Source organism: Passer montanus, unplaced genomic scaffold, assembly GCF_014805655.1.
Source record: "Passer montanus isolate IOZ18808 unplaced genomic scaffold, ASM1480565v1 scaffold62, whole genome shotgun sequence".
In the NCBI taxonomy this organism is placed as follows: Eukaryota; Metazoa; Chordata; class Aves; order Passeriformes; family Passeridae; genus Passer; species Passer montanus.
Genome location: NW_024371260.1, coordinates 1,669,687 through 1,736,159, shown reverse-complemented (window position 1 = coordinate 1,736,159; position 66,473 = coordinate 1,669,687). Strand labels below are relative to the sequence as shown.

Genomic DNA, 66,473 nt, shown 5'->3' with positions numbered 1-66,473 from the left:
CCGCCCCGGCACCGGCTCCCGGCGCGGTGCTCATCGGCGACCGGCTGTACTCGGGCGTGCTGATCACGCTGGAGAACTGCCTGCTGCCCGAGCACACGCTGCGCTTCACGCCGTCCATGAGCAGCGGCCTGGACCCTGACACCGAGACCGAGCTGCGCGTTACCGGCTGCGAGCTCATCCAGGCGGCCGGGATCCTGCTGCGGCTGCCGCAGGTGGGGCTGGGCGGGGCGGGGAGCGAGCGGGGGCTCGGCTGGGCCCTGCTTTGTGCGGGACTCGGTGTCCCGGTTGGCGCGGTTACCGGCCGGGCAGGCCGCGGGGCCGCTCCGGGGCCGCTCCGGGGCCGCTCCGGGGCCGCTCCGGGGCCGCTCCGGCCGTGCCCGGCCGCAGGGAGCCGGTGATGTCAGCGCCTTCCTGCGCCGCCCCCGTGCGAGGGCTGTGCAAAGGCGGATTTTCTTCAGGTTCTTTTAGAGCCCTGGGACGGTTTCGGTTTCCACGGGGAATTTAAGGCCCAAGAGCCTCGTTGCTCTCTGAGCGTAAAACTTTTCACCAGCCTCCAGCTAGCGAGGCTTAGCATATGCAAATGTATGCAAATCACGACGCGGTTAGATTGCTCCTCACTTTCCACGCCCAAAAAGCAAATATTTTTCTGACGTACTTTCATAAGTTTGATTTTTTTTTGGCTTTTTAGATTTCTCTTGATTTTTTTATTATTAATTTGATGACTTAGAGCACATTTTCACATTTTTTATGAAAGAAAATTGGGATTTGCTGTCTGTATTTGACTTATAGGCAATATTTAAAGTGTTGATAACATTTTAGGCTATTGAATTACTTCAGAATTCTAGCTTTCTTTAAATACCATTGAAATTTCTCCTATGTTAAGTTACTCTAGGTCTTAAATCTGTTAAAAATTCTCTTTGCAGTTGGTAGTTTTGTTCATGGCTGTTGTGATTATCTCTCTTTCAGGTGGCTATGGCTACAGGACAGGTGTTATTCCAGCGTTTCTTTTATACCAAGTCTTTTGTGAAGCATTCCATGGAGGTAAGAAGGCATTAAATGACATTTGTTGTCATATTTACCTTCTGATCTCTCTTGGCAAGCTGTTATCTGAGGTGTGATCAGTGTTGGGAACTAGTCTGGAGTTGATAGTTGTAGAGAAATGTGATTTTACAAAGCCATTTAACAGTGATTTTTGTCAAATATTTGGAATTTTCTTGTTTCACCACATTTTTTCCCCCTCATTATCCATCCTTAAGCTGTTGTAGTGGCTCAGTTCCTGAACTGGAAACAAAACATAGAAAATATTCTATTTTCTGCTTATTTTTCAGCACGTTTCCATGGCCTGTGTCCACCTGGCATCCAAAATTGAGGAAGCCCCCAGACGCATTCGGGACGTGATCAATGTGTTCCATCGCCTCAGACACCTGAGGGAGAAAAAGTAAGCTGAGAACTCGGAGTAACCTGGATTATCAGTGAAATGAGAACTCAGAATAACCTGCATTATCAGTGAAATGAGAACTCAGAGTAACCTGGATTATCAGTGAAATGAGAACTCAGAATAATCTGGATTATCAGTGAAATGAGAACTCAGAATAATTTGGATTAGCTGTAAAGTTAGAATTCAGAATAATCTGGATTAGCTGTAAACTGAGAATTCAGAATAATTGGATTAGCTGTAAAATGAGAACTCAGAGTAACCTGGATTATCTGTAAACTGAGAACTCAGAATAATCTGGATTCGTTGAGAATTCAGAATAATCTGGATTATCTCTAAAATGAGAATTCAGAATAATCTGGATTATCTGTATTGTGTTGGAATTATTAAACTCCACAGCAGCATCATTCCCTTTTTCATAACTCAGAAAATATTTTGAAGGGATCTCATGAAGTGAGCTGACCTCTTCTAATAAATAAATATTTTTGATGTTCTAGTTAATTATTTTTTTTTATTTTTACACAACTCAACCTGAGTTTTTTTAAGGGTTAAGATGACCTTGTGAGTTTGGCCTTGTCTTGCAGAAAACCTGTGCCTCTAATACTGGATCAAGAATATGTGAACTTGAAGAATCAAATAATTAAGGCAGAAAGAAGAGTGTTGAAGGAGTTGGGATTTTGTGTTCACGTGAAGCACCCTCATAAGGTTTGTACTTCCTAAATTCAGTACATAACCAACGTTTCATGCTCTGTGAAGCTCTGAGGAGGCTGCCTGGACTGCACACAGTGAACTCAGATTAGTTTCTTACCATCCTGATGTTTTCTTTCTCATTTAAGAGACTCTTACTAATTGGTCTCGTATCACTGCTGAGTGGCGGCGAGGTGGATGCAGGTGCTCAGTAATCCTGGAAGGAAATTGGATCAGGAGGTAGCTTTGGTGGTAGAAAACATCACCTCAACCTAGATTCCCCCAGGCAGGGAGGAATTTGGAGGCCTGGGGTTGTCCTGCTCACTCCTGCTGAGGTGTTAAAGGTCTGTGAGCCAGTTTGGGGTGTGTTAAAACCACTCCCAGGCCTGGCTAGAACTGAGGCAAGGCTGGATATAAAAGTAACAAATGTCAGAGTGGATGATGCTTGAAGGATACAATTACCTCAAATATTTAAATTGTGCTTTGACTGGTAAAAGAAATTGTATTTCTGTGCCAGCACAAGTTGGGATCTTGTGTTTTCTGCTCTAAAAACCTCCTGTTCAGAGCTGCCTTTTTGAGTTTCTTCAGAATTTCCTTTTGTCACCCACCCCAGAGAGCAGCTGTAGTTTGTTAACGGGGTGAATTCTGCCATTATTCTTCCCCTCTGCAGCCTTGTTTTCTTTCCAAACCTGAGGAAAACCCTCAGAGCTGAACAAACCATGGCACAGTGTTAGCTCTGTTCTCTGCAAGCACTGCCAACTTCCCTCACTGCTGACTGCACTCAGCAGCTTTTTCTCCCCAGGCTGCAGCTAAAAAAGGATTTGTGAGGTTTGTAGGAGAATCAAAATCCATCCACAAAAATCCCTCAATCAAAATCCATCCACAAAAATTCCTAAATGAAGCCCAGGTGGAGACAAGGCCTGGCCGAGTAGCAGGACAGAAGCTCAGAGCTGGTGTGGATAAACACTGGGGATGGTGCAAACACTTCATGTGGAGTGTTTTAGGCCTTGAAAGAGGATCCCAGGTGCCTGATGGATGGATGGATGTCCCTCTGAAATAAGCAGGTGGCTCTCCAGATGCTGGTTAATAACTCAATGACCCATATCTTCCAGATAATCGTTATGTACCTTCAGGTATTAGAATGTGAACGTAACCAACACCTGGTCCAGACCTCATGGTAAGTTGATTTTCTTTGTTCTAAGAGACCAGAAGGGGCAGTAGCAGAAATATGTCACTTGAGGCACTGGGCAGCATTGCTCAGCAGTGCTTGGGGCCACCCCAGACAGCTCCACTGTCCTTGGTGTGCCCCAAACTCCTTCCCCAATGTTGAGCGGCCTCTTAAGGTCGAGGCAGTGTTTTAATGGTAAGGTAGCTTTCCACCCTGACTTCTCACTTCCCTCCTCTCTGCTCTCACTTTCCAGCTGAAGGAAAAAGGTTTGGGGGGGGTTAGAGTTGTTCCCTTGGGGTCTTCTTCAAGGAAAACTTGGGTGGAATTCAAGTCTGTTGCCAGGGCCTGAGTTTGGTTTCAGGATTATCTAAACCTCAGCACAGATAAATTTCTTTTATCTATGTGGATAAAGCAAGATGTCAGCTTCTAGGACTGGATAGATGGATAGCCTGGATTCATATTTGCCAAGAAATGTTCTCTGCCTTATTGCTCTCATTTAATAAATATTTGCTCGGGGGTGGGAAGCTTCTGTAAAATTCCACATCTTAAACTTTACCAAACAATGCTTTTTATAAACCACAATGCTTTTTTTAACAATACCAATGGTCTAAAAAAAATTTAAAAAATCAAAACCCACCTTTAGTGAATCCAAAGACCATATTTCTGCTGACTGAACTGTCTGGTACTGTGAGCTGTGTGTAGAGAACCAGTTTTGACTTTTCTTTTCTGTACTCTTTTGATCAAAGGGTAGCCTCTGAGGGTAAGTGACTAAGACTTCTCCTCTGCTGCCCATGGTGCAGGGATAGCTGCCGTCTTCAGTCAACCCAAAGCTCTCCAAAGAGAAGGCTGGCTCTAGACAGGTGGTATATACATGATAGTAGAGTAACTGGCCAACTGCTTCTTGTGCTTATATTTTTATTTTTTTTTTACTCTGTGTTTTTTCATTGTATATTTGATAACCTGAGCGTTGAAAGTTCTGAGATTTTATTTTTTTTAATGTTCTATTTCTCTTAACTGTTATAATGTGGTGTGTTTCTTATATGATAAAGTGAATTAAGGTGGGGTTTAAATCTTTAAAAGGGATGAATTAACAACAAAAAAAAAATGAATAGTTTGAAAGCTACCATTACCTCAAATGTTTAAGTGAAAAAACTAGTACTTGTGTGAAGCTTGGAGACAAAATGTGATATTTAGAGACACTTCCAGGAGCATTGCATGGAGCAGTGGAATGGGAGTGCTGGACTGCCAGGAACCTGCTGGTTGTGGAAGGAGGGGAGGGCAGGGAGGGAATTACCCCAGCTGGGAAAGGGCTCAGAGGTTACAAAAACACATCTGTGTGCTGTGTCTGTTGCTTCCAGTACCCAAAAACTGGTGGGTATCCAGTGTGACTGGTTTTTGAAATGTGCATTTTTACAGCAGTACCTTTTTCTTAAGCTATTGTGACAAGGATTCATTTCCTCCTGTGCCTCACTGAGCCCACAGGGAAGATGTGCAGAGGCCAAACTTGGAAGCTGGCATGGCTCTCAATTTGACAAATCAGGAAAAAAAACCTTTGTAGCTTCCAGATGTTCAAAGTCAGCCTTTCCTTTATCACTCCTTTGGCCAAAGATTTGTGCTCTCTCTGTAGGGGGACAGGAACAGCAGGTTTAGAAGTTCCTGGAGCAGCAGGTTTAGAAGTTCCTTTCTCCCAGAAAGATGAGCTGATGGTCCATGTTGCTTTTTTTGGGGCAGCAGTTGCTGTTTGTGTAAACAGGAGCTGAGGGCAGGTGGGAGTTGGAAACTGCTGGAATTCCAGTCCCTCCTCTCTGTCCTTCTGGGATTCCAATCCCTCCTCTCTGACCTTGTGAGCCCTGCAGGTGCCTGGCCTGTGGTCTCTGCTTTGGATATTTGGGGGTCAGTGAATCCTTGTGTACTGGGTACCCACGTGGTTAATTATTACCTTCAAGTATTATTTTAAGGACTTTTATGATGTCTGGTTTTAGTTTTTCTCATCTGATATTTTATTGACATATGTGCTCTCAAGTCTAGATCTTCTAAAGCACATCAGCTGACAGATTCACAGGAATTTACTTTGTGTATTTAAGATTTAACAACATAATGCTTCATTGTACTGACTGGAATATGTGCAATATTTTACAGTTTTCTCATTCTGTGAATATTCATTTTAAGCAACCTTACTGAAATGGGACAATTTGGAAACCTTATTTCATGTGCCAAAGAGGAGATCTGCCTGAATACTGACTGTTCTCCTGAACTGATGTTCCCAAACACCCTGATTTCTCCTATGGCTGACTTTTTGCATCAAAAAGAATTCTCTTCTGGATGGAAATGGACCCTTAAACCCCACTGGAAGCTGACCTGAGCTGAAGAGGACTGCATTTCATGGGAGAGCTGCTCCAGGAGCTGCAGCTTTTGCCAGACACCTGGTTCTGCCCTATTGCAGGGGGACATGTGAACCTAAAATTCTATAACTGAGTATTTCTGAGCACACTGTATGTTGTCGTGATGAAAAGAACTTGTTTCTTGCATGAGAGCAGGCCAGTAGAGATCCAGCAGCAAAAGTGAAGTTAAAATTGGTTCTCTTCTCACCACTGAATTTGCAGCAGTCAGACTTTGTTTCTGTCACACGTCCCTCCCCTTGAGGGATTTAATTTAGTTATCTCTTTTATTTTTCTTTGAGTAAAATCATTCAGCTTCTCTTTAGATTTACAGGAATATAATGTTGAAGTCTAGTAACTGAATGCAGAAAGAACTAGCCCTTGTAGAAGTAAGACCAAGTGAAAAACCCAAGAAAAGAACCCCAGAGAGCTTTGCAGTGCCTTGCAGCCTCCTGCTCTCGTGTTTTTCAGGAACTACATGAACGACAGCCTGAGAACAGATGTCTTTGTGAGGTTCCAGCCAGAAAGCATTGCCTGTGCCTGCATTTACCTGGCAGCCAGGACACTGGAGGTGAGCCACATGCCGTGGATTTGGGGTTTTTTCAAGCCCTGTTAACAGGAGCAGAAATCTGAGCTTTGTCTCTGTCTCCCTTTCAGATCCCACTTCCAAATCGCCCACATTGGTTTTTGCTGTTCGGAGCAACTGAGGAAGAAATTCAAGAAATCTGCTTAAAAATCTTGCAGCTCTACACAAGGAAAAAGGTTTGGTTCTTTTTTATGTTGGGAGCTCTCAGTGAAGGCTGCAGCTCAGAGCAGGAGTGGGAAAATTTGAGCCTGTTTGAAACCACAGCTGCAAGCCTGGAAGTGAACAAAGAGCAGTCACTGTCTGGGACTCCTTGGATTTTCATTCCCCTCCCTGGGAGTGGGTAACCAGGAAATTCAGCTCTCACAAGTGCTCCTGTGTTCACAGGTGGATTTATCTGATCTGGAAAGTAAAATAGAAAAGAAGAAGTTGGCTATTGAAGAGGCAAAAGCACAAGCTAAAGGTCTGGTACCTGAGGGAGTTCCAAGCTTGGATAACACTTCGGGATTTTCCCCTATCCCAAAAAATGGTAAATAACTTTTTCACATCTTTGATGGATATTTACCCTTTTGGGAAGCATTTGCAAGTGTGGTTTAAGTTTGTTGGGGATTTTTTGAAGATGGCTTCCAGCACTACTCCACTGGCAGGGTTTGCATAGCATTGTAACTTTGGGATTTCTTGAATCAGATAAAAGCTAAAATCAAATTAGTCTGAAATGAAGACTAGTTTAAACCCATATAGGCCAGGGAGTTGCTTTTATGTGGATTTGGTAATAAACTCAAGTCCTTGCCACTGGCATGTTGTGCTGAAGGAATATTGAAGCAGAGGTGCCCTGGCAGGGGTAACATTTTGGGATGTTGGGTGAGGAATTTGTTGGTTAAAGTTTCCAGTCTGGTGCAGTCTCACCTAGAAGACAGCATTGATCATCTTCTTCCCCAGTTTGCCTTTCAAACAATGCTGAATAATTGGCAAGGAAAGGAGAGTGGTTTTCTGCCTTTTTTTTGTTGCAGTCACTTCAATACTTTGGCAGAAATGTTTCAGATGAATTTCTGCCTGCTGTGAACTTGTTCAGATCTGTGTGTGCACACACTTGGGCTGAGGGGAGCCTCAGATCCTCTCAGGTACTTTCCAAAGAGGTAACAAAGGTTTCTTCTTGCAGAGTCTCCAAAAGAGGTTAAAGGAAATAAACCTTCACCCCTACCTGTGCAGGCCATGAAGAATGCTAAGAGGAAAGCAGAGGGAGCCAAGAGAACCAGCTCCAACAGCCCAGTAAATGGGTAAGGTTTCACCAGGAAGCAGCAGCTTTTCTCTCACAAGGGATTAAAACAAAATAACTGAGTGTTCTTGTCTGTGGCAGGGTCCAGAAAGGAAGAGAGAGCAGGAGTCGGAGCGGGAGCAGAGATCAGAGTTACTCGAGGTCACCGTCGAGGTCTGCGTCCCCTAAGCACAGGTAGGGTGAGCCCCCAGTGCCTCCCAGTGCCAGCTTTGATGGTCCATCCCCAGGAGCCTGAGGCACCCAGCAGTGTGAGCTCTCCTTGAGCTCCTGAGTCCCCTGGGGTGGTGACAGCACTGCTGTAGCTGCAGCTCCTGAAATCAGTGATTTTACTGTAGCCAGAGGGAAGGTTGGGACACGAGATGAGCTCTCATGGGAGAGCAGCAAAATGCAGCAGGAAGGTCTTAAAATTCAAAGTGCAGGAGGGTGGTCTTAAAATTCAAAATGAAGAAAGGAGGGTCTTAACATTCAAAATGCAGGAGGGCAGTCTTAAAGTTCAGAATGCTGAAGGGCGGTCTTAAAATTCCGAGTACAGAAGAACGTTCTTAAAATTCCAAATATAGGAGGATGTTCCTAAAATTGCAAATCGAGAAGGACATTCTTAAAATTCCAAATATAGAAGGATGTTCTTCAAATTCAAGGAAACGGCAAAATGAGGAAGGGCATTCTTCAAATTCAAAATGAGGAAGTAAGGTCTTAAAATCCAAGAAAGCAACAAAATCCAGAATTAAGTTCTTCAATTCAATGAAACAGCAAAAGGTGGAAGGACCTTCTTGAAAATCAGAAGGTGGAAGGACCTTCTTGAAAATCAAAAGGTGGAAGGGCCTTCTTCAATTTTAGAATGTGGAAGGGCCTTCTTGAAATTCAAAATGTGGAAGGACCTTCTTCAAAATCAGAACATGGGAGGACCTTCTTGAGGTTCACAACATGGAAGGACCTTCAGATTCAAAATGTGGAAGGACCTTCTTGAAATTCGAAATGTGGGAGGACCTTCTTCAGATTCAGAATGTGGGAGGACCTTCTTCAGATTCACAACGTGGAAGGACCTTCTTGAGATTCAAAATGTGGAAGGACCTTCTTGAAATTCAGACTATGGAAGGAAGGACCTTCTTCAAATTCAGAATGTGGAAGGACCTTCCTTCTTGAAACTCAAAATGTGGAAGGACCTTGAAACTCAGAATATGGAAGGACCTTCTTCAGATTCAAAATGAGGAAGGAAGGTCTTAAAATCCAAGAAACCATCAAAATCCAGAGTGAGGTTCTTCAAACTCAGCCGTGTTTGCTGTGTTTTCTCTTGCAGGAAGAGCGAGAGCTACTCCACGTCCAGCGGCTCCAAGTCGCAGAGCCGCTCGCGGAGCCGCAGCGACTCGCCCCCGAGGCAGCTCAACCACAGCTCTGCCTACAAGGGCTCCAAGGCGCGCGCCTACAAGAAGTCCAAGGACTACAAACAGCCGGCGGCGCCCAAGGCGCGCCGGTCGCGCTCGCGCAGCTCGTCCCGCTCGCGCAGCCGCTCCCGCGAGCGCCCCGAGCGCTCGGGCAAGTACAAGAAGAAGAGCCACTACTACCGCAACCACCGGCACGAGCGCGCCCGCTCCTACGAGCGCGCCGGGCACCGCTACGACAGGGACAGGGACAGGGAGCACGCCGGGCACAGCCGGCACCGCTGGTGAGCAACGGGGGCTCCTGTGGGGCTGCTCCTGGGGGGATTCCTGCTGGGGTGATTCCCCAGGGGATTCCTGCTGGGGCTGCTCCCCAGGGGATTCCTGCTGGGGTGATTCCCCCCCGGGGGCTCCTGTGGGGTTGCTCCCCGAGGGGATTCCTGCTCCGAGGGGATTCCTGCTGGGGTGATTCCAGCCCGGGGGCTCCTGTGGGGCTGCTCCCCGAGGGGATTCCTGCTGGGGTGATTCCCCAGGGGATTCCTGCTGGGGTGATTCCAGCCCGGGGGCTCCTGCTGGGGTGATTCCCCAGGGGATTCCTGATGGGGCTGCTCTGGGGGCTCCTGATGGGGCTGCTCCCCATGGGGATTCCTGCTGGGGCTGCTCCTGGGGGCTCCTTGCTGGTGAGCCCTGGGGCTGCTCTGGGGGGAGCCCTTCCTGGGCTGATCCCTGGGGGGATTCCTGCTGGTGAGCCCTGGGCTGCTCCCCAAGGGGATTCCTGCTGGTGAGTCCTTCCTGGGGCTGCTTCCCAGGGGGGTTCCTGCTGGGGCTGCTTCCCAAAGGAATTCCTGCTGGTGAGCCCTGTGCTGCTCCTGGGAGGATTCCTGCTGGTGAGCCCTGCCTGGGCTGCTCCCGGGGGGATTCCTGCCCAGGGCTGCTTCCCAAAGGAATTCCTGCTGGTGAGCCCATCAGGTTCCTTCCTGGTCAGCCAGGGCTGCTTCCTGGAATTCCCAGAGGGAATTCCCTCCGGTGAGCTGGGGTGGTCCCTGAGGGAATTCTCTCTGGCACCCCAGGCACAGAGCTGGGGGCTGCTTCCCCAGGGAATGCCCACCTGAGGGATTTCCACCAGCAGCTGGGCACAGTTGGTGAGATGGGGCTGCTTCCCTCGGGAATTCCCTCTGGCACCACGGGTGAACCAGGGCTGCTTCCCTCAGGAATTCCCTCTGGCACCATGGGTGAACCAGGGCTGCTTCCCGAGGGAATTCCCTCTGGCACCACGGGTGAACCAGGGCTGCTTCCCTCAGGAATTCCCTCTGGCACCATGGGTGAACCAGGGCTGCTTCCCGAGGGAATTCCCTCTGGCACCACGGGTGAACCAGGGCTGCTTCCCTCAGGAATTCCCTCTGGCACCATGGGTGAACCAGGGCTGCTTCCCGAGGGAATTCCCTCTGGCACCACGGGTGAACCAGGGCTGCTTCCCTCGGGAATTCCCTCTGGCACCACGGGTGAACCAGGGCTGCTTCCCTGTGCCAGCAGAGCCCCCTCCCCGTGGCTGTGCAGGGTTCCTGTGGCTGAGCTTGTGCCCATCCCCGAATCCAAAGGAGAGGCTGGCAGGGTGGCAGTGATGCCAGGAGTGCCCTGTGCTGTCCCTGTCCCTCCCATGGAGCTCCTGTCCCACCCCTCAGGATCCCCCCAGCACAGTGTTTGGGATCACAGCCCATCCCGTGGGCCATCCCTGGAGTGCTGTGCCCAGCAGTTTTCCCCGTGGAGCTGGAAAGCTCCTGAGCCCCCAGGAGTGGTTTGGTGCTAACAATGCCCTCTGTTCATGCTGGCTCGGTGGTGTTGTGCAGGTGGGAGGTGACTTTTTTTAGACCTGTTGCCTATATTAGGTTCTCTGTGTATATATATTTTGCAGTGTTACAGTACAGAATGGGAAAATGGCCTTCCTAGCCTTTACACTTTACCCACAATGTAAATAAGCATTTGTTTAATACAGGTGAAGATATATACAGAAAATTCAAAACTTGAATTCTATCAAAAAGAAAAAAAAAGACTTGTGTAGAAAATTCTGATAAATGTGAAAGTATTTAGCTCTGTGCATTGAGAGTAGTATATTTTTATCTGTGCAATGCTGTGTGCAGGCCACCAGCTCAGAAGACATTTCCTATATATCCCTTTGAAGTGGTTGAAAATTCTTTACTCAGGATCTTTGACACTCTGAAGAATTCGTAGATTGTCAGTCTGCATGCTTGATGAACAGAGCATTTAAAAAGCAATTAGCAGAGCCCACAGCCCAGTAGTATCAGTTCTAGTGGTATATCTGAGCTGTTACTCTCATGCTCCCTAATTTCATTAAAGTATTTGATTTTCTATTACATTCACTTGAGTTTCTTATGAGCTACACCACTTGTGCCTACTCATAAGGAAAGAAATTGGTGCAGAATGAAGAGATTTTTAAACTGGAGTAGATTCAAGACTTGGAATTCAATCCTCATTCCCTTAAAGGCAGGAATTTTGGGCACCAAACACAAAATCCCCCAATCCACAAAGATTTGAGGAGGAAAGTGCATTTCTGTGACTCGAGGAGCAGCTGCCAGGTCCAGCTGAGTGTCCTGAGCTGTGTTTGCTCTGTCCCTCCTCACCTGGACGAGGAGGAGGAGCTGGGCTGGATCTCTTGCACAGCTGGGCCTGGGGAGATCCCATCCCTTGGGCTTCGTGCCACTCCCTGGGGGCTGAAAATGTTGGGGTGGCTGAACATCCCTGGGGGGTCTGCTGGGACACTGAGGGGTGACAGTTTTGGGGTGGCTGAACATCTGTGCTGGGTCTGCTGGGACATTGGGGGTGAAAATTTTGGGGTGACAACATCTGTGGTAGGCCTGCTGGGACATTGAGGAGTGAAAATGTTGGGGTGGCTGAATATCTCTGCTGGGTTTGCTGGGACATTGGAGGCTAAACATCTGTAGGGTTTGCTGGGATATTTAGGGGTGACAATTTTGGGGTGGCTGAGCATCTGTGGTGGGTCTGCTGGGACGTTGGGGGTGAAAATGTTGGGGTGACAACATCTCTGCTGGGTTTGCTGGGACATTGAGGGGTGAAAGTTTTGGGGTGACAACATCTGTGCTGGGTTTGCTGGGACATTGAGGGGTGAAAGTTTTGGGGTGACAACATCTGTGCTGGGTTTGCTGGGACATTGGGTGACAGTTTGGGGGTGACAGCATCCCTGGTGGGTTTGCTGGGACATTGGGTGACAGTTTGGGGGTGACAACATCCCTGGTGGGTTTGCTGGGACACTGAGGGGTCAGTGCTGCTCGTGAGCAGGGCAGGGTCCCGTGGCTGGAGCTGCAGAAGTTCACCTGGAATGAAAAGCCCCAGGTGCTCGTGTGTGTGTGAGCAGCTCTCAGCCCTTCAGGTGAGTTCTGGCTGTGTTTTCTCCACTCTGGTGCCTCCAGGGTGGCTCTGGGTGATCAGCAGCTCCCTCAGGGTGGTCTCTGCTCTGTTTCTGGTGTTCACCTGCAGTTCCTCCTGCCCTGGGATGTTCTCTGAAGGGACAGCACTGGAACCTGACTGGTGGCAGAGTTACAGGCTTGGCCAGGTGCTGATGCACATTCCTCAGATAAATGCTCTTACCTGCTCTGGCCCCCCACCCCAAACTTCCTGGGAAACAATCCTGCGTGTTTTCCCAGAAATGGCTCAGCCAGCAGTAAATTCACCGTGTCACCAAAGCTTTCCCAGGTCAGAGCCCAGAGGTTGCCAATCCCAGCTGTGCCAACATCCCAAGCACAAAGAGGTCACTAAGCAGTTTTTGGATTTAAAAGAAAAATTAATTTCCAACCCCAGCAGCGTGGTGGTAATGCACAAAGGAAATTGTTCCGAAATGAGGGAAGGAAGGTGATGGATTAAATTAAAGCACCTGGGCAAGAGGAGCGTTGCTGTTTGTGAGACAGAAGTTGCAGGAATGGAGCTTTATGTGGAAGAAAAGACAGAAGCAGGTATTGGTGTCCAGGGCACCTCGCTGCCCCAGCTGCTGAGGCTCAGGCTGAGCTTTCCCCAGGCTGAGGGAGCAGGAGGCCGGGCTGCTCCACGAGCCCCTGCTCAGCTCTGCTCACAGCCAGCTCCGAGGCAGGAGAAATGCCTGGAAGGATTTTGTCATCCTCATCTCCCCTGAGAATGTGATGTAACATCGAACCTGAGCTCTGCAGCAGCAATGCTTTAATATAAACAAGTCCTGTATATTTTTGGAGCTGTTACAGGTATTTAGAATTAAACCAACAAAAGGGAAACCAGGCAGACACAGCAGCTGTTTGAGGCTTTTCCACAGAATTTTTCCAAATTACTAAATCTTTGTTCTTCAGTTTGCCAGGTCCAAGGGCTGAGTCTATCCCTGACCTCTAGAAGGATGAAAATATTTTAATAGTGTGATCTTTAAGCAAGAAAAGAGCATTATTGTGCTCACAGATGTAATAGTTTAAAATAATTTAAACCTCCATTACCAGTTTCTGCATGAGTGTGCAGATGAGTAACAAACAGCTTTGTTATTGATCTGGGAAGGCACAGGGCTGAGGATGAGGATGAGTAAGGGCAGGATCCTGTGCTGATTTCCAGACCACGTCACCCACGGCGAGGAACGGACAGAACTGGTGCCTGGCACACCCTGAGAAGGCTGGGCAGGAGCGTGGGGAGTGCAGAAACGGGGATTCATTCCTTCCTCTGCCTCATCCCCCGCTCCAGAGCTGAATCCTCTCCTGCCCGCCGGGGCAGCGAGTTCAGCCTTGTCCCGCTCCGAGTGAGGGTCACAGGGCCCGGGGGCTGCCCTGCGGCCACCGCTGTCACACGCACGGCTCTGAAACCGGTGGAACGGGGTTTGGGCAGCGGCCGGGAGCGGGATGGGCTCGAGTCCCTGGGGCAGGGGGAAGAACCAATTCCCCTTCCCCTGGGCTCCCCATGCCCCGGAGCTGGGAGGGGACAGAGCCAATTCCCCTTCCCCTGATCGTTCTCTCCCTGCCCAGGAGCCGGGAGGGGGAAAAGACAATTTCTCTGCTCCAGGGCCGGGAGTGGACAGAGCCAATTCCCCTTTCCCTGGGCGCTCTCTCCGTGTCCCGAAGCCGGGCGGGGGTAGAGCCCATCCCTGCCCCTGGGCTCTCTCTCTGCCTCGGAGCCGGGAGGGGGGAAAGGACAATTTCCTTCCTCGGAGCCGGGAGGGGACAGAACCAACTCCCCTTCCCCTGACCGTTCCCTCCGTGCCCCGGAGGCGGGCGGAGAAAAGCCAATTCCCCTTCCCCGGGCTCTCGGTGCCCGTTCCCCGGGCGGGGACAGAGCCCATCCCCTTCCCCGGGCTCTCGGTGCCCCTTCCCCGGGCGGGGACTGATCCAATTCCCCTTCCCCGGGCTCTCTCTGCCCCTGCCCCGGGCTGGGGCGGTGCCGCGGCGGGGGCGGGCCCGGGGCCGGCCCCGCTCGGCGCAGGTTGAGAAGCGCGTGGGCTCCAGAAGCGCCGGGAGCGGGCCGAGCCGAGCCGAGCCGAGCCGAGGCAGCATGGCCCAGCCGCGCTGCCGCTCCGTGCTCATCACCGGCTGCAGCCGCGGCATCGGGCTGGGGCTGGTGCGGGGGCTCGCAGCCGCCAGCCCCTCCCCGGATTTGGTCTTTGCGACCTGCAGGTACCCCGAGAAGGCGCAGGTGAGAGGGGAGGGGGCGCCGGGGGTCCCCGGAGAGGGGTAGAGGGGTCGGGAGGGAGGAGAAGGCACTTTGGAAACGGGGAACATCTCGAGCATCCTTGTGCGGCAGCGAGAGCCCGGGCTGGGGATGGAGCCGGGACGGAGCTCCCGGGCTGGGGATAGAGCAGGGATGGAGCCGGGACCGAGCCCTCGGGCTGGGGATGGAGCCTGGCTGGGATGGAGCCGGGACCGAGCCCTCGGGCTGGGGCTGGAGCAGGGACGGAGCCCCCGGGCTGGGCTGGAACCGGGCTGGGGCTGGAGCCGACACCGAGCAGCTCTCCGGGGCTGGAGCCGATACCGAGCAGCTCTCCGGGGCTGGAGCCGGGGTTTACCGATGATGGGGAGCGTTCCTGGAGGAGGAGAGCGAGCGGGACACGGCCGGGCAGCTGCAGCATCTCCAGCGCTCCTGCCACCCCCTGCCTTTCATCCCCGAGTTTCTCGCTGGATTTGCTGCTGGAGAGGGCTGTGCTGTCCTTGCCCAGGTCTGCACGGCCCGGAGCCCTGCAGGGGCAGCCCCTCATCCCTCAGAAACCTTTCCCCTGGGAGAAATCCGCTTCTCTCACCACGCGTGTCTGTGTCCCCAGCAGGAGCCGTGCGCCCTGCCTGCCTCTTTTTTTGGGCTGCGAGTGAGGAAGCCCAGATGAGCGGTGAATTAATCACTGCTCTGAGTTCCCCACTCTGCTGGGCAGGGCTCGGAGTTCCCGCTGGAATCGGGAGGTTTTGGTACCTGCTGCTCCTGGATCCACTTGCATCTCTCTCCGATTTCAGCCCAAGTTTCTGCTGCTGCAGCATCGCAGTCGTTTGGGGACTCCTGTAGGCTTTCATAGGAGCCTTTAAAATTCAAATTTCACAGAGAGAATTTCACACACCTCTAAGACTTTTGGGAGGCAGATCGCTGGGGGTGACCCAGCGGTGTCACCTGTTGTATGTGCGGGCTGAGCCCGGGAGGAGAGGGGGAATTTGGGCAGCACAGAAACTCGCACGGGTCCCCATCCCCGGCTCCTCCCGGCGCTGCAGGACGCCGAGCTCAGCCCTGCGCCTGTCCCCAGCCCCGCTGGCATTTGGAGGGAGAATTGACACCCACAGCCCCATCCCTGCATTTCCAGCAAGGCAGAAGGGAAATTCCAGAGGGAAACAGAGCCCCTGTGTCTGTCTGTCTGTCCGTCCCCCTTCTGGGGGATTTGGTTCCGTTCACACAGATTGTGTTCACACTGTCCTAGCAATAAACCAAACACAGCAACTTTGTTTACTGCTTAGCTACAAAAAAACCTCTGAAAGGTGGTGCTGGGATGTGGGACAGGGTTGGCCAGGTGACAGCTGCAGCCTGACCTCTGCAGCTCCTCGTGAAACTGAAGGAAAAGATCTTAATCTTACAAAAAACTCTCCAGCACAAAGGTACGTTTAGGGTATTTCTGAATGAAAGTGCAGAGAAACAGCCCGGCAAGGCTGGGATCAGGTGTACAGCTCCCTTTGAGGGCTGCTGCTCCCTGTGGGCTCCCCCTGAGCCCCTCCTGGCAGCCCCCGAGCAGAAATTCACCCCATTCTGTTCCTCAGCCCCTCCTGGCAGCCCCTGAGCAGAAATTCACCCCATTCTGTTCCTGAGCCCCTCCTGGCAGCCCCTGAGCAGAAATTCACCCCATTCTGTTCCTGAGCCCCTCCTGGCAGTATCTGAGCAGAAATTCACCCCATTTTGTTCTCCCCAGCCCCTCCTGGCAGAACCTGAGCAGAAATTCGCCCCATTTTGTTCTCCCCAGCCCCTCCTGGCAGAACCTGAGCACAAATTCACCCCATTCTGTTCCTCAGCCCCTCCTGGCAGCCCCTGAGCAGAAATTCACCCCATTCTGTTCCCCCCAGCCCCTCCTGGAAGCACCTGACAGAAATTCACCCCGTTCTGTTCCCTCTAACTCCTGTTCCCCTCCTGGCAAGCCCTGAGCAGAAATTCCCCCCGTTCTGTTCCCTCTAACTCCTGTTCCCCTCCTGGCAGTAACGGAGCAGAAATTCACCCCGTTCTGTTCCCTCTAACTCCCGTTCCCCTCCTGGCCCCGCTCCCAGCCCCGTTTCCTATGAATGATTGCACAAGAGCCCGCTGTAGTAGTGGCACAGGAAAGCAGCAGAGACATCTGACCTGTGCGAGATCAAAATCTCCCTGCCTGATTGTTTGTCCTAAAGCTGCTCCAGCCACTGCTGAGGGAGGTTTTTTTCCTCTTTTTCACCTGTGATTTTTCATCCTAATGGTCTCGGATCCATTACACGGAGCAGTGAAATGGTTCCTTCAACAGGAAGAGCTTCCTAGGAAACACTACCCGGGCAAATCTCAGCACAACTCATCACTTTTGGGGGTGTTTTTGTCTTGTCAGTATTTAAAAATCTGCAGCAAAAAGGCTGTAAACCTGCAGGGGAAGATGAAACAGCCCTCAGACAGTGCAGTGTGTCTGGGAAGAGTCTGGGTCACTCCTTGCTGCTGGGAGAAACCTGGAAAGCCTCTGGCAGGGTCTCCTGGAGGCAGGAAACTGGCCAGGAGCCACATTCCAGCAACCCCCGGGGCTCCTGCCGGCCACATGGGGTGCATCCCGAGCTTTTGCATTTTTTAGGGGGGCAGGTTTTGTCCTCGGTGGATCAGGGTGGGTTTTTGTTCTCTGTGAGGACCTCCAGGCCATGTGCTGTGCTTTGGCAGGACATCAATAGAAACCTCTGCAGTCAGCTGAAAGCAGATTTCTAACAGATGGGTTTGGAAACTCCACAAGGAAGAGAAATCTTCACTAAAGGTATTGTAGTGGTTTCACCAGCATTATCTGCCCCATCTGCAACGCACGGAGCCGGCACAAAACTTTCTGACCCTCTGGGAGTGTTCCCACTGCTCCTTGGGGCTGCCAGGGGGCAAGAACAGACCTGCCCCAGCCTCCAGCACGGGGAATCTTGGTCATGGCAGCACCAAATCCGGCTGCTGCTCTCCCAGCCTGGCTCCAGCCTGGCAGTGCTGCTGAGTGGGGCAGGAAAGGCAAAGGTTCCGTGAATTTCTTGTAATTCCTTTCCTTTCCTTTCCTTTCCTTTCCTTTCCTTTCCTTTCCTTTCCTTTCCTTTCCTTTCCTTTCCTTTCCTTTCCTTTCCTTTCCTTTCCTTTCCTTTCCTTTCCTTTCCTTTCCTTTCCTTTCCTTTCCTTTCCTTTCCTTTCCTTTCCTTTCCTTTCCTTTCCTTTCCTTGAATAATTTCTTAACTGGGATCTCTAGTTTCTTACTTTTAAAAAGGAAATTATTTTCCTGAATTTCCTTTCCCGAATTTCCTTTCCATCACTGAATTTCCAGTCACATTTTGAGCTCCCTGAGTTCAGGTTCCTGCTCTCCAGGGTTTGGCCCTGCAGGCTCAATTTGGGGCACATGAAACGGGCTTGGCCCATCTCAGACCTGTTTGTGGGAAGTTGAGGGAGTTTTTCTTTCTCTGCACACCTGGGTCAGTGCTTTTTCTCTTGACTGCATTCAGGGGGTCCGATTTTGCGATTTTGGTTGTTTTTTGTTTTTTTGTTTTTTTGTTGTTTTTTTTTTTTTTTTTTGTTGATCATAGAAAAAAATCCTCCTTGGTACAAGAGAATTGTCCCCCACTGCCTCTCCTGCATGAGAGGATGAACCTGGAGAGCAGCAGCTTTGGACAGTTCCTTTAAATTCTGCTCTCCTCTGGTTTGGCAGAGCAGCATTTTCCCGTGGCAGAATGGAGATGGGCAGAGCTCAAATGAAAAGGCTCTTAAAAATAATCTTCCAATTTTTAGAGGAAAGTGATTAAATACACTTCACTGCTGGCAAACGCAGCTCCACCTTGGGCAGGAATCCCTCAGCAGAGTGATGGCTGAATATTTTGGAGCCCTCCAAAGAGCGGACAGAGAAGAGCCCCTTCCAAAAGGGGCTTTTCCAAAGATGCTGTGGAAATGTGACTGTGGAAATGTGACTGTGCTTTCCTCTCCTCACCAGGAAAAGCAGCACATCTCCTGCACTCCCTAACCTTGGGTAATGCTGAACAGCTGCAGGCTTTTGCATGTGAGTCTGTGCTGGCAGAAGTTGTGAAAACTCGAGCTCTGGGGCTGAGGAGCTCCTAGGTGGCCTCCCCAGAACATTTGCCTAACAAATGGGCTGCAGATCACACGATAACGTGCAGCAGGCAGCCAGATAACCACTGCCCCTCCTGGAAAAGCAGCACCGGAGACTCCTCCAGCCACGCTCTGATCCCAATCTGCTTTTTCTTGGGCTGAGAGTGGGAGTAGCCACAAATCTCCTGGGAAATAGTGCTGGTGTCCTGTTTTTGCTCTCCGGATGGGCACAGCCCCAGTGCTGGCGTTACCAGGGAGCACAAGCTGCAATTCTCCCCACACTCCTCTTTCCCTTCTTTGCTCCTTCCTCCCCCATCCCGCTTTCCTATGAAAGGGAAAACTCTGCCCTAAAGGTCTGCATTTAAAATCGCTGCAGCCCCTGGGGTCTCCTGTGTGATGGGGAAGGAGGAGATGGCCGCGGGGTGAAAAATTAAATTTAAAAGTGCCCAGAGCTGTGGGATGTGCCCAGGAGCATCTCCTGCTCCTCCTGCTCCCCCCAGCCCCAGCGAGCTCCCAGGTGAGCACATCCCTCAGTGCCCGAGTCCTGCAGAGCTCTGGGAAGCTCCCGGGGCTGAAAGTGCAGATTTGTTCCAGGCTGTGCCTGTTCCCTTGTCCCTGCTCGCTGTCTCTGTCAGCTTTGGGGCTTGTTTTTCTCTTTAACACACATTTCAGCCATGTGGATTGCAACTGGGAAGAGCAGCTGAGCGATCTGTGCACCAGATTGATCAGGCAAAGGGGGCATTTCTGAATGTACATCAGGCAGAGAGGGCATTCCTGAAGTCTTTCTAGTCCTGGGTTATTGCAGAGTCGTTTTGTTTGATTTTTTTTTTTTCTGGGAGTGTTTTACACTTCCTACAGCAGCGAGGTCTGGTTTTTCTGGAGTCAGAGAGGGCTGTGGGTCAGGGCAGTGCTGTGGAAGCTGTTCCAGGGTTGAACAACGAGCTGGCTGTACACTGTGATACTGAAAAGCTGTCTCAGAGGGACGCAGGAAAATAGGATACACCTCTGGCTCTGTCCCGAGCCGAGCAGGACGAGGTGAAGGATACCCAGGCACCTTTATCCTGCCCGCAGGCTGTGTTTGTTTGGCTTGATTGCTTCCAACTGGCTGAGTGGGGCCAGGCCCTTTCCAAGAGCTGTAACTGAAGAGGATAATGCTTTCATAAAGAAGGCAAAGTAAATCTTGCTAAATGACAAAGACAACAAAACATTCCTGCTTGAAATCTAGCAATAAATACCCTGTGCGCTGATGAGTCTGTGTCTGGAGCCCTGAGTGCCAGAGGATCTTGTTTAAATCAGAAAAGGCTGACTCTGTTAATCGTAATTAAAAATCAGCGAGCAGGAAACAACAGATGCTAATCAGAGTTTAATTCTTGTCTTGGACTCCCCACGAGCTGATTCTCAGGGGTGATTGTTCAGGTGCAGAGCAGTTCTGCAGCTACTACGCTAAATAAACACACTGTTAGGGAGTTGTGCTGTGGCTTTTTGTTGGGCTTTGTTTGTCTTGTTTGTTTTTAAATTATCTGTCACAGCACACTAATTAAAAATGCCTTAGCTGCGATATGTTGGCTGTACCTGCTTGTCTCAGTCCTCCTTTTCTCATGTTCCTTCCAGTCACAGGAGGGGGAAAATGGGCTTTCCTGCAACTTTTAGATGTTCTAACTGGATTTTTCAGCTTATATCAGGTGTAACACTCTCGAAGACCAAAGCTGCCTAGATCAGCTTTGTGCTGGGAGCTGCTTCTCAGAAATTTAAACCCCTGAAGTGGGAGTCACTTGTTAACTGAGTAATTAATTGGAAAACCCATTGAATTTTAAACCTAATTTGCATGCAGCTATTGTAATTTCATGTTGTGTACTGGAGAATGCTTCAGTTGTTAAGTGGAAATATTGCTTGCTCACTTCAGAGCCTCTCAGCTGCTGCTGCTCCTCAGAGCAGCTCTTGCCTTTCAGCAGGAGCTGGTAGCTCGTTTCTGTCGGAGAGTAAAGCATATAAATAAATGAACTAGAAATAAATGGACAAAGCCAGAGCAGCCAGAGCACTCCTGGAGTTTATTATGCACTGAGTGATACTGTCAAACTGAAATCCAGGACAATCCAAAGGCACAGAATTACTGCAGGCCTTGACACGGCAGAGCTATTTCATCAACAAACAAGACAGTGTGTTCTGGGCCTTTAATTTATGGAAATCTGTCCCACCAAGCCCTGTCCAAAGCAAGGAATGTCTTCTGGTTTTGTGCTTCTGACTTGTTTTTCCTTCCCCCTCCCCTTAATAGCCTTAACTGCAGTTGTAGATTGGCCTCGGTGGGAGAACAAATCTCCCGAACGAGCCTGAGAGAGCCCTGCAGGGTCTGATGTGAGATAAAAGATGTGATCCATTCCGCTTTGTCAGAGGACACCGAGTCCCTCAAGTGCCTCCAAGGGGCAGGGAAGGATTCTTTCCAAAGCTGCCCCCCTGACCCCTATTCCCAAAGGGCTCCTAAAGAGAGGGATTTGCTGGGGCTGGAATGTTTGGCCAGGTTGCTGCGTCTCCTGAACATGACTGGGAATATGGAATCCATCTGCTGCCTTTGGCCACGCTTCCCTCTTGGCTTCATGGCACAGAAACCCGAGTATTCCAGCCGGGCCCATAAATCCAGCCTGGACACACTCAGCGCAGCCGGGAGAGCACGGATTCCTGCAGGAACACCGGCCTGCCCTGCTGACAGGCACTGGGACAGCTCCAGCAGGGAGGGAGCTGCTCCCCCGGACAGTGGCTGGCTTCTTGGTGGGCTTCACCTCCACTTACAAGAACTGATGTTAACGAGGCTGCTGGGGAAATGAAATTCCCATGGGGAAACGAAATTCCCATGGGGAAATGAAATTTTATTTCAAACAGGAATTCCAAATGTTTTTTTAAAAGCATTGCTGTTGCCCTGAAGGGCTGTCCAGCACTAGCTGAGCTTCAGGAGAATTATGATTTTCTCACAGAATTGGGGAGGCACTGGATTTTTACTGGAATGCTGAGAACTGAGCACTAGAGCTGAGAAATATCCCACTAAAAGTCCAGCACGCTGGACTTTGGACTAAGCAGGGGAAGAGTCCAATTTCCTGATCTGGCTCTTAGGAAAGCTGCTCAGCAGGCTGGGAAACAAAGGAGAATCTTTGCCTTCAGTCCAATCAGGAAAATATTTCAGTTGCAATTCTGGAGGTGCAGAATTCAAAGTGATTTATGCAATAGCCATGGAGATATACATATATATATAAAATAAAAATAATTCTTCTTCCTAGGAATTGCAGCAGCTTAGCAAGCAATACAGCAACATCAAGCTCCTGCAACTGGGTGAGTAAAGGGCTTTATTTTTGAATTTTGTTCAGCTTAGGTGAGTGCATCTTAAAAAAATTGGTCTCCTGAGTGATCAGTAGCTGGACACGATCTCCAGGACCTGAAAACCATCTCAAGATAACACTGGGGAAATGTAATTCTGTGAAATCTGTGCATTTTCACCTGTGTGCTGCCCAAATGTCCCCACTGAGCCTCAGCTTTGCTTTGGCACGGGTTGTCTCGTGCCAGGCACACCCTGCACTGTTCACTTGGGGCTTTTCCTGTGCAGACGTGGTCTGTGAGAACAGCATCAAGAAAGTGGTGAAGGAAGTGGAAGAAATTGTGGGAGACAAAGGGCTGAACTGCCTCATCAACAACGCTGGCATCAACGTGCTCGCCTCGCTGGAGGAGGTCACGGCAGAGACCATGCTCACCATCTATGAAACCAACACCGTGGCCCAGCTGATGGTCACCAAGGTGAGGGATGGCCTTAGCCCGGGGCTTTTCCACAGGTGAGCTGGCCTGTCCAGGTATTTGTGCCCTGGGAACTGCACAGAGATGGTTCTGACATGGAGCTGCTGTTTGTGCCCCTGGTGTGGGGTCAGTTCGTGGCAGGTGGGGATGGGAGGCTGCTGGAGGAAGGTTTCCTCTGGCCACGGGCTCTGAGGAGCCATCACCAGGCTGTGCTAGGGTTCCACTGGAATGAGGAATGATCCAGCTCCAACCCCAGTCAGCAGCTGAAAGCAAGCTCTGTTTTCCACAGGCGTTCCTCCCGCTGCTGAGGAAGGCAGCGCGGCTGGGCACGGGGATGGGCTGTCACAGAGCTGCCATCATCAACATGTCCTCTCTGGCTGCCTCCATGCAGCTCGTCCAGGCCAATGAGATGTTCCTCAAGGTCTATCCCTACAGGATAGCAAAGGTTTGTGGGCTGCCCTGGGCTGTGCTCCCTGGCTGAGGCAGCTGGAGACCATGCTGACCTCAGCAGGGGCTGCAGCACCTCTGTGGACACAAAAAGTGTTCTTGTTCTCCACGTGCGTGGTAGTGGGAGCTGTGGAACGCTGCAGCTGGAGCAGCTCCTGGAGAACAGGCTCCCAAATCCCTGCCCTGGTACAGATCCACTCCCGAGGGATTTGGCATTTGGGGAAGAGCTGGTGGCATCGAGTGTGGGTTCCATCAGCTGCGTTCTGCTCCCAGAGAGGGAGCAGGCAGGAAACTCAGCACAAGGTGTGCTGACCTGTACCTGGTGATGTCAGCCAGTGACAGGTGGGATTTTCAGTTTTCTCACATCCAGAGATTGAGTTTGTACAGATAGTCAGGATCACACATACAGCTTCTCCTACACCACCCACTCAGAAGCTGTTAAATGCTTGTTTTCCCTGTTCAGAAGTAAATGAATGTTTGTGTAGTGATTAGTGCAGAAAAACACAGTCCTTATGTCAATATTATTCTCCTCTCAGCTCCTGAGGCGTTTCAAATGCTACTTTATCTTCCTTTACAACTTGCTTTCGTTCTGGGGCAGCAAGTTTGTGGCGGCAGATCTTTCAGAGTTCCCAGAAAGTCTGGATGAGTTACCGAGAGCCTCTTCCTGCCCCTTGCTGTGCCAGCAGGGTGGAAGGGAGGTGCCCCCCAGCTGGGTTTGAGGTGGTGCTCCAGGCTCACAAACCGCAGATTAATGGGTGCTTTCCACCCCTGCAGACTGCTCTGAACATGATCACCCGGTGCCTCGCTGCAGACCTGAAATCAGACGGAATCCTCTGCATCTCCTTGCACCCAGGCTGGCTTCAGACAGACATGGGTGGAAACATGGTGAGTGCCAGCGCTGGAAATGTCACACTGGGGCTCCCTTGCTGCCCCGGCCCCCTGGCTGCACAGCTCCGTGTGCTGTGACACACGAAATGTCACCACTGAGTCAGAGGTGACACGGATAAATGAGTGACACACTCCGTGCACTCTCTGAAGGCTAATAACCACTTTATTAAGAACCCACTCCTTTTTGTACTCTAGTTTGCCACAAAAAGGGTGCCAAGAAACCAACCTTTTGTGAACAACTTTATGAGGAAAACAGCTTATTACAAAACACCACCTGCGGATTGTTTTAATTCTTTCTCTCCAGCTCCCTCAGACCAATTCATGGGAAAGCTTATCTAGCTTTCTCTCTCTCTCTGACCAGTCACATCCACACAAAAATACACCCCCCTTCATTCTAGAGCCTCCTGAAATGCATTTAATTCTTTTCTGCAGGGTATTCCCAGTAATGACCTAAGCTTGATTCATTGCAGGCTCCCATGCAGGTGCAGGAGGCCATCCCAGGTATTCTCTCTGTTCTGGACCGTCTCGGTGAAAAAGAAAATGGTTCTTTCCTGGACTGGCAAGGGGAAACTCTGCCGTGGTAGAAGTGCACAGAACTCCACAGGAACAGCTCCTCAGTCACAATTTAACCTTGCCACTCCTGTCTGTGTCTCTAGGGGTTTTTACACGCTTGTTGAAATAGCCAGTCTGACACTCAGCGTCTCTCTAGGTGTGTTTGGAAAGAAAAGGGGCTGAGTCTTTCACTTGGTATTGCTACTGCTCTGCTCTAACTGCAATCACTGCTGTGCTCCCGGTGGTGGGCATCTCCTGGAATGGGCATCCCTCTGAAATGGATTCAAACCTGCAGGTTAAATCCGGGGGCTGCTGCTTCCTTTCCACTTCCAAGGCCAAAGTGGGCTTCTGGCTCTTTGCAGGATGAAATGACCTGACCTCAGGGTAAGGCCAGTGAGGCTGTCACATTCCAGACTGCTCAGTGACCTCCAGGAAAAAACTCCTTTGATTTCCTTTGTTCCTAACTGAGCCAAGGCTGAAATTGCCCAGCTCTAAACCAAGGGAATTTGGTACTCCTGTGAATTCCGTGGCAAACTCTGAGTGTCCCCAGGTTGCCAGTGTACACCAGGCACTTGCTTTGTTCCCAGTGGGTGACTAACAGCCTGATATGGGGGTGGGAATGTTGTTTTGTACATAAACTTCTGAAATGTCTTCAATAAAGTCTTGATTAAACAAACAGTCTGTTTACCGAACTGTTTACTTCATTTAATTTCTCCTTATAGGTTTCTCTTTCCTGACAAGGGAATTTTATTCCTAATTTTCAGGAAGAAACTCTAACCCACGTTAACCTTTCAGGGTAGTTGGGTTTGACACAGTGGGGTGTACCTAAACCACAGGCAGACCCTTGTTCTGGTCTGAAATTCTGCAAGCAGCTGGTGAATAAATCTCTGACAGACCCTTGTTCTGGTCTGAAATACTGCAAGCAGCTGGTGAATAAATCTCCTGTGTTCTGGCTGAGGTAGGTATAAAAGCAAAAAAAGCTCTTTGAAGTCTGGGATTGGCTTCCACATCCCTCCCTCATGCCAGCTGATTAGGCACTTTCATGCTGTGCCAAGATGGTGGGTTCCTGTGCCGAGCCAGAGAAGACAAATAACAGGCAGGTAAGGGGAGAGGACAGGTGTGGCTGTCCCTGGACAGCGGCCACCGGGCCCTGCCCCGGCTGCAGACGAGGGTGGGGCAGGAGGGGTGTGTGTGTGTGTGCTTCCATGAGCCCTGCGTCAACGGGACAGGCTCTGGAACAGCACACAGAGCCCTCGGGGAGTCACAGAACCCTCGGGGAATCCTTCGGGGAATCACAGAACCCTCAGGGAATCCTTCAGGGAATCCCAGAACCCTCAGGGAATCCTTCGGGGAATCACAGAACCCTTCAGGGAATCCCAGAACCCTGAGGGAATCACAGAACCCTTCAGAGGATCCTTCAGGGAATCACAGAACTCTCAGGGAATCACAGAACCCCTGGGGAATGACAGAACCCTTCAGAGAATCCTTCAGGGAATCACAGAACCCTTCAGGGAATCCAGAACCATTCAGAGAATCCTCAGGGAATCACAGAACACTTCACAAGATCACAGAATCCTTCACAGAACCCTTTACAGCATCACAGAACCCTCAGGGAATCACAGAATCCCTCAATCACAGAACCCTTCAGAGAATCACAGGAGGCTGTGAGGGACCATGAATTGCCATAAAGTCCTATGAGGAACCCAGATCGGCACCGTGAGGGGCCATGAAGGGCCATAAATGCCCGTGAGGGGCCATGAAGGCCATAAAGTCCCATGAGGGACCATGAAGGGCTATGAGGGACTATAAAGGGTTTCAGGGAATCACAGAACCCTCAGGGGATCCTTCAGGGAATCACAGAACCCTCAGGGAATCCTTCAGGGAATCACAGAACCCTTCAGAGAATCCTTCAGGGAATCACAGAACCGTCCAGGGAATCACAAAACCCTCCAGGGAATCACAGAACCCCTCAGAGAACCCTCAGGGAATCACAGAACCCTTCAGAGATTCCTTCAGGGAATCACAGAACCCCTCAGAGATTCCTTCAGGGAATCACAGAGCCCTCGGGGAATCACAGAACCCTTCAGAGAATCCTTCAGGGAATCACAGAACCCCTCAGAGATTCCTTCAGGGAATCACAGAACCATTCAGAGAATTACAAAATCCTTCAAAGAACCCTTCACAGCACCACAGAACCCTCAGGGAATCACAGAACCCTCCTGGGAATCACAGAACCCTCAGGGAATCACAGAACCCTTCAGAGAATCACAAAATCCTTCACAGAACCCTTCACAGCATCACGGAATCCTTCAGGGAATCACAGAACCCTTCACAGAATCACAGAACCCTCAGGGAATCACAGAACCCTTCACAGCATCACAGAATCCTTCAGGGAATCACAGGGGGCTGTGAGGGACCCATGAAGGGCCATAAAATCCTGTGAGGAACCCAGATTGGCACCCTGAGGGACCATGAAGGGCCATAAACGCCCCTGAGGGGCCATGAAGGCCATAAAGTGCCATGAGGGACCCTGAAGGACTGTGAGGGACCATGAAGAACCATAAAGTCCACGAGGGATCGACACGGGCCCCTTGAGGGACTCTGAGGGGCCGTGAGGGACCCTGAGGGGCTGTGAGGGACCATGAAGAACCATAAAGTCCCACGCGGGACTGACACCGGCCCCTCGCGGGCCCCTGAGGGGCTGTGAAGGACTCTGAACGCCCGTGAGAGACCATAAAGGCTCCTAAAGGACCATGAAGAACCACAAAGTCTCACGCGGGACCGCCACCCGCCCCTCGCGGGCCCCTGAGGGGCCGTGAGGGACCCTGAAGGGCCGTGAGGGACGATAAACGCCCGTGAGGGACCATGAAGAACCACAAAGTCTCACGCGGGACCGCCACCCGCCCCTCGCGGGCCCCTGAGGGGCCGTGAGGGGCCGTTGCCCGCGCGCGCCGCCAGGGGGCGCTGCGGCCGGCCGGAAGTTCCGGTGGCGGCGGGGCCGGTGGGTGATGGCGGCCGCGGCGGCGGGGCCGTGAGGGGAGGGCGAGCTCCGCGGCTCGGGGGCTCCGTGCGGACCCCGCCCGGGGCGGGGCAGCGCCGGCAGTGCCGGCAGGGCTGAGGGGAACGAGGCGGCCCCTCGGTGACAGCCGGTTTTTATGCCGCGCGGCTGCTCCTACCGGCCGTAGGGTGGAGCGGGGCTGTGCCAGGCAGCCGTGTTTTTAAAGTTAAATATTAGTTATTTGTTAATAAATCGCCTCCACGGCTCGGCTGCTCCTGTGCTTGACCCCCACAGCAGAGCCCGGTAGACTGCGGGTAAAACCAGGAGGATGTTTAGGGTCTCAGCCTGTCTTTTGGGCATGTGGGGTTGAATAGGGAAGGTTTTTTAATGCTGCATGTTTGCATTACTGAAATAAATGTTCTTATTCGAACAGTCATTGCTGGCTCTGCCAGTGAACAAAGAGAAACAAAATGTTAATATCACGGCTGAGTTCCCAGTTACTGAAGGCTTCGAGAATTGCAGGTAAATTGGTATTGTGTGGCCAAAAATTGTGTTTGTTTGGGTTTATTTTCCTGGCGTAATTGGGCTCCCAGAAGGTTTTTTTTTCCACCAAGCAATGCAGGAGAGAGGAGGATCTTGTTGAGTCAGTGGTTGTCAAATGTTTTTATGTCTCTGATTTTTTATGTGTGTATGGTGTGGCTTTGGTTTGACCTTAGGAGAAGATTCCTTAGCAGCAGAGAGGTTTGATACAGCAAACCCTCCCTTACCATTCCAAATTAAAGCACAAGGACGTTCCACTTCACTGGATCATGGAAGGGTTTGGGCTGGAAGGGGCCTTAAAGAGCCTGGAATTCCAAACTCCTGCTGGGCAGGGAAACCTCTCAGTGAAGGACAGCCTTAAAGACCATGGAATTCCATCCCTGTCACCTCCCAGTGAAGGGAAATCTTAAAGAACATGGAACTCCAAACTCCTGCTGGGCAGGGAAACCTCTCAGTGAAGGACAGCCTTAAAGACCATGGAATTCCATCCCTGTCACCTCCCACTGAAGGGGAATCTTAAATACCATGGAATTCCAACTCCTGCTGGGCAGGGACAGCTACCAGGGAAAAGGAACCCTAAAGACCATGGAATTCCAACTCCTTCAGCTCCCACTGAAGGGGAACCTTAAACACTGTGGAATTCCAAACTCCTGCTGGGCAGGGACAGCTCCCAGTGAAGGGGAACCTTAAAGAGCATGGAATTTCATCCCTGTCACCTCCCAGTGAAGGGGAACCCATGGAATTCCAACTCTTCCAGCTCCCAGTGAAGGGGAACCTTAAAGACCATGGAATTCCATCCCTTTCACCCCCAGTGAAGGAGAACCTTAAACACTGTGGAATTCCAAACTCCTCCTGGGCAGGGACAGCTCCCAGTGAAGGAGAACCTTGAATACCATGGAATTCCATCCCTTTCACCTCCCAGTGAAGGAGAATCTTAAACACTGTGGAATTCCAAACTCCTGCTGGGCAGGGAAACCTCTCAGTGAAGGGGAACCTTAAAGACCATGGAATTCCATCCCTTTCACCTCCCAGTGAAAGGGAACCCCTGGAATTCCAACTCCTCCAGCTCCCAGTGAAGGGGAGCCTTAAAGACCATGGAATTCCATCCCTTTCACCCCCAGTGAAGGAGAACCTTAAACACTGTGGAATTCCAAACTCCTCCTGGGCAGGGACAGCTCCCAGTGAAGGAGAACCTTGAATACCATGGAATTCCATCCCTTTCACCTCCCAGTGAAGGGGAACCCATGGAATTCCATCCCTTTCACCTCCCAGTGAAGAGGAACCTTAAAGACCATGGAATTCCACTCCCTGCTCCTTCCAGTGAAGGAGAACCTTGAATACCATGGAATTCCAAATCCTGTTGGGCAGGGACAGCTCCCAGTGAAGGAGAACCTTAAAGAGCATGGAATTCCACCCCCTTCACCTCCCAGTGAAGGGGAACCTTAAAGACCATGGAATTCCATCCCTTTCACCTCCCAGTGAAGAGGGAACTTAAAGACCATGGAATTCCATCCCTTTCACCTCCCAGTGAAGGGGAACCCATGGAATTCCATCCCTTTCACCTGCCAGTGAAGAGGAACCTTAAAGACCACGCAATTCCACTCCCTGCTCCTTCCAGTGAAGGAGAACCTTGAATACCATGGAATTCCAACTCCTGCTGGGCAGGGACAGCTCCCAGTGAAGGAGAACCTTAAAGACCATGGAATTCCATCCCTTTCACCTCCCAGTGAAGGGGAACCCTAAAGACCACGGAATTCCACTTTCTGCTCCCCCCGTGAAGGAGAACCTTTGAATACCATGGAATTCCACTCCTTTCACCTCCCACTGAAGGGGAACCTCCACCCTGCTCTGCCTGGGCAGCTTACCCAGTAAAATACACAACATTTTTAGCATGGCAGCACTGTAGTTAAAGCTGAAAACCCTCCCTTGCTTTTCTGATGCCGATACAACTTCTGTGAGCGCGTCTCCCTTTATCAGCTTGCTCTGGCCAGATCTCTCTGTTTCCCTTTTTAAGGACAAACAGGCAGTTTGAGAGCTGGGCAGAGCTTTTCCCCTGGAAAATTCTGCCTTTTGAGGGCAAATTTTCTCCCTTTCTCCCCAAGGGCACCTCCTGCCCAGGTCGGTGTCGTCGTTCCTGTGCTGCCGCTCTCCGTGCGCGCGCTACAGCACCCAGCCCCCCAACACCAGCGGGGCCCAGCCCCAGCAGTGGCACACGCTGGACCCCGAGCTGGAGGAGATCCTCATTCCCAGGAAACTCTCCATCAGCCCCTTGGAGAGCTGGCTGACCGTCAGGTACTCCCTGCCCAGAGCCGAGGGCGCGCGGGGAGAAGCCGGCCATGAAAAGCCGCAGCCCTTGGAGTGTCCCCCTGCTGCTGGCACAGCGGTTGTGGAGGAAGGAGAGGCAGGCCTGGGTGACAAGGTGCACTGCAGGAACGTGCTGAAGATCCGCAGGAGGAAAATGAACAGGCACAAGTACAAGAAGCTGCTCAAGAGGAGGAAGTTCATCCGCAGGAGGATAAAGGAGGGGCGCAAGAAGAGGCGTCAGGTGAGCTCAGGGGAGGGGGAGCTCCCCGGCAGAAATGTGCCCACACATCAGCCCAGCTTCTGTTCAGGTGTTGGGTGGTGGATTTAAGTGGATTTAGGGGAAATTGAGCTTGGAAAATCAGCTTGTCTTGCTTGATTTTACGTACAAAACTGAGGAATAAAACGGAAGCAAGGAGTTCTGTGAGTGAGAGAATTTAAGAAAACCAGCTTCTGTTTAGGTGTTGGGTAATGGATTTAGTGAAAAATTACCTTGAAAAATCAGCTTGTTTTGCTTGATTTTTCCCTACAAAACTGATGAATAAAATTGAAACAAGGAGTTCTGTGAGTCAGAGAATTTAAGAAACCAGCTGATACATCACTTTTGGGTCAAATCCCTGATTTAGGGATTTTTTTTGTCTTGCTCCCTGCATGGACACTAAGAACTCTAAAACTGAGACTTGTCCCCTTTGAATGTAGCTTTATTTTATTTATTTAGCCTGAAGCTGTGCCAGGGGAGGGTCAGCTTGGGCACCAGCAGGAATTTCCCCATGGAAAGGATGTCCAGGAGCTGCCCAGGGAGATTTGGAGTCCCCATCCCTGGAGGTGTCCCAGGAATTCCTGGATGTGGCACTCGCTGCAGGTGACAGGGTGGACATCACTCACAGCTGATGAGATCTCAGAGATCCTTCCCAGCCTCAGGGATTCTGTGATTCCAAACATAAATGTGATAATTGCTGGGCTTAATTTTTCTTCCATGACAGTAATTTAGAACTATGTGTGATTAATGGAGATGAATTTCATATTTGTGTGAAGGATGAATTCATGTGTCCACCCTGGCTCAGGGAGAATGCTTTAATCTTCATTTCTCCCCTCTCTTGCCACCATCCTCAAGTGTTTCTTTTTTTTCTTTTTTTTTTTTTTTAATAGAACCTGTTACTTTACTAGAAGGGGTGAGGGAAGACATGGGGGGTTGTTGAAGCTGGGCATGTTTTCCTTTTGTGGAATATAATTTAGTTAATTCTCTAGGAATTGTCACCTTGACCAGATGCAAATTAGGGTTAATTGTAATTCCACTGCTTCGGTTTTGCAGTGAATTCTGTAAAATCCTCTTATTTTCCTTTTTCCTTACCATTTCGTTGTCCACCTTCTCAGTTTTCCTTGCACAGGACTTTAAAATGATACTGCCAAAATCCCTGTGCATTTTAATGTCTTCTGATGTATTTTTCTGCAGTAAAATTCAATATTTTGACACTTAAAACCTTTGTTTCCTTTGTGTGTGTTACACCTACACTGTCCTTGGGACACGTGGGCAGTGGCTGTTGTTTCTAAGCTGTGTTACCATTTTTTCTCTCTTTTTTTCCTATTTTAGATAAAATTTGAGAAAGATTTGGAGCGCATCTGGAAAAAAGCTGGCTTGAAAAGTGCTCCTGCAGGGTGGCAAACCCCCAAGATCTACCTGAGGAGTTCCAAGCGATAAAAAAAAAACCCCACCTGTCACAAATTTTAACCTGCAATTGTAATTAAAAAAATATTTAAGTATGTTGATGCCATTTAACCTTTTTCTGATTGTGATGAAAACGGTAGGAAGGAGTTTTCCAAGGGCAAACTGGCAGCTTTTCCTCCCCAAAGGAGAGGTGGGAGCTCTTTCCTGTGGTCATTGCTGAATTTCTGGAGTCTCTCTTTGAGACGAGGCTGAACCTAAGAAAAATCAGGTGTGGGAGAAGGGATCAGTGAAAGAATTCCTGTTGTTTATATGGCACAAAAAAGTTCTTTTCTAAATTGGATTCTTTCACAGCCTTGCTGCAGAAAGGTTGGGGTTTTCCTGAGAGTTGTGGTGGGGTGGGAATGGGATCAGAATTCCATGGAATTTACCTGCAGGAGCTTTTGTTCTCTTGTCTCTTATGTGGAGCCTTGTGAGCATCCTTAAAAGGCACATTTCTTTTTGTGTTAATAAAAAATGGTTCTTTTTTTGTCTTTGACTGACCCCTGTCATGTAAAACATCCAGATATTGGTCAAAGCTCAGAGCTAATTATTCATTAAGTACAAAAACTTCTGTGCCTGAGACAAGCCTGATACAATCAGCTGCTTTTGCATGGTCGAAGAGAGTTGTGAAAAATACAGGTGTTTAAAATAAACCCTGACAGAGGACTTTTTCTCTGGGTTCTGCTTTGGGTTCTGCTTTTCTTTTTGGGCTTTGAGGCACTTCTGGGTGGTTCAGTGTGATTTAATTTTTGTATTTTGGCAAAAGAGTTGGAGTGGGCTGAGGGGGGAAAGGATGAGCTGGGAAACTCCCTGAAAATAATTCCCTTTTTTCTGCTAGGAGAGAATAAACTGAAAGGAAGGGAAATAATCTGGAAATCATTGCTGCACGAGGTGCAGTTCAGGACATCCTGAGCTTCTCTGGGCCTTTCCACCCCTCACAGGCAAGAATTCCTTCCTAACATCTTAAATCTCCCAGGATTTGTGTTTTCCATGTGGAAAAACTCTTGTCTGACAAGGCAATAATCAGGTTTTACACCCCAGGGCTGTGTCAGCTTCCTTCAGTGTTCTTGGAAATTGAAATTCACTGAAGAGAGAGGTGGAAAATGCCCCTGATTTTCTGTAGGGGGAGCATGAGTCCAGGATATTCTCACAAAGTTTTATTAGGAGCTGCTTTTCCTCTCCAAAATATCTGAATCTGCACACTTAACAAAGGTTTATGTGCTTGTGTAGCTGTGGTAACAAAAACAAAGCTGCAAACAGGAAAGCTTTGCTGTAAAATTGCCCAAATATTGAAGATTTCCATTATTTTGCTGTTCTGAGAGGAAATGGTTGAAAACCAGATAAATTCATTATGGAGCTTGGAGATAACTCAGTGCATTTTATGTCACTGATTGGGCTGGAAAGGTCCCTGAAAATTGGAATATAAACCTAATGTCTCGCATTTTTCCCTAATTCTTGGATTCTAGGCAGGCAGCAAGCTCAGCTGAACAGAAGAAATTCAGGAATTTCCTCTCTGATCAGGTTTGGCTGGAATGAGTTGGCTCTAAAATAGGAAGTAGCTGACTTGGAGGGAATAAAAACTGAATTTTGTTTCTCTGAACCAAATCCCATTGCAAATGTGGAGGGTGTTGCCCCATTTTGGAAAGCTCAGAGCCCAGCAATGGCAGTGGCAAAAATACAATTTATTTTACATGTTAGCAAGTAACAGTTCCTGGCAAACAGGATTTTGACTTGGAGAGCAATGATTCTTACCAGAGTAAGAATTAAATCCATTTTTAAGAGTCTTGTATAGAAAATGTAGTGTTCCATGACACCAGCATGGATTCTTGAGGTTTTTTAGAGGCTTCTGGACATAAAATAAAAGTTATTTCAGCCACAAATAAATCCAGTTGAACTTAAAAAACACATTCCAGCTGAGAATCAGGATGATTGTATATGGGAAGGGGGAAAATGGGAAATAACTGCTTCCTGCAGCTTTTTCCTAAAAGCCTAGATCAATTTCCAGTATTTTATATAACTGGAAAATTGCTGGGTGCTCCAGATGAGGTGTTGGAAATGACAGGAGATTTTTAGGATTGAAGCAGGAGATTCATGATGCTGCTGCACACAACTGGAGCAGCAAAAAGAGAAATAAAGAGAAATATTCTTCCTGTTGTATTGGCTTCTGACAGCTGGTGTGCCTAAAATTTGGTTTTTTGAGCATGTTTTGGTTTTTTTGTGTGTGTGGGGTTTATTTCTATTTGGGTTTTGTTTGTTGTTGTTTGTGGGGTTTTTGTTTGCTTTGGGTTTGGTTTTTTGGTTGGTTGGTTTTGTTTTGGGGGTTTTTTGGCATCAGAGGGAGAGGATTTTTTTTGCTGCTGGAAAATTTCTCTGCAAAAAAAAAAGAGTTGTTCTGATATTTTTATTGTAAGAACTGTTCTTTCTTCCACCAATAGGCTCCAGCCCCAAAAGGGAGTAAATCAGCCAACATCAGGGGATGTTTATTGCACTGGGTGTACAAAACACCTTTCAGGGCATTAACAGTACCATTAATAATTAATAAATTTAATAACCCCGAGCAGGAACAGTGGGTGCCTTTACTCTGGTGAGCTGATGGGGCCACTTTGATGTGGAAAACCCAAAAGTTGGTTACGTTGGCTGTGAGCTGCTCCTCACATCCCAGAGCCAGCTGTGCTTTGGTGGGACTGATCCCTGCTCCAGAGGTTCCCAACTGAACAAACCAGCCTTGTTCCCACCAAAAAAAACCTGGCTGAGTGCAATTACTGACCTGCAAACAGCACCTGGGCCTGGCTCAGATGCCATCTTTTCTTTTCACCGTTCGTGCTGCTCCTGTTTTCCAGGAAAACATCTTGGTTTGGGCTCATTTGGGCTGGAACTCTCCAAAAATAACAGCACGCAGTGCCCAGCCTGGAGCGTTTGGGAAATGGGTTTGAAAAGTGGTTTTTTGGTGGTTTTTTCCTACTGCTTCTTAAATAAATAAATAAAAATATCAATAACTGTCGCTGCTGTAAACATCTGAGGTAGCTTGGAGCAAACACAGGGTGCTGGTTTTCCTGTGGAAGAATCCATTCTTGCTTGATTTTCCCTACAAAACTGATGAATAAAATTGAAACAAGGAGTTCTGTGAGTCAGAGAATTTAAGAAACCAGCTGATACATCACTTTTGGGTCAAATCCCTGATTTAGGGATTTTTTTTGTCTTGCTCCCTGCATGGACACTAAGAACTCTAAAACTGAGACTTGTCCCCCTTGAAAGTAACTTTATTTTCTGCAAAATTATAGGAAGAAGGGGAGTTGGAACGGACAGTAGCACTGACAAAGCTAAATAGAAGTGGCTAAAATTTGGTTTGAAGTAGAAAATGTTAAAAAATGAGGGGTTTTTTTACCTGTTTAGTAATTGAGGCCTGGTGCTGCTCAGGCAGGTGTTGGCTGAGGGAATTTTACTGCCTTTGATCTGGGAAAAAAACACTCCTGGAGCATCTCAGCACCTTTGGAATTCCTTTCTCACTTGTAAAATGATTGGTGTCAATACAAGGACGTGGAATTGTGAGCAAGGAGTTGGCACAGCAGGTGAAAAATTAACAGATTTTTGTGTTTTAAGGGAATTAGGATGATCTGGCTGAGTTTTAGCAGCAGCCAGTGAGGAACTGCTTAAAGCTGCAGGAAAAAAGAGCTGAAGGAAATGGAGCTGGAGTCAGCAAAGGGCGAGCAGCAGCAGCAGCAGCAGCAGTTACTCACTGCCTCACCCCGCCTGGCTCGGGGCTGTGCCAGGGACTGAGGGGTCCCTGCTGGCAGCACGGGCACTGCCAGGCCAGGGGGGCACACACAGGCCAGAGTGACACTGCCAGGCCAGGGTGACATGGCAGAGCCAGGTCAAGGTGGCACAGACAGGCCAGGGTGGCACAGACAGGTCAGGGTGACACAGACAGGTCAGGGTGACATGGCACAGCCAGGCCAGGGGGCACTGCCAGGCCAGGGGGCACTGCCAGGCCAGAGTGACACTGCCAGGTCAGGGTGACATGGCAGAGCCAGGTCAAGGTGGCACAGACAGGCCAGGGTGGCACAGCCAGGTCAGGGTGACACAGACAGGTCAGGGTGACACAGCCAGGCCAGGGTGACATGGCACAGCCAGGCCAGGGTAACATGGCACTGCCAGGTCAAGGTGGCACAGCTAGGCCATGGTGGCACAGATAGGTCAGGATGGCACAGCCAGGCCAGGGTGACATGGCACAGGCAGGCCAGGGTGACACAAACAGGTCAGGGTGACACTGCCAGGCCCGGGTGGCACAGACAGGTCAGGGTGACACTGCCAGGCCAGAGTGACATGGCACAGACAGGTCAAGGTGGCACAGCTAGGCCATGGTGACACAGCCAGGCCAGGGAGACATGGCACAGCCAGGTCAAGGTGGCACAGCCAGGCCAGGGAGACATGGCACAGCCAGGCCAAGGTGGCACAGCCAGGCCAGGGAGACATGGCACAGCCAGGCCAAGGTGGCACAGCCAGGCCAAGGTGACATGGCACAGCCAGCTGGGATCTGCCCAGCAGCACCAGGATCATCCCCAGGGTAAGTCTGGGACTGCTCACCAGAATTTCCATCTTGTTCTGAGGGAGAAATTGCATTTCCATCTTGTTCTGAGGGAGGAATTGCATTTCTACCTTGTTCTGAGGGAGGAATATTAATTTCCACTTTGTTCTGAGGGAGAAATTGCATTTCCACCTTGTTCTGAGAGACAAATATCTATTTTCAAACTGTTCTGAGGGAAAAATATGCATTTCCACCATGTTCTGAGGGAGAAATTGCATTTCCACCTTGTTCTGAGGGAGAAATATGCATTTTCAAACTGTTCTGAGGGAAAACTATGCATTTCCACCTTGTTCTGAGGGAGAAATATGCATTTCCATCTTGTTCTGAGGGAAAAGTTGCATTTCCGTTTTGTTCTGAGGGAGAAATATGCATTTTCAAACTGTTCTGAGGGAGAAATTGCATTTCCACAATGTTCTGAGAAAGGAATATGAATTTTCACATTGTTCTGTGGAAGAAATTGCATTTCCATCTTGTTCTGAGGGAGAAATTGCATTTCCACAATGTTCTGAGAAAGGAATATGAGTTTTCACATTGTTCTGTGGGAGAAATTGCATTTGCACCTTGTTCTGAGGAACTGCATTTCCATGTTTTTCTGAAGGAGAAATATGGATTTCCCTATTTCCCACCTTTTTCTGAGGGAGAAATTGGGATTTCCACATGTGCCGTCATCCCCAAAGTGGAGTGGGAACTCTCACGATTTTTAAAGGAGGCAAAGCAAGCAGCACCCTGGAGATTTCAGCTAAAATTATGGTTGCCAGAGTCCTCTTGGGTTAATCCTGAGCAAATACACTTTTCACACAGACTCCCCTTAAAAGCTGACCAGGCTCCATGTTTATGTGTCTAAATTTGGCAGCAGGATTACACTGAATTATGGAAAGCAACTTCTTTTCACCCAAAGTATTTTTATTTTTAATGAAACAGCCTGCAGAGCTGAGGTAAATAACACAACTCTGGGAGGCACCTTTGAGCACCCTCTTCAGGACCAACCCATTAATTTTCCCACTCTTTTCCCAGTCATTTCTGATCTCAAAATAAGCTGGAATCCCACTGCTTAATTATTTTAGGCGGGTGCAATGGATGGGCTGCAATTAGTGTCAAAACCTCCTGTTCCCACGTGCAGAGAGGCCACAAAATGTGCTTTGAGGCACAGCGCTGGTGGCCACAGAGGGGACACAAAATGTCAGCTCTCAGCTCCTGAGGACTCCCAGAATTTTCTTGTTCCTCACAGGAATGAGCAGAGCTGGGTGCTGTGGCTTGAGCTTTTCGTAGCTGAGAGAAATCTGATTTAATGGTGCCTGTTGGAGGAGTGAAATTCATGCTGGGTGCTGTGGCTTGAGCTTTTTCCAGGCTGGAGAAATCTGATTTATTGGAGGAGTGAAATTCAGTTTGAGCAGTGCTGGGTGCTGTGGTTTGAGATTTTCTTAGGTTGGAGAAATCTGATTTTAGCTGGAGGAGTGAAATTCAGTCTGAGCAGTGCTGGGTGCTGTGGCTGGAGCTTTTCCCAGGCTGGAGAATTCAGACAGTGGATGAGGAGCAGCCAGGAGCTGCTGCTTTCTCCCCCATTGCTGGGGACAGTCCCAGGGGCTGAGCACATTTCAAAGGGTGATTTGATGCCTCAGCCATTTCCTCTGAGCCTCCTGCTGTCTGCCAGCTTCCAAACTGGACCAGGGCTGCGGATCCATCCCCCAAAGTGCAGCCTGATGGATTTTTTGTGGATTTGGGAAAGCTCGAGATGCTCCAGAAGCACATGGCAGTGAGTCAGTCCCGTGTCATGCCTTGGACACTCTTCTGTCTCAGGCACTCCAGGTTCAAAAGTTGATTTTGGGGGATCTTCTGTATAAATTTAGAAGCTTTTGGAGCACTCAGTTTCAAGTGGCCTTGAAGAAAATCCTGATTTTTAAGGAAAATCCAGTTGGTGGCTGCTGCTGTGGACCTTAGGGAAGGATTAAGAGATGCAGATACATGAGCAGAGCCTCTCCTGGAGCTCTGATTGCTGTCACTCCAATTCAGAGCTGCACCTTTTTCCATCCCCTCATGGATTTTGAGCTGTTTTTTCTTTAACACTCTTATGTTGAAGACACCCCTAGCCCTCAGAATAGACTGGGAGATGAATACTTAATAATTTAGATGAAATAAAAGGTAGGAAATGTCATTTCACTGGGGTAAAGAAGCAACAGGTAGAAATGACTCCTAGGGAATGGGAATAGTGGGAAGATCTGAGAGGCAGGAAGGATGAAATGGGGCCAGTGGAAAGTTAAAAATGAGAGTTTTTCTCAAAATCTTCCCAAATCTGTGCAGCTGGTCCAGGCTCTGCTCCCAGTCCTGCCACTGCTGTGAGTTTGGGTGACTCATTTCCTTTTGTGTTCATGGCTCCCTCCTGCTCCTGTCTGTTTAGATTCCAAATTTTTCCTACCAGGAGCTGCCTGTGCTGTGTGGGACAGACCCAAGTGTGCTGTGACCAAGAGAGAGCCCTGCACACCTCAGTGAGGGACCAGAAAACACATTTAATGTGATTTTAGTCCTTTTTTAGCAGCATTTAAATCGAAACAATCATCTCAAGTACTTAAAACTTTTTTTTTTCAATAAAATAATTTTTCTAGAGAAGTGATTTTTCAGATTTACCTTCACACAGTTTGGTCATGCCCAAAAAATATTAAACTTAACAGAAAACTAGAATTTACACCTGCTCTGTGGGCGTCTGTGAGTTGCTGCTTTGTGTCTCTTTTTCCATCCCTGATTTATTTGCTGCCTGTTGTTTTCTCATTTCTCCTTGGTCAGTTGTTTTTTTTGGGTAGCTTCTGTCTGGAATAAAAAAATATAAAAGAAAAAAAAAATCAGTGTTGGTTTCCTGGGCAATTTCTCTGTTTTTCTAACTGGTTTTTATTCATGCTTTTGAGATGAATCCCAGGAATCTGAAGCTTTCCAGCCAAAGGAGGTGTTTAAATGCTGTGCCATCCGAGGGTGCTGGAATGCAGGGAGTTCTGGAGATGCCTTTGGGTGCAGCCAGAGCTCTGTGACCTGCTCCAAGGACACACAAGCAATGGATTAATGGGAATAATGCACACAGCTGGAAATGTCCTGGGTGCTGCAGTTTAACTCCTCGCTCTGTCCCGCTCATCCAGCTCTGTCCCAGACACTCTGCACAGCCCAGCGTGTTCAGCACACCAAAACCCTCCCAGCATTTCCATCTGCAGCAATTCCTGCATTCCTGGACGTGCACACGGATGAATTGCTGCTGCCTGGCTTGGAGGGAGGTGGGGATTCAGGGCAGGAGGGAGCCGAGGAGCTGCAGGGCACAGCCCCAAACCCACCTGCTGCTCCCATTCCTCTGCTTTTCCTTCCAACTGGAGCCTCAGGCTGCACCAGGGGAGCTCAGCATGAGCGTCAGGAGGAATTTCCCCATGGAAAGGGTGGTTAAAAGTGGGAATTGCTGCCCAGGGAGGTTTGCAGTGCCCATTTTGGACGTGTCCCTGCAATTCTCAGGGCTCTGGGCTGGGGACAAGGTGGGGATTGAGGCTGGACTCAATCTTGGAGCTCTTTTCAACCTCAGTGATGGTGTGAGGCTCTCTGAAGCACTGAGTGTTTTACTTACCTTTGAAACAGGCCTGTTTTGAAAGAAAATTTGTAACAACCTAAAAGCCAGCTGGGCTTTTTGTGGCCCTTTGGTTGTGATCAGCTCAATCTTGGAGCTCTTTTCAACCTCAGTGATGGTGTGAGGCTCTCTGAAGCACTGAGTGTTTTACTTACCTTTGAAACAGGCCTGTTTTGAAAGAAAATTTGTAAAAACCTAAAAGCCAGCTGGGCTTTTTGTGGCCCTTTGGTTGTGATCAGCTCAATCTTGGAGCTCTTTTCCAAAATCAGCAGTGCTGGGATTGAGGAGTGCTCGGGCACAGCACAGTGACTGCAGTGGGGCATTTCTGTGCACCTCACCTGTTTCTGGCTATTATATCCCTATATCTCTATAATATCTCTGCTATTTCATGTTCCCATGATATATTTTTTTTAATCCACCACAGCCTAAAGGTGTCAGAGCTCTGCCCTGCTCATCCTCCAGCCCTGTTTGCCCCAGCTGCTTTGGTGGCTGCTGATTACAGTGGATTCCAGTGAAATGAAACAAAAAAAACCCCAAAAAACATCTGCTGAGAGCATCACCTTGTCATCGTGGCTGTGCCCTCCAGAGAAGGCAAACCAGGGGGTTTTGTGTTTGTGGCTGGGGAACAAGCAGGGTAATGCTGGGGCTGGGAGGTGCCTGGCGTGTTCAGCCCTGCAGTAATGACAGGCTCTGCTTGGCAGCCTGGCCTTGTGGCTGGCTTTCAGTTTTGTCCTTTCAGTTCACAGTTCTTGCTCTAAGCTGGATTATTTCAGGCTTGCTTAAGGGCTTCGTGGCAGCTGGAAGATTTGGTTTCAAGAGAAGTGAAAGATTAAAATGGTGTTGGTGTAAATTAACCCTGAGCTGCTGTGTCTTTCTTTTGCTGTTCCCATGCAAAGTTCTTTATTTCCATATTTTATTTTGAATTTTATTTTATTTTTTCCTTGCTGCCTTTGCCACTGCCAATTAGCTGTACTCTTGTACTATTTATTCCTAAACTGTAGCATTCCCTACTACTTTTCTGTCCCAGGAATTTAATCCTTTCTTCTTCCCTTGAGCAGGTATTTTCTCCTTTGATCCTGGTGGAACACTCCACATCCTGTATTTAAAGAAGTTGTTGATGATAAGCCTGGAGTGCTGACAAACGCTGCACACAAGGCCTTGTACTGTAATTTGTGTCAAGAGATCATTAATGCTGGCATTCCTTTTTAATTCCTGTATTTATGTGAGGATGGGGTGGAAGGGGCCACTTCCACTCCTGTTTGCCAGGCTTAGTGCCTCCCAAAAATTGCACTGAAGGATGGAGAGTTCCCCTTTTTTCTCGATCCGACACTTGCTCAGTTTTTCTGGCTGCTGGTCTCCAATCTGGATTTATTGGGAAGTCTCTCAGTGCAGCCTGAAAACAAAAAAAACGCTAAAAATGGAAGAGATGGGGAGGAGGAAACTTCTGACATCCAACACTTCCCACCAGCCAATTACCCTCGCGACCCTGCACTTCCAGCAGGGCTCTGTCCACCTGAGTCGCTGCTTTAGATGTGAATTAGGTGTGAAAATTCATTTTGCCACAACGAAAAAGAGGCGGCTCTGGGAGCACGGAGCCTTTTTTGTGCTGCTGACCTGATCTGCTGGCAGGTGCAGAGCCTGCAAAACCCCTCCTGCTGCTGCTGCTGGAAATTCCCTTTTCCTTGCCTGCATGAAATTGCTTTCTCTGGTCAGGATTTGTGGTCAGCAGTGGGCAGCCAAGGATGCTCGGTATTGGGAGAATCATCCCCAATTCTCCTGGGAGTGGGGAAGGAGAGAGGCTGGGGAGCACAGCTCAGCTCCGAGTGGAGAAGCTGGTTAAAAATTCAGCTCCTAGACCAGGAAAAATGTTGACACAGCTGCTTTTGCAGGATGTCTTTGGAGTAGCAAAGCCCCAGGAAGCAGGGCTGGCTGCAGACTGCAGGATTAGAGAAAGAACAAGGCAGATATATAAAAAAATATATAAAATAATTATAACAACGCCCTAAACGTGTCCCTTTCATCCCCTCTGTGAACCCCACAGAAGCTGCTGCTCTTCCCTTGGGTGATTTTAGGAGACTTCAGCCTCCTTCAGCCTGGACTTGGCTCCTTGCAGTCAGGAAATATCCAGTCCATGAGAGCAGCAACCACAGCAATCTGCTCCCTCCCAAAAACCCTGCGAGGAGCAGGCAGTAACCTCTGCAGTGCCACAGCTGGGAGGCAGAAAAGTGCGGAAAAAACCCTGGAATTGCAGCCTGGAAGGTTCTGCCCGTGGTTGGGAGGGAGCAGGGCAAGGAGAAAATATTGGATTTGCTGTTGGGAGCAGATTTGGCCTCCCAGCCAGGCATTTTCCAGGGTGGATCCCTGATGGAGACAACAGGAAAGGCTCCTTCTTCCAGGAGATTCAATGAAATTCCAGGAGATTCCGTGAGATTTCAGGAGATTCAATTAAATTCCATGAGATTCTAGGAGATTCCATGTGATTCCAGGAGATTCCAGGAGAGTCCATGAAATCCATGAGATTCCAGGAGATTCTATGTGAATCCTTGTGATTCCATGTGAATCCATGAGATTCCAGGAGATTCTATGTGAATCCTTGTGATTCCATGTGAATCCATGAGATTCCCATGAGATTCCATGAAATTCCATGAGATTCCATTAAATTCCATGTGATTCCATGGGATTCCATGAGATTCCAGGAGACTCCATGAGATTCCAGGAGACTCCACGAGATTCCACGGAACTCCAGGAAATCCCATGAAATTCCATGAGATTCCATGAGATTCCATGAAATCCCATGAAATTCCATGAGATTCCAGGAGGTTTTAGGAGCTTCCAGGAGGTTCCAGGATTTTTCCCTAGAAACAAACCACTTCTCTGGATCTGTCTTGGACAGTGTGGAGTTAACAGCAGGCTTTTCTTTTTTTTCTTTTTCTTTCTTTTTTTTTTTTTTTCATGGCCATATTATCTAATAATAATAATGGCTTCAGTTTCTTGGAATTTGTTTGGAAGTGTCTGGTTCTGTCTGATGCTGGAGACAGGATCCTGGACTGGCTCAAGTTCTGATCTGGATGCTCCCAAAGTTTCTCTTGTTGCAGTGAGTAATTATTTAAATGTTTATTTAGGGGGTTGTTATAATTATAATTATAATACTCGCCTCTTTCCTGAAACTCTTCCCCCTCTGGGATTTTCTGGTAGAGAGACAGAAAAATGTCAGAAGGAAAAATTCAAGTGTGACAATTAAGTTTATGCTCATGGGTCCCATGGGAAGGCTCCTGACTTGTGTTTTTAAGTTCTCTCGTGGAGTCCCACAGACATTTAAGGACAGTCACTTTTAATTCCTTTTCTTCACTTGATGATTAATTTGATGGAATTGTAAAATCCAATAAATCCAATCCACTAAATGGTGTTAACCATAAGCTACAATAACCTGAAAACAGAATGTGAGAAACCAGAAAAATTAACCATATTTTAATTTTCCTATAATATATAATTTTACTTTTAATATCCTAGCAGCAGCTACTTTATTTCCTATTTTATACTTTATTTCCTGACTTTACCCATTGTAATTTTCCTGTAAATACCCAGCCCTTGCTTACAAATCACAGGACAGGGTAAATCTTGTTTTCTAGGTTGTCTTTGGAGACTGGAGCTGGAAGTGAAACCAGATGAGGAGATCAAAACCCCATTGAAGGCAGCAGAATAAATCCACTCTGGAGCAGTGTCAGACAAAGGCAGGAACAGCTGGATCAAGTAAAGCACGAGGAAAATTGGTTCCATCCCTAGGGGGAGGGAGAAAGATTTGTTTTGTCAGCCCAGGGCTGTGTGGGACCAAGTTTGATGTCAGAGTGAGGGAGGGCTCAGGAGGTGCCAGAGGGAGGGGAAGGACGAGAGGGATCTGCAGAAAGTGCCAGGGAAGGGAAGGGAAGGGAAGGAGGTGGAGTAACCCTGCAGAATCTGAGCTGCTGTCCTCAGCTCTGGGGATGTAAATTGATGAGGTCATAGTGTTTTCCAGTTACAGAAAAGAAAGTTAAAGAAGGAAAAAAAAAAGTTTTCAGCTTGTTTTTCAAGAGAGGAGAAAACTCCGAGGAGCCGAAGAAATGGAGCAACTTTTAAAACTCCTCCTGTGGCAGATTTTGCTTCAGCAAAGTAAGCTCTGAGCTGCTGGTGTGGTGTTATTTCTTTTTCTTTCAGCTGCACAGCGGGGCTGGGGCTTGGCTACAAGATGTTGAAGTGTTATCTTTGTAAGACTTTGTTCAGATTCCTACATTTGCTCTGTTTTCATCTGGGGAGGGGAGGGAGCCGTAGCTTTCCTCTCTGCTTTTTGGGGAGAGAATGGAAAAAATGTTTGAGGTTGTTGGAGCCCTGTTTAGCATGTTTGTGCAATTTTTTTTTCCCTATCAGTAAATTCAAAACCAATAAGCTTGGCTGTGAGTACAGCAAGGCTTTCAGAGTCAGATTTTTAGGATTCAAGGTTATTTTTTTACTTTTGAAGAAGCAGAAACAGCTTGGGGGGGTGTGAGAAAGGATTCAGATGGAGGGGAAGAAGGATGTGTGATTATTGGGTTTCTTTTCCTCTTCTCAGCATAAAGACAGACCCAGAATTCACTTTTGGGTAGCAAGGTGCAAGAAAGAAGTAGGAAGTGAGGAGTTTTTTGGGGACTGGTGACCCCCTGCTCTTCCCAGCCCTTTTAAAAGGCTGTGCCTGACACCTGAGCCCCTCAGCTCTTCAGGACTGAGGTGGAATAAGGTGAGGAGTTCTCCCTTTGGCCCCTGATTAATCCACTTTCCATGTCACCATGGCACTTTTGAATGCCCCAAGGCAAGGCTGAGGAATTGGCAAGCGAGGGGATCAGTCATAGGCACAGAGGGGTTAAAGTGGCTCAGAAATCTGGGCTGTGGGGTGGGTTAAAGAGGAGGAGGAGGAGGAGAGGCCACAGCTGTGTGCTCCAGAAGCACCAACCAGTCCAGTGAGTCCCAGCGAGGCTTGGCAGAGCAGCCAGGGCAGGAAGAGCAGGTTGGGCTGCTGCAGAGCCAAAGGTGCCCCCTGAGCAGGGATGGTCTCTGACAGAGCTCCTGCTGCATTTCGGGTTGACCTGGATGCACTCTGATGTTTGAGCCCACCTAAATCAGGTTGTAATCAATCAGGAGGATGGGGATGGGGGAAAATCTGTGACCCCTCCTGCACAGGAACCACTCCCTCAAGTGTTAAAGTCTCAGGGAGGAACAGCTCCGTGTTTGGAATGGCTCTACAAACCCATCCCGTGGGCCTGCAGCCAAGGCCAAGCTCACAAGGCTTTAAAGCTCTGCTAAAATCCCAGAAAAAAATCCCAGATCTCAGAGGGATCCTGTCTGTGCCCCAGCTGGGATTGGCTCCTTGCACAGACACCAGGATTTCCCTTTCTGCACAGGCAGCACATTCCTGCTCCCTGCATGTTCCTACCTGCAGGGAGTGCAGGAGCTGCTGGGGCTGCAGGGGTGTTTAAGGGCTCTGGAATCCTTTTGGGAAGTGGGGGAGAGTCTGCTGCTGGGAAAGTTGGCCCAGGAAGCCTTTAAAAAATAAACAAACACAGAGATTTGGAGAAAAATCCCAGCTCAAAGCCTGGCTTTGAAGGGAAATTCAGTTTTACTGAAAAGCTGAGTCTTGCAGGCTGGGCTGGGAGCAGTTTAGGCTCAGCTGTTTTGCTCACCATATCTCCCTTCCAGATGAGCCCAGATGTTACTGCTCAGTGGGGTTAAAAACCCTGGGCTCGTTTGTGTCACTGTCACCTCCATGCTGCTGCACCAAAGCCATCAGGGCCTCTCAGCCCCCTGAAGAGTCAGGCTGGAGCCACTGCCACTCCCCAGAGGGTTTGGGGACAGCCTGGTGGCACTGGCTGCTGCTTTTCCCACCATTGTGTAACGACCCCACAGAGCCCATTAAACCTCCTGTAAACAGAGGGATTTGTGGCAGAAAGGAGGAATCTGGCACCCACAGATCTGGGGAAGGACGTGTCCTTTCCTGCTCTGGTTGTTTTGCATCCCCAGTGTGAAAGAGGAGCTCAGAGGTTCCCTCAGCACCGAGCTGAGCAGCAGCTCCCGAGTCCCAGCAGGGCTCAGGGGACAATTTTCTGTCCCTGTCCTCCAAGGACACTGCCTGGAGAGCTCTGAGCATGTCACACATCTTGCACAGCCCCAGCCTTTTGCTTCTAGTTTGCCCACAAGGGGGATTTTTTGGGGGGGATTTTTTTTTGGGGGGGATTTTTTTATGGCTTAGTTCTTCACATGAAAAATGGATGGGATTCAAGAAGTGCGAGCTGGCTCTGCCTTTTACAAGGGATTAAGAAATCGTTTTCCAGGCTGCTTTCCTCTTCCTCTACTGTGGGACCACAGAATATCTCTGGGATCCTGCTGACTCAGCACAGATTTGTCAGGGGACAGCACAGAATTGTCTTTTGTTGGGTTTTTTTTTGTGGTTTCATCACCCAGAGAAGACAAAGTGCTTCTCCATCCCATGGAACTTGAGCTTCTAAAATGAAAGCCACAGCTGAGGTCTGTGTTGACAGCTCTGAAGGCAGCTGAGGTTTAGAAGCTCCAGGCCCTGGAGGCTGTGGGGACAGAGGTCAGAGCTCTGTCCAGGTGCTTGAAAATTCTTTGGTTTTACACTTGACTCACCAAAATCCCTGCTCCCAGCTGAGCCCAGGGCTGGAATTGTCACAGGGAAGGGAAGGTAAAGGAAGGGAAGGGAAGGGAAGGGAAGGGAAGGGAAGGGAAGGGAAGGAAGTCCTTGCCCTGGCAGGTGGGAGCTGCAGGACTCCAAAGAGGTGCAGAGGCAGGTGCTGGTGTGAGCTCAGAGCTTCTGTCACTCGCTGCATTTGCAGTGCTGCATTCCTAAATCTGCCTGGTAAACTCGGTGCTGCTCCGTGTTTTTCCCATTAGCTCGCCAGAGGAAGGAGAGCAGTAAATGCCTTCATTCCTCTGCCCGAGCCAGCAGAGGATGTTTCTGTCCCACCAAACCAATTTGTTTTTCATGCAGGGCTTGGAAGCAGCCTCAGACACCATTCCCCAGCTCCCAAATCACTGTTCATGTCACGACATTGTCCCCTGGCCCCCTTCAGCCACAAGGACACAGTGGCACCTCACCTGGTGGCCTGTCACAAGTGACACCAATTTTTCCTGATTTGGTGCTGTGGAAGAGATTTTTTTAATCATTCTTTTGTTTTTCTAAGCCAAATCTAAGTCCTGGCTTGCAGAGACAAGGGCTGCAGCTGACACATTGTGCAGAGACAATCAAAGGATGGAGTTATGATGTCTCTTTCTTATATACAGAGAGCACAGACCTGGGCCAGGATTTGATTTTTCTCTTTGTGATGGTGAGATTTTAAATGTAAGGAAAAATACCTCCTGTTTGAAGTGCCTTTGAGCTGGCAGTTCAACAGCCAGTGCTGCTCATTTTTTGTTCTCTGCTGCCCAGTGCTTTGTGATAGAAAAAAAGGAGGAAACCAAGTTAATTCTCAACACTTGGGGGTGTGCTAAAATACTAAAATACCCCCAATCTGGAGTTGAATTTGAAATTCATAAATTCCAGGGCTAAAGAAAAAAAAATACAGTCTTTGTCTGGAGGACTTTGTGCCTGTGACATTAGCAGGACAAAACCTCCTGTGATTTTGATGGGTTTGGCTGGGTGGAGAGATGAATGGTGGTGTTGTGTTGGGAATCTGTGTTGGGAATCAAAAGCCTGGTGCCAGGAGACCTTCCAGACCCCTCCCACACAAGGAGCAGGAGGGACTGGACCAGAGAAATGCAGAATCAAAGGAATTGGTTCATCTCTGGCAAAGTTCCTCCTGTGTGGATCTGAGTCATGTGAGCTGCTGCACCCAGAGCATCACAGAATTAACTGTGCAAAGAGTGTGGCTGGAGTGGGAAATGGATATAAACACCCAGACATAAACATCAGCATTACTAGGGAAGGGAATGGATGGAGCAACGCCAGAGGTGGCTGCTGACTTGGAGTGTCTTTGTAGCTTTTTTATCCTTTTTTGTCAGTAACACTCTTTGTTTTCTGCTTTGACAGGTTCTGTGTGCTCATATTCAGGTGAGTGGCATCTCTAAATCTGCCAGGTTTTTTATGATCATGGGAGGAGTGAGAGGGCCCTGATTCCATGGCATGCACAGGGGCTTTCATTGCTGACTTCCATGGATTGTGCATCCCATGCACTGGAGTCCCTAAGCCTGGATTAAACTGGGGCTCAGGATTAGGAAGGGTGGGTGGGACAGCTCGAGTGTGCAGTCCTGATTACACACATGAATGAAATCTGTGGTTTAAAGTTTTATTTATTAGGAAAAGGTCCTTCCCCCTGAGTGGGGCACTGACCAGGCTCCCCTGGGAATGATCCCAACCCCAAGAGCTCCAGGAGGGTTTGGATCCCTCTCAGGGATGCACAGGGTGGGGCTGTTGGGGTGTGTGTGCAGGGCTAAGGTTGCATCAGTGATTCCTGGGTCCCTTCCAGCTCAGGATTCTTTGATTCTCCATGACATTGCTCCATGCTGATCTTGAAACCTGAATCAAAAACCTGCAGAGATTCCAGCCCCTCCTTCCCACACCATTAACTCCATAACCCCACAACTCATTTTTTTGCCGTTTCCTCCTGTTTTTTCCAGTCCCAGCCGACGCCTCCAACCCCGCCAGCGTGGTGGTGTCCGTGCTGAGCAGGCTCTTCTGGGAATGATCCCAACCCCAAGAGCTCCAAGAACATTTGGATACTGAATGGGGTGGGACTGTTGGGGTGCCTCCTCTCAGGGATGCACAGGGTGGGGCTGTTGGGGTGTGTGTGCAGGGCTAAGGTTGCATCAGTGATTCCTGGGTCCCTTCCAGCTCAGGATTCTTTGATTCTCCATGACATTGCTCCATGCTGATCTTGAAACCTGAATCAAAAACCTGCAGAGATTCCAGCCCCTCCTTCCCACACCATTAACTCCATAACCCCACAACTCATTTTTTTGCCGTTTCCTCCTGTTTTTTCCAGTCCCAGCCGACGCCTCCACCCCCGCCAGTGTGGTGGTGTCCGTGCTGAGCAGGCTCCCCTGGGAATGATCTAAGAGTCAAGCCCCAAGAGCTCCAGGGGTGCACAGAGTGGGGTTGTTGGGGTGTCTGTGCAGGGTTAAGGTTGCATCAGTGATTCCTGGGTCCCTTCCAGCTCAGGATTCTCCGTGACAGTGCCCTGAAACCAGAATCAAAAGCCTGACTCCCACTCCAGCATCTCCTTCCACACCATTAACTCCATAACCCCACAACTCATTTTTTTGCCGTTTCCTCCTGCTTTTTCCAGTCCCAGCCGACGCCTCCAACCCCGCCAGCGTGGTGGTGTCCGTGCTGAACATCAGTGCAGCTCTGGGCTCCCAGGCCGTGCTGCCCTGCAAGAGCCACCGCATGGTGTGGACCCAGGACCGCCTGAACGACCGGCAGCGCGTGGTGCACTGGGACCTGCTCAGCTCCTACTATGGGGATGGCAGGATGGAGAGGCTCTGTGACATGTACTCAGCTGGGGACCAGCGTGTCTACAGCTCCTACAACCAGGGCAGGATCCTCATGCCCGAGAATGCCTTTGCGGATGGGAATTTCTCGCTGGTGATCAAAGGTGTGGAGGTTTTTGTTTTTTTTTCTCCCTGGGTTTTGGTGGAAATGGGTGGTTCATATGCTATTGATAAATGGATTTATGGTTTAGTTGAGGTGTTAGGGTATGGGTTGGACTTGATGATCTCTAAAGGTCTCTTCCAACCTGGTCATTCTGTGAATACCACGTTAATAAGTCTAATTCTCAGGGGGAATTTTAGGGTTTGGAACTGTCCAGGGAGGTGACGGAGTGGCCATCCCTGCTCTGGGTGCAATTTTAGGTGTGCCTGGCTGTCCTTGACACCTGGAATTCAGGATTCCAGGGTCTGGGAGCAATCTCAGTGCACTGCTGGCACTCAGTGCTCACCGTGGTTACTTGTGCACCTCCAATCTATCCCAGAAAACCTGCCCAGCTCAGCACGTTCAGCAGATCAAAACCCTCTCAGCATTCCCTCTCACCAAATACCTGCATACCTGGACTGTTGCATTAATTAATTTCTGCTTTTTGGGCACTTAGGGAAGTGGAGCCTCCAGCTGGAGACTCAAGGCAGGAAGAAGTTGAAGAATTTCCCCCAAACTCCTGCACTGCTCCTGGGCAGCCCTCTGGTTTTGCTTCAAAGTGAAGCTTCCAGCTGCCCCAGGGGAGGTTCAGGCTGGATAAAGGAGGAATTTTTTCCCCTGGAAAGGGCTGTTAAACATGGGAATTGCTGCTCAGAGAGCTGGTGGAGTCCCCACCCCTGGAGGTGACCAAGGAAGGACTGGACATGGCACTCAGTGCTCTGGGCTGGGGACAAGGTGGGGATTGAGGTTGGACTCAATCTTGGAGTTATTTTCCAACCTCAATGATTGTGTGAGGCTCTCTGAAGCACTGAGTGATTTATTTTCCTTTGAAACTGACCTGTTTTGAACGAGAATTTGTAACAACCTAAAAGCCAGCTGGGCTTTTTGTGGCCCTTTGGTTGTGATTCAGTTCCTGAACTATAACACTCCATGGTCATTGTTCCCTGCTCTCAGCTAAACCCAAACCAGCTTCCTCTTTCCACCTGTTAACAGAAATACACACATTTCTACTCACAAGAAATACACAAATTTCTGCTCACCAGAGCAAATCAACTGAACAAATTATTTCATTAGGTGACCAAATCATTAGATTGGGTGAGAGGATTTGTCTCTGCTTAACCCACCCTGGTGATAAGGATGGCTTAGAATGAAGTTGTTTACATCCAGACAAAGATTTGGGAAACTGCAAATGACACAAATAATATTGCCTCAGTATAAACCACTGAATTCCTCTCTGTTCCCTGCTCTGCAGGTGTTGCAGAGAGTGATGCAGGCACGTACTCCTGCAATCTCCACCATCACTACTGCCACTTGTACGAGACGGTGAAAATCCAGCTGGTCGTCGCCAAGAGAGGTGGGTGTGGGGACAGCCCGGGTCTGCAGCTGCCCCAGGAGGCTGGGGAGCTGCGGCAGGGCCTGCTGCTCTCTGTGCCCGTGGCTGCCTGCTTCCCTGCCTTTCAGAGGGTTCATTTACAGAGCTCTCGTCTTCCTTGGCCCGGCAGCGCCTGGAACCTCAGCTGTGTCTGTTCCTGGTCATTACCAAACTGTCCCTGCTGCAGCAGCAGCACACCCTGGTGACAATCCCCCCCTGGTGACAATCCCCAGTGACAATCCTCCCCTGGTGACAATCCCCCCTGGTGACAATCCCTGGTGACAATCCACACCCTCAGCTCAGCCCCAAGGACCTGCCTGTGCCCTGGGCAGCCTGTACTCAAAACCCCACCACACCTTAAGCCCAGCTCTGAGCTCCAGCTGTTGGCAGCTGCCGGGAGTCCCCCCCATGCACACTGGCACCCATTAAAAACCCTTTTAAACCTCTGCATAGCACCAGTGCAGCTGCTGGGGTGGGAGTGCAGCTCCTCTGCTGCTCTCCCAGTGCAATAAAAACACCCCGAGAGCCCCAGGCTGCTCCTCCGTGCTCTGGCTGCTCCTGTTCTTCCTTTTCAAGAGCCAAGCACAGAGCAGTGCTGCTTCAGCTCCTCCAGTAATTAGGGCCTTTGTGGGTAGGAAAGCATTTCCTGCTCCGAGGATTGGGATGAAGATCCTCGTTCCATTCTTAGCCTGTGGAGGGAATTTGCTTCCTGCTCGCTGAAGCAGGAGATTGAGTTAGAAGGAGGAGAAAGTGGCCTTGCTTCATGAAATGGCCAAGGATGTTAGAGGAGAAAGGTGTTTTTTTTAATAACTGCTGAAATAAATGTGAAAAAGCCAGGCTTGTTCATGTTCTTGCATGTTCAGGCTGTGCCATGTGGCACTTTTAAGATTTTGGGAGGGGGTGTGTTATAGGATTCCAGTCTTGTGGAGCTTTAGAGAGGGAGAGCAGCCTAAGGTGTCTCTGGGTGTCCTTGACACTTGGAATTCAGGGTTCCAGGCTCTGGGAGCAATCTCAGGTGTCTCTGGCTGTCCTTGACACTTGGAATTCAGGGTTCCAGGCTCTGGGAGCAATCTCAGGTGTCTCTGGGTGTCCTTGACACTTGGAATTCAGGGTTCCAGGCTCTGGGAGCAATCTCAGGTGTCTCTGGCTGTCCTTGACACTTGGAATTCAGGGTTCCAGGCTCTGGGAGCACTCTCAGGTGTCTCTGGCTGTCCTTGACACTCGATGTTGAGCGGGAATTTCACATTGACCGCGCCCATGAGATCGCAGCGTGCGACAGCAAATTGGCCTAAAATTTTGCTGGTTTTGGCCAAGGAAAGGAAACCTGGGTGATGCCTCAGGTTTTGGCTTTTCTGTTTTTCACATTCTGAGCTGCTTTAGTGTGTGGGTCTGGGTTCACATCAGGGGATGGTGAGCTCTGTGCACAGAGCAGGGAGACAAAACAATTCCTGCTCCAGCTGGGCACCAAGGACAAATGATCCAAATCTCAGCCCAGGAGCACAAACCCCGTGGGCCGGAGAGAGAAAAACAAGGATGGGACTGCAGGGGCTGCAGTGGGATTGGACAGTGAACTGAAATCTGCAAATGGAGCAGAACTTGTGAAAGTGAGAGACCCCATGAGCAGTCAGGGATTTTGGGACCATTTTGGTTCATCTCGGGTTCATTTTGGGACCATTTTGGTTCATTTTATGTGCAGCCCTGGCTGGGCTCTTGTGCTGCCCAAGGTGGATCCATGGAGGAGATCCTTTTCATAAATCCCTGCTTTATTCTTTAGCTCTGTCCAGTCTGTTCCAGGTCACCCTTCCCAAGGCATCACTCCAAATATTTCCAAGAAGCTGCTGCTCAGGTTGAAGTGTTTTTTCCTCTCCCAGATTTCTCCTCCTAATCCCAAGCTGCTGCTTTGCCCTAATGCCCAGCTGATGTGCAGTGCTGATGCTGAGCAGATAATAAACTGTGCCCAGCCTCTGTTCTAGCTACACAAAGCATCACAGAACGGAAACTTAAGTCAATTATGTTGGCAAACCAGGACGGGTGGGACAAAACCAGTGGAGCCAACCCATTGCAAAGCTGTGTTCCCCAGCAGGCGAGGAGGCCAGCGAGTACTGGGACGGCGAGAAGCCGGTGCTGGTGGCCCCGGAGGGCAGCACGGCGACGCTGCCGTGCGTCAACCGCCAGCACATCTGGACGGAGCGGCACAGCGAGGAGGAGCAGCAGGTGGTGCACTGGGACAGGCAGCCCCCGGGGGTGCCCCAGGACCGCGCCGACCGCCTGGTGGACCTGTACGCCTCCGGGGAGCGCCGCTCCTACGGGCCCCAGTTCCTGCGGCAGAAGATGAACGTCACGCGCGGGGCCTTCGCGCTCGGGGACTTCTCGCTGCGCATCTCGCGCCTGGAGAGCGCCGACGAGGGCACCTACTCGTGCCACCTGCACCACCACTACTGCGGCCTGCACGAGCGCAGGATCTACCACGTGGCCGTGACGGAGCCCGAGAGGGAGAGGAAGGTGGTGAACATCAGCACGCACGCCGTGGTGCCCGCCGCGGGTGAGTGGGGATGGGCTGTGGCGCGGCTCTGGGGTTTTGGGTGCCAACAGTCTCTTGTTATGAGGTCTTTTAAGGCTAAGCTAGCCAATTAGGAAGTTGCACCTAAATTAGTTTCAGTTTTAACGCAATAACTGATCCCTCAAAGTCCACACTGCAGACTTTTCTGTCCAATTACACAAAACCACCCAAACCCATGGAGAAGAAGGAAGAAGAAGGTAAATAAGAACAACCTGCCTCTGCCCTAAAACCTCCATCTTGCTTCATATTTATTTCTATATTCTAAACCCCAAACTCTCCGTTTCCCACCCTGTGATATTACACACTTCTAACCAACCCCACACCCACAATCCCAATTCTGTCGTTCCATTTTGGCAGCTTCTCCACAGCCCCAGGTCAGATGCAGTGCTCTCCAGAGGGTCAGAGTCTGTCTGTACACAAAGTCTGAATTTCTCAACAGCTTCCAGCAGAGTGGGACCATACCAAGAACAATTGGAATCATACCAAGAATGATTTATTGCTCAGATAAACATCAGAGGCCCTGAGATTTACAAGAGCAAGCAGTCAGCCACAGCTCGAGGCAGTCACAGGTTCTCCATGACAAGGCAATGTAAAGCTTTCTACCCCAATGTTGCCACAGGATTTATTTTGCTTTTCTGGCCTCCCACCTTTACTTACTGCCCCAGGGCAGTTCTGCACTGCTGGCAGGCCCCAGGCAAACAAGCTGGGTTTGCTTTGTGTTTTTGTGCAGCTCCCTCTCCCTTTTTTTTGGCTCTCTTTCCTCCATGCCTTCATGGAGCTGTGGGCAGGGGGTTGGTGCAGCCCTGCCTTTGCTGTCCCAGCTCTTCCCACCAGAGTTTCTCTCCCCTTTGCACGGATGTTCAGGCTGTGCAAGGTGCCAGACCATGCAGAATCAACCACCAGGAATTTTCCTCCACCCTTCAGCTTTTCTTTTTTTAAATTTTTTCTTTTTTTTGTGTGTATGTGTATGTGCCATAAACCAATTTTCATATTTTCCACTGCACTGAGCTATCATCTGTCAGCCTGTCCAAACTCAAAACCATCACTCTTCGTTCAGGCAGAAAAAGAAAACAAAAATCCCAAGTTTAATTTTTTTTTTTAAAGTCTTTTGGGTATAGTTCTTTATTAACACTTTAAAATATTCATTGTGCTTTAATATTTATTGGCTGTTTAATACAGAATTTTGATTTGCTTCATACATTTTTAAATAGGTTTATTCTCCTGTAAGAAATTGGCTTTCTCAAGTCATAGAGACCTAAACTTTTTCCCTGGGGGCCAAGGTTGGTGTCCAGAAAATCCAGGCAGTGCTGAGAGAGGTGTCTGGAGACCAGGACATCCAAATATCAGATTTCCTGCACACGGCCCTTGATCCTTATCCACAGATGGAAGCCACATCTTGTTTCCAGAGTGTTTCACCCAGAAATTTCCTCAGGATGCTGTCCTGAGTCTTTCCCACCTGCCCAGAAAGGAGGTGGAGTCTCTGGGTGATTTAACCTGAATTTCCCTCCCTGGCAGAAGCCACTTCCTCTGCCCAAAGCAGCAGCTCTGGGACCCCTCAGCCCTCCCAAAAATCTGCTGAGTCCATGGCAATGTGTGAGCACTGGAGACATCCAGAGGTTTCCCTTTCCAACCCTGCTGATTGCCCCATTCCATGGAAAACTGCCTGGAATTCTTCTGGGGAGCACAACAGCCACGGGGAGACACCAAAAGCCAACCCAGGAGCTCCTGGCCTTGCTCCAAGCTCCATTCCCAGACAGGAAAGTTGCCCCTGTTTGGAGCAGAGGCAGGGGCTCAGTGCTGCTCTCAGGCTCAGCACTGTAAATGTGGTGGGTTTTTACCAAAAAAGCATTTTTACTCAGGGTTTGCTCTGCAGCAGGTGCCTGAAAATTCTGTTGTGTCTCCTGATGAGACACAACATTTGTCAAATATTGGCAAACCTTGTGGAGAGCTCTCCACCTTTTCCAGCAGAATAATTTGGTCCTTGACACTTTGGGAAGATCGTGTCAAGGCACTTCTGAAATTTAAGGTTTCCCCCTCACCTTTAAGATTTATTTTTTCAGGGGTAAAAATGTCCCGGGAGTGAATTTGGGGTGGGTGGATGTGAGATCAGGTCTTGGTTACAGAATAAACCTTCACAGCTAAATTCTGGGGCAGGGTGAGGAGGAGTCTGTGTGCCCTGGGCTGAGCTGTGCCTCAGTTTCCCCAGTATCAAATGGGGTACATCCCATTGCCCAAAGCTATTAAATCTCTGTTTTCACTCTGTGTTGTGACCTCCTCAGTGTTGCCTAAAGTTTAACCCAGCCCTTACCCAGTTCTGTGGGAAAGCAAAGAGCCAGGAATAGAAATTCCTCTGCTTGCTGTGGCAGCAAGGAGCCAGGGGTGGGACACAGCAGAGCTGTCACATGTGCTGTTTGCAGCTTTGCAAGTGGCTTTCTTGGTTTGAATTGATATTTTTCAGCTTGGCAGGGTGGAAATCCCATGGTTTTTCCAGCTCCGTGTCCAGGGAGAACTGGAAATGCCAGTAAAAAGCAGAGTGCTGCTGGAGGAGCACTGGGCCACCAGAACAGAGCACGTTGCTCAAACTTTCTGATTTTCTAGGACTGCTGTTGGCATTAGCAAACCACCAGCTCTGGTTTCAGAGTGTTTATTTCAACCCACTCTTGCTGGATTTCATTTGATTTTTGCTGGGTTGGTATTTTTAACTGCTGGAAACAAACTGCCCAAAAGACTGGAAGCAGTCCCAGTGCCAGCACTGCCAGAAGTGTCAGGACACATCTGCTGAAGGGTGCTGTGGCTCTTGGGGTAGTTTTGAGATATTATTTCCCCACTTTTCCCCTTATTTCCTCAGGATAATTAGCAGGGGGAGCTCCCAGGGGAATGGGAGGTGAGGGCTCCATGCTGATCTTGCCTGGTGCTCTGTGAAAATTCCCTGTGAGGGGTGAAGGTGGGGATTTTTTCCTTCTGTTTTGAATTAAAAACCCCTGTCCCAGCAGAGTCCTGTGGGATTCCATCCATGCCTGGCCTGGCTTTGTCCATTCCTCTGTCTGTTGCAAGCACAGAAGTCGCTTCCTCTTTACATGTGTAAAACATTGACCTATTTATTTGAGGTCTAAAAAGAAAAAAATGTTCCACGTAAAAGCTTTGAGCTCCCCTTCCCTGTTCTGTGGGACAGAAATCCTGCTGCACCCTCCAAAGGAAAGGAATCTTGGCTTTCCTCTGCTTTTGGGGGGTTTTATTTATTTTATTGATTTTATTTCATTTCAAAGCAAGCTCATTTTTTTGGCTCTGAGAACTCTTCCCACTCCATAAATTATAACCTTGGCGAGGAGGGGCTGCTGTCTGGAGCCAGAGCAGCGTGGAGTTTGTGTTGAAAGGGACCCAGATGGAGCTTTTGGGACCCTCTGGAAGGTTTTGCTCTGAAATTCCCCCCTGCAAGAACACTCTGCAGGCCAGGGATCCCTGATCCCAGAGAAGGGATCCTGTTAAACCCTGGGAATTATGAGAAATCAGGCACTGATTCATTCTTGCGATTCAGAATTCCTCCCTGAATTCCCCTCCAGTGACGCCTCCTGTTCTCCTTCCCTCAGATCCAAACGTGGTCAGGGGCCACAACGTCATCAACGTCATCATCCCCGAGAGCAGGATGCACTTCTTCCAGCAGCTGGGCTACATCCTGGCCACTCTGCTGCTCTTCCTCGTGCTCCTCATCGTCGTGGTGCTCGTCACGCGCCGGCGCCGGCAGAGGGGTGAGCCAGGGAAACCCTGACCTGGCCTGCATCATTCCTGCCAGAGCAGGGCTGCAGGCTGGGACCCCCTCCTGGAAATGCAGGAACCTGCCCAGGGGGAGGATTGGCAGGGCTGGTGTGGTGTGAAAATATCCAGGCCTTGATTTCGTGGAGTTATTTGGGTTGGAAAAGACCTCCAGGGTCATCAGCTCCAGGCTTTGGTTGAGCCCCACTCCTGATTTTCTCTGTAGAAGGGAGGAGAAAAGCCCCTCACAGGTGGGATTTGTCCCTGGGGAACTCATGTGTCCAGGATTTGCAGGGCTGGTGAGGTGTAAAAATATCCAGGCTTGGATTTTGTGGAGTTGTTGGGGTTGGAAAAGATGCCCAGGGTCATCAAGTGCAGGCTTTGGATGAATCTCACTCATTATTTGCTCCATGGAAGGGAGAAGAAAAGCCCCTCACAGGTAGGATTTGTCCCTGGGGAGCTCAGGTGTCCAGGATTTGTAGGGCTGGTGTGGTGTAAACATATCCAGACCTTGATTTCATGGAGTTCTTTGGGTTGGAAAAGACCTCCAAGGCCATCAGCCCCAGGCTTTGTTTGAAGCCCACTCCAGATTTGCTGTTTTGCTCCATGGAAGGGAGGAGAAAAGCCCCTCACAGGTGGGATTTGTCCCTGGGGAGCTCAGGTGTCCAGGTCCTGCTGGGCTGGGTGGCTCTGTGGTCCCACAAAGGGACACTGGGCTCTCTGGGTGACACCTCAGCCCTGGTTTTGGGTGCCACACAAAAAAAAACAGCACCAGGAATGGGTCTGGACTGGCTGTGACTGCTCACTCTGCTTTTCCTCCTGGTTAGGTTATGAATACAACGTGAAGAAATATGGAGAGTAAGTATAATCAATTGTAATAGAATTAATATTATTAATTAGGTTTAGAATGCATCTAAATGAAATAATTTTAATTTCCTCCTCTGCCAAGAGCCTAAACCAGCTGAAAATCTGGTTAGGAGGAGGAAGTGGAGGGAGAAAATGGTTTGTGGGGCTGATTTGGCAATAGAATTTTCTCTTGTTACTCTTTGGGAGCTGACTGAGGGATGGAGTTCCTGTGAGATGTCCTTGGGAAAGGAATAATGCCCAGATCTGCTGTGAGATGGGGCCAGGATCATGGAGCTGGGCTCCTCCAGGCCTTGTTTTATAGGATTAAAGTGGAAAAGAGAAGGAAATTCCAGGATTGGCTGCCCGTTGTTCTAAGATCAGGACAAACAGGTGGGGGGAAAAATTAAAAATTAAATAAATTCTATAAATAATTATAAAAGCTAATGGGAAAAAGTGTGAAAGGAGCCAATTATTAAAAGATGGGACAACACCATTTCCCACCATTATTCCCTTTTCAGGAAGGATGTGAATCTTAAAGAATTCACAGTGGACACAACAGACCTGACCCCACACAAAAGTGAAGACATCAGGCTGGGTAGGTATCCCTGGCCACCACAGCAGGTCAGAATCCCTGTAAATCTGAAATTTCTAATGCCACTTGAATATTTGGAAGTGACTTAACCCATTCTTCAACCTCTGGAAGTGGGAATGGATTTTATTTGACCAGAATTGGGTAAGGAGAAGTCCTGAGTCAGTTGAGTTCATTGTCTCCACCTTCTGTTGAAGCCACTTTGGTTTAACTTTCTGATTTCCTCCTCCCTGGATGTCAAATCATTCAGTGAGAATTTGGGCCTTCTGTGCTAGCAATTAGAGCAGATAAACAGAGTGAGAGGAAGAAAATCTGAGCTAGAAAAGAGAAAATACAAATCCCCCTGGAACTCGTGGTAAAATGAAAGGGAAGAGGGGGAGGAAGCTCATCTCACACTGTGAAAGTGGGTGTTTTTGGGATTTTTAGGACAAATTTGGGGAATTTCCAGCATTCCTGAAGGTGGATGCTGCTCCTTGCTGGGGTTTGAAGGTGCAGCCTTGAGTTTGTGTCAATAATTGATGAGGGCTTGGCTCTTGCTGGGATTTGGAGTGAATCCATTTCACCAAACTGCTGCTCCTGTCTGCAGCACCCTGGGGTTCCTGAAGCCTGTCATGATGCCAAGTTCTGCAACTTGATGGATAAACCAGGAGATAATTTCCCTTGGATTTTTTTATTTGCATCCCCAGTAAAGGTACAACCTTTAAAAGAAAAATCTGACAAACCTTAGGTCCCAGGAATTGCTGTAAAGGCCCCAGCAAACAAAAAATTTGGAGTAAAGAAAGGAATTGCAGAGGCTGGGTTGCAAAAATCCTTCTCTGTGTGTCCCAGGAGAGCAAAATCTCTGGATAATTGCATCAGTCACCTCCAGGTGAGCTTTGAGGAGACAATCCAGAGCTGGAAGGATCTGTGGAGCTGGAGTTTGCACAACTGATTAATGCCAGGGGCTAAAATGAAGTCAGAGCTGTTTTCCTGCTGAGTAACTCCACAAATAATTCCTAGAAATCAGAGGTGCCAGTCCTAGAGCACGGCAAGGAAGGGCTGATCGCCTCTGCCTTGCTCATCAAACTCTTGTTTTCTTTTCATATCCTAATTCCTGTGTGAATTCTGCTCCTCCCTCGCACAGATTACAAAAACAACATCCTGAAGGAGAAGGCTGAGCAAGCCAGGAGCTTCCCAGCAAAGAACATTGATTTAGACAAAGGTAATCATGACTTTCTTCCCTTTAATTGGTGGCTGCTGGTGGGAGCAGTCCACCAGTGAGTGACCAAGCCACAGCCAAGGAGGAATGAGAAACCTCGTGGCAGAAGCAGGAATGAGAAGCCAGCTGCCTGCCCATCCTTTCATCATGGAGCCACAAGATGCAAGCAGTGATTAGGCTTTTAAAAGCTTCGGGCACGGCACAAATTGGAATTTTTCTTGATTGGGAAAAGAAAGCTTGGCAGGGCTGGAGCAGTGCCTGCTCTGCTGTGACCCCAGAGGGAGGGAGAGGGAGCCCAGAAATGTCCTGGCGTGGTGTTTGGGCAGAAAACACAGAGCAGAAGGAGAGTGTTTGGAGTGGAATTAATCTCTGGGTGATGGGCAGTTACTGCATCCAAGAAAAGCAAACAGCTCTCCCTCCCTGGGGGCTGGATCTCCTCCTGCTGCCCCAGGACTCATCCCCAGGGCTGTGCCTGTGTTTGTGGGGCAGCTCTTGTGTCAGGCAGGGCTTGTGAGCAGCTCTGGGATTCCAGGACTCATGCCAGGGGAGTGAGGATTTAATAAATGGGGCTGAAATGACACCAAGCAGGGGATGGAGAGCCCAGGAGCTGTCCCTGATGGAATTCTCCTGGCATTTTCTCCTGCAGGGTGGGTCTTGGGGGGGCTTTTTGATATCAGGGTTGTGGGTGACTGCAAATGCTCACCCTAGAAATAAATCCATATTTTTGTGCTTCTTTGAATGGTTTGAAGTCTCTCTCCAGGTGCTGACCCCCTGTTTCCATTTGCTTTCAGATTTCAGGAAGGAATATTGTAAATGAAGACACTCCCAAGCTGCTGGCTGGACCAGAAGCTTCCATCCAAGATAGATAATGTGGAAGAGAGATGGCTTTTCTTAATTCCATCTCCCTCCAGTTCCCACAGAATTTTTTCCACATCCACTTTTTATTTTTTTCCCCCCACACAAGGGTGCAAATGCTTCATGAAAGAGTTAAACTGTCTTGTGTGCATTTATGGGGTTGGGTTGCCTTTTCTTCCTCTGTTCTCCCAGTCCTCCCTTCCCCTTTTCTTTCTTGACAATTATTGTTGGATTTTATGCATCGATGATTTTTATGAGCTGAATCAGCAGAGGTTTTTGCTTTGATGTTATTGCTTTAAATAAAACCACCTGCATCACTATTCCTGAGCCATCGTTGCACCAGGCATTTTTCCATGTGGTGGATCCATCAGGAGAACAATGGCAAAAGCTGATCCCTGTCCTAGGCTGGCAAAAATCATTTCACACACACCTTGGCACCTCCCAGGTGAAGCACAACCCTCCCAAAACCTCCTTTTATCCGTGGGGAAATGTCAATATCCTCATTTACAGGGAAAGGAAAGCACACCAAGGGCTGAGGGCTCAGCTCAGAGCTGAACTCTGCATTTCTCACCCCGTTTTTGTTGATTTGTTTCTGTGTTCCAGCACAGCCCAGAGCAGATGTGGTGCATGCAGTCCCAGTGCTGTAAATTCCAGTCTCAGGTAGATCAGGAGCAGGAATTTTGTGCACAGGGCTGAGCTGCTGGGGGCAGCCTGGGATGGGATTTTTCTGCACCCTGGGCTGGATCCAGGCCACAGAGCACATCCCAAAGGTAGGAGCCAGCACAGGGAGAGGGTGGAAGGGACCAACAGCAGGAATTCCATGGCCCAGGGGCTCAGAAAGGAAATCCAGGAGGGGAATGAGTCCATCCCCATGGATTTGGGGTGGATTCCTGGGGGGGGTTCTGCCTATGAACACTCCCAGGTGGGGCTGCCAAAAAAATAGGAAGTGATTCAGTGTTGCAAGTCCAGACTTCAGGAACGCTGTAAATGGGATCAGTCCTTGGGGAATGGAAGGAAAGAAAAGTGTTTGCTGCTGTTGTGGGGGTGGTGACAGGGACTTGGTGAGGATGAGGTGACCAGGGAGTGCCATCCCTCTGTCTGGTGGCCTGAGGGGTGGCAGAGGGGGGGATTTGTGTGAGTGGAGCTGGGGCAGCATCTCCAGGAGTCTTTTCTTGCCAGTTTGGGTGTCTTGTCTGACTGATGCCAACGTTCTCAGGCATCCAAATCCCATCCCAATCCCAAATCCCATCCAAATCCCATCCAAATCCCATCCAAACCCCATCCAGCACCTCCAGAACCCAGGACTCTTTTCTTGCCCGTTTGGGTGTCTTGTCTGACTGATGCCAACGTTCTCAGGCATCCAAAGCCCATCCCAGCCCCTGTCCCTCCTCCCAGGGGCACAGGGATCTCTGCTGGCTGTGGCAGGGCTCAGAGGGTGCCAAGGCTCCTCAAAACTGAGCTCAGCTCTGCCCCAAACGTGGTGGGTGAGGCCTCCGGAGGGGCTGTGACACCCTCACAAGGTGGGAAGTCACAGCAGTGCACTTTTCATGACAAATAAACCATGGGCATTTTTCCAGTCTGTTACTGGGGGCTGTGTGAAAGAGTAATTGTATTGGGGGCCTTATTTTCAATGTCTTCAAGCAGTAAAAATATTAATAATAGAACAGAACCAGAGGTGCAGGTGAGCCTTCCTAAGCTGCAGCTGAGCTGAGCCTCATCTTTTAATTTCTTGGCCCTTCTAAGAAGTTGGAAGGGCCAAGAAATTAAAGGAACTGCTCTCCACAGGTTCTTTTGTGATTTGTAATGAATTCCCTTTATCCTCACTGAACATCCACCCCAAGAAGTGCCCGGGATTAGTGCAGAGGAAGCTCTGGGGTTGATCCCCAGCCCCTTTTTGCCCTTCCCCTGAAGCAGAGAGGGGTTTTGCCCCTGCCCTGGAAGGCAGGCTGCATTCCTGCAGGTGCAGGAGGCTGTGCTGCTTCTTCCATCAGGGTGGCACAGCCTCAGATAATTGTCATTAAAGTTCCTCTCCCTCCCTTTCATGTCACTGAGTCAAAGGATGGAGATTTTTTTTCCTTGCCAGCTCCAATTGCTCAGCACAGCTCAGAGTGGGGTTACTCATAAACTCCAGAGGCATTTCAGTGTTTTATCTGACTCCTGGGCTGCAGAATAGCTTAAGGGGGATAAAAATGAATATATTCTGTGAAACGGGGGGTGGGAAGGGCTCTGTGAGTTCCTCATGCTTGCTTTGACCACTGGATTTGGGTAATGGGCAGAGATGCCAGGTGGGGATGGGATGGGATTCTGGCCCAGGATGATCCTCTCCAAACATTTAAGAAATAAAGGAGAATAAAATGGACTTTCCAGCTCAGGTTGAGTTTATTTCTTGCCCTTTTGGAGGTGTTCTCTCAGCCAGCATTAGCTAATTCTTCCCAATAACTGCAGGGGTGTTTCATCTCAGAGCATCCCAAAGTGCCTGACAAAGTGCAGATTGGATCCAGTAAATTATTCCAGTGATTCCAATAAAATTTCCACCTGGGACTTCATTACTTGACAGGGTCACGGGGCCCCCAGAGGAATTTCAGCTCTCCAGAAATGTTGTATAAGGAACAAATCTGCAGCTGGAGACGGAGCTCAAACCACCCAGCAGAGAGGGAGCCTGGCAGCCCTTCTAAATCTCCTTTTGCAGCTCCAGAAGGGAAGATAACATTTCCTGCTGGAATTTAGATCTCCCTGCCAGCCCAAATTCCTCTTTTGCTTGCAGGACTAACGCCTTGCACAGCTCCTGCTGCACATTCTGCTCCTGGAGGCCTCCCAGCCCCTGAGCTGGCAGAGCTCTCCCATCACCTCCACTGATGGAAGCAGCTCCTGGACACTGCAGGGACAAGGATTCCAGGATCAAGGCAGGATATTGGGATAATTCACTTCTGGGGGATTTTGGCAGGAATTAGAGACAGGATCTCTGAGCTGGATTTGATGATGGGTTTATTTTTCTTATCTTCTGCATAAGCAGGAAGGGTGAGTTCAGCTCACATCTTCACAGCTGGGTTCAGAAGGTCACAAGCCCCTTAGTTACAAGTCCTTTTAAAGATTTATTAACCAATAAAACACTGCCAACAAAGATATTTATGATTTTGACCCAATCCTTAAATATTTCATCCTATGGACCCATGTTACAGTGTAAGCTTTCTGAGTTAATCATGTTATGACACACAAACCTACAGCTCTAAACTCCTTATTTACCTCTGTAACTACTTTTATTTTTATATTTGAAAATTTTATATATTTCAACTTAAATCTTCTATATCTAGAAGGTTTAGATGTAAAAGGACCTAAAACACAAATAAATGTTCATTACATTTAAGCCCCGGGGAGCTTTGCAGAGGTTGCTGCAAAGTCTTTTGCTTCCCTCTAGTGTTGAACGTCTCCATTTCCTCGTCAGTGACTGCCCAAGGTCCACTGCACACAGGGGGAATAAATGGGAAAAAACCCTTGCAGATCTTCCAGACCAGATCCAGGAGAAATTGAAATTCTCTCTGCTTCTCATTCTGCTCTGGGATCATTTCCATCTTTACTTCATCTTCTGTGTCAATGCCAACCTTGCCAACAATCCTCAAGGTGAAATTTTATTATTTTACAGATAAATCCTTGATATGAAAACCACCCAGGACACCTCTGGCTGGCTGCTCAGAGCTCTGGTTTCCCTTTTGTCCCATCTTTTCACACACTTATTTCAGGAAATACTGCCAGATTTTTTTGCCCAAGAACAGAGAGGTTCAGTTCTTTTCCCAGGGAATATTAAGGTCATGTGTTCAAGAATTGTTTTAGAGATTCTGCAGTAAAAATTTAGAATCCCTAAACCAAAACCACCTTGGGGCAGTGGTTCAGGTCAGCAGCTCTGCCTGAGCAGAGTGTGATGAGCTCTCAGAATTCCCCAAGACACACAACAAGCCTTGCTGTAATTCCAAAAAAGGTTTTAAAGAATGGCTTTTTAAAAGGGTTTGCTTATTCCCTGTGTGGTAACTGCTGTGTCAATGAAGAAAAGGATGAGCAGCTTTTATCCCTCAGGACATTCTCTGCTCCCTGCACGACTATTCCCCCTATCACAGGGAGCACAGCACTACCAGCAAGAGATTTGGTGCCTCCTGTTTATTTTTTGCTGAAGTGTTAAGGCCTGAGCTCTGCCAGACTCGAGGTGTTAGCCCTGGTGGGCCAGGGGTGCATCCTGCATTCCTCTGTCCTCTCTTTAATTGGATTAGCTGCTGGTTTGACTGCAGCATGAAAGTGATCTCCCCTCTTGTGTGCTTTTTGTGAGTCACAGAGCCAGCCTGCTCGCCCTGCTCGGGGTAATCATCTGACAATTATTATTTCCAGCTGTCAGGAGTGAAAGTGAAGCGCAGGGAGCAGGAACAGAGCTCTCAGCAGGTTCAGGCCCTGGGTGGGCACCTGAGAACCCAGGAGGTCATTAAATACCCACTGAGGGACCAAATGTTGATGTTCTGCCTGAGTTTCATGCTGTAAAAACTCCGACAATATTGCTCGTGCCAGAGCTGTGACCCCACCAAAGGGAATTTTCCCATTCCTGGTGCTTCTGATGGATTCAGGGAGAACTTCCCATGCCAGGAACACTCTGGGGTGCTTGCAGAGCCTGCTAGGACAGAAAGCTCAACTCATATTTTTGGGGTTTAACTGAAAAAGGGGATTTTTTTAATAAGCAGGACATTGAGACCTGAGGATGCTGCTCTGAAATCTTCATTTTCTGGTGGTCGTTTTTGGGGATTTTACAGAAATAAAGGTGAATTCTTTCCAAATACATCACCTGTGTGGCACTAAAGAGTTTTTTTTCTGATTCTCCTTTCCTCATTCCCATTCTTATTCCCATCCCTTTCTCTTATCTCATCCCCTTTCCCTCACTATCCCCATCCCCATTCCCGTCCTATCCTCTTTCCTCTCCTCATGCTCATTCCCTTTCCCATCCCATCCTTTTCCATCTCCTCATCCCCATCCCCTCTCCTCATCCTCATTCCCTTTCCCATCCCATCCTCTCCCCTCTCCTCATCCCCATCCCACCCCCACTCTTATTCCCATCCCCTCTCCTTTCCCTATCTCCATCCTCTTTCGAATCCCATCCTTTCCCCTATCTCCCTTCCTTTCCCATCCTCTCCCCTCTCCTCATCCCCATTCCATCCTTTTCCCTATCCTCTTTCCCATCCCATCCCCTTCCCCTATCCCCATCCCCTTTCCCCATCCCATCCTCTCCCCTCTCCTCATCCCCTTTCATTTTCCTATCCCATTCTCTCCCCTATTCCACCGAGCCCGAGCCCCCCGGAGAGCCGCCGAGCGCCGCGCCCGGCCCGGGCAGCGCCGCAGCGAGGCCGGCGGGGCGGCCGGAGGATGCGGGCGGGGCGGGCGCGCTGCCGTTCCCGGGTCGGGCAGCTAGAGAGCAGTGCAGGGAGCGCCAGCCCGAGCCCGCAGCTCCCTTCCTGTGGGCAAGGCCGACAGCGGAGCCGAGCGCCGGCCGAGGAGGCCCGGCCCGGCCGCCCCCGCTCCGCTCGCCCATGGCGGAGACCAAGATCATCTACCACATCG

The 66,473-nt window shown here is 49.3% G+C and overlaps 5 protein-coding genes and 2 long non-coding RNA genes across 13 annotated transcripts in view; 5 read left to right on the top strand and 2 right to left on the bottom strand.

Moving 5' to 3' along the window:
• The window catches only part of CCNL2 (cyclin L2), a 10,160-nt gene extending 404 nt beyond the window's left edge, over window positions 1-9,756 (top strand). The window contains exons 1-12 of one of the 3 annotated variants that reach the window (XM_039727721.1): window positions 1-212; window positions 967-1,041; window positions 1,329-1,438; window positions 2,020-2,140; window positions 3,235-3,299; window positions 6,140-6,239; window positions 6,326-6,430; window positions 6,639-6,780; window positions 7,411-7,528; window positions 7,609-7,701; window positions 8,825-9,241; window positions 9,425-9,756. The exon at window positions 1-212 is cut by the window's left edge and continues 404 nt beyond it. In XM_039727721.1, coding sequence (XP_039583655.1) covers window positions 1-212; window positions 967-1,041; window positions 1,329-1,438; window positions 2,020-2,140; window positions 3,235-3,299; window positions 6,140-6,239; window positions 6,326-6,430; window positions 6,639-6,780; window positions 7,411-7,528; window positions 7,609-7,701; window positions 8,825-9,194 — 1,511 coding nt within the window. In that variant the 3' untranslated portion in view covers window positions 9,195-9,241; window positions 9,425-9,756. The other 2 variants (XM_039727723.1, XM_039727722.1) reach the window with 2 other exon arrangements.
• On the bottom strand, window positions 4,209-5,245 carry LOC120511099. The gene is made up of 2 exons (XR_005629669.1): window positions 5,131-5,245; window positions 4,209-5,100 (listed from the first exon to the last, which is right to left on the bottom strand). It is a non-coding gene; the product is annotated as an uncharacterized LOC120511099 (long non-coding RNA).
• Window positions 9,757-14,322: 4,566 nt separating the features above from the next.
• On the top strand, window positions 14,323-24,769 carry LOC120511092 (C-factor-like). Its single transcript, XM_039727731.1, has 6 exons — window positions 14,323-14,570; window positions 21,950-22,001; window positions 22,273-22,460; window positions 22,747-22,902; window positions 23,679-23,789; window positions 24,263-24,769. The coding sequence occupies exons 1-6, from the start codon at window positions 14,430-14,432 to the stop codon at window positions 24,374-24,376; spliced, it is 762 nt and encodes a 253-aa protein (XP_039583665.1). The 5' UTR covers window positions 14,323-14,429; the 3' UTR covers window positions 24,377-24,769.
• Window positions 24,770-27,298: 2,529 nt separating this feature from the next.
• AURKAIP1 (aurora kinase A interacting protein 1) lies at window positions 27,299-32,554 on the top strand. 2 transcript variants are annotated; one of them, XM_039727733.1, is made up of 4 exons: window positions 27,299-27,345; window positions 27,776-27,864; window positions 29,985-30,427; window positions 31,775-32,554. In XM_039727733.1, the coding sequence occupies exons 2-4, from the start codon at window positions 27,813-27,815 to the stop codon at window positions 31,880-31,882; spliced, it is 603 nt and encodes a 200-aa protein (XP_039583667.1). In that variant the 5' UTR covers window positions 27,299-27,345; window positions 27,776-27,812; the 3' UTR covers window positions 31,883-32,554. The 2 variants fall into 2 exon arrangements, with proteins under 2 accessions (XP_039583667.1, XP_039583668.1); XM_039727734.1 differs by lacking the exon at window positions 27,299-27,345 and adding an exon at window positions 27,398-27,656 and having other exon boundaries at window positions 31,775-32,379.
• Window positions 28,782-29,965, bottom strand: LOC120511100. Of its 2 annotated transcripts, none has more exons than XR_005629670.1 (3): window positions 29,603-29,965; window positions 29,324-29,403; window positions 28,782-29,075 (listed from the first exon to the last, which is right to left on the bottom strand). It is a non-coding gene; the product is annotated as an uncharacterized LOC120511100 (long non-coding RNA). The 2 variants fall into 2 exon arrangements; XR_005629671.1 differs by lacking the exon at window positions 28,782-29,075 and adding an exon at window positions 29,210-29,274.
• An 11,426-nt stretch (window positions 32,555-43,980) lies between the features above and the next one.
• MXRA8 (matrix remodeling associated 8) lies at window positions 43,981-61,211 on the top strand. The gene is made up of 10 exons (XM_039727729.1): window positions 43,981-44,211; window positions 48,116-48,136; window positions 49,371-49,679; window positions 50,967-51,068; window positions 53,170-53,628; window positions 57,234-57,392; window positions 58,224-58,254; window positions 58,761-58,837; window positions 59,955-60,032; window positions 60,821-61,211. Exons 1-10 carry the CDS (start codon window positions 44,163-44,165, stop codon window positions 60,844-60,846), a joined length of 1,311 nt encoding a protein of 436 aa, XP_039583663.1. The 5' UTR covers window positions 43,981-44,162; the 3' UTR covers window positions 60,847-61,211.
• A 5,014-nt stretch (window positions 61,212-66,225) lies between these two features.
• The window catches only part of DVL1 (dishevelled segment polarity protein 1), a 46,727-nt gene continuing 46,479 nt past the window's right edge, over window positions 66,226-66,473 (top strand). For all 3 annotated transcript variants that reach the window (XM_039727719.1, XM_039727718.1, XM_039727720.1), the window contains exon 1: window positions 66,226-66,473. This exon is cut by the window's right edge and continues 139 nt beyond it. In XM_039727719.1, the coding sequence (XP_039583653.1) occupies window positions 66,443-66,473 (31 nt within the window). In that variant the 5' untranslated portion in view covers window positions 66,226-66,442.

Excerpts from the sequence above, each read along its gene's own strand:
- AURKAIP1 (XM_039727733.1), top strand. The coding sequence starts at position 27,813 with ATGTTAATATCACGGCTGAGTTCCCAGTTACTGAAGGCTTCGAGAATT. Across the intron at positions 27,865-29,984 it reads GAAGGCTTCGAGAATTGCAG|GGCACCTCCTGCCCAGGTCG; the intron begins GTAAATTGGTAT and ends TTTCTCCCCAAG. Across the intron at positions 30,428-31,774 it reads GGCGCAAGAAGAGGCGTCAG|ATAAAATTTGAGAAAGATTT; the intron begins GTGAGCTCAGGG and ends TTCCTATTTTAG.
- LOC120511092 (XM_039727731.1), top strand. The coding sequence starts at position 14,430 with ATGGCCCAGCCGCGCTGCCGCTCCGTGCTCATCACCGGCTGCAGCCGC. Across the intron at positions 14,571-21,949 it reads GGTACCCCGAGAAGGCGCAG|GAATTGCAGCAGCTTAGCAA; the intron begins GTGAGAGGGGAG and ends TCTTCTTCCTAG. Across the intron at positions 22,461-22,746 it reads CCCAGCTGATGGTCACCAAG|GCGTTCCTCCCGCTGCTGAG; the intron begins GTGAGGGATGGC and ends TGTTTTCCACAG.
- MXRA8 (XM_039727729.1), top strand. The coding sequence starts at position 44,163 with ATGGAGCAACTTTTAAAACTCCTCCTGTGGCAGATTTTGCTTCAGCAA. Across the intron at positions 48,137-49,370 it reads TTCTGTGTGCTCATATTCAG|TCCCAGCCGACGCCTCCAAC; the intron begins GTGAGTGGCATC and ends TGCTTTTTCCAG. Across the intron at positions 58,838-59,954 it reads AAGTGAAGACATCAGGCTGG|ATTACAAAAACAACATCCTG; the intron begins GTAGGTATCCCT and ends TCCCTCGCACAG.